Source organism: Oncorhynchus clarkii, chromosome 7, assembly GCF_045791955.1.
Source record: "Oncorhynchus clarkii lewisi isolate Uvic-CL-2024 chromosome 7, UVic_Ocla_1.0, whole genome shotgun sequence".
Lineage (NCBI taxonomy): Eukaryota > Metazoa > Chordata > Actinopteri > Salmoniformes > Salmonidae > Oncorhynchus > Oncorhynchus clarkii.
Genome location: NC_092153.1, coordinates 47,859,986 through 47,923,934, shown reverse-complemented (window position 1 = coordinate 47,923,934; position 63,949 = coordinate 47,859,986). Strand labels below are relative to the sequence as shown.

General features: G+C 42.0%; 2 protein-coding genes across 2 annotated transcripts; both read left to right on the top strand.

Moving 5' to 3' along the window:
- The first annotated feature begins 29,142 nt into the window (after positions 1–29,142).
- On the top strand, positions 29,143–34,938 carry LOC139413406 (kelch repeat and BTB domain-containing protein 8). The gene is made up of 5 exons (XM_071160742.1): positions 29,143–29,200; positions 30,107–30,308; positions 30,519–30,825; positions 31,077–31,884; positions 31,961–34,938. The coding sequence occupies exons 1-5, from the start codon at positions 29,185–29,187 to the stop codon at positions 32,422–32,424; spliced, it is 1,797 nt and encodes a 598-aa protein (XP_071016843.1). The 5' UTR covers positions 29,143–29,184; the 3' UTR covers positions 32,425–34,938.
- A 484-nt stretch (positions 34,939–35,422) lies between these two features.
- On the top strand, positions 35,423–62,935 carry LOC139414289 (monocarboxylate transporter 2-like). The gene is made up of 5 exons (XM_071162199.1): positions 35,423–35,520; positions 49,943–50,163; positions 54,259–54,402; positions 57,842–58,684; positions 61,762–62,935. Exons 2-5 carry the CDS (start codon positions 49,947–49,949, stop codon positions 62,028–62,030), a joined length of 1,473 nt encoding a protein of 490 aa, XP_071018300.1. The 5' UTR covers positions 35,423–35,520; positions 49,943–49,946; the 3' UTR covers positions 62,031–62,935.
- The last annotated feature ends 1,014 nt before the right edge of the window (positions 62,936–63,949 follow it).

The following is a 63,949-nucleotide window of genomic DNA, read 5'->3' as shown; positions in this document are numbered from 1 at the left end:
TATAGGTAGAGGTAAAGTGCATAGATAATTAACAGAGAGTAGCAGCAGAGTAAAAATGCAAATAGTCCTGGTTGCCATTTGGTTAGTTATTCAGTAGTCTTATGGCTTGGGGGTAGAAGCTATTAAGAAGCCTTTTGGACCTAGACTTGGCGCTCCGGTAATGCATGTCGTGCGGTAGCAGAGAGAACAGTCTATGACTAGGGTGGCTGGAGTCTTTGGCAATTTTTAGGGCCTTCCTCTGACACTGCCTGGTATAGAGGTTCTGGTTGGCAGGAAGCTTGGCACCAGTGATGTACAAGGCTGTACGCACTACCCTCTGTAGCGCGTTGCGGTCAGAGGACGAGCAGTTGCCATACCAGGCGGTGATGCAACCGGTCAGGATTCTCTCGATGGTGCAGCTGTAGAACTTTTTGAGGATCTGAGGACCCATGACAAATCTTCTGTGTACAGGAGCGGACTAAGCACGCACCCCTGAGGGGTCCCTGTGTTGAGGATCAGCGTGGCAGATGCGTTACCTACCCTTTACCACCTGGGGGCAGCCAGTCAGGAAGTCCAGGATCCAGTTGCAGAGGAAAGTGTTTAGTCCCAGGGTCCTTGGCTTAGTGATGAGCTTCGAGGGCACTTTGGTGTTGAACGCTGAGCTGTAGTTTGTGAACAGAATTCCCAGGTAGGTGTTCCTTTTGTCCAAGTTGGAAAGGACAGTGTTGAGTGCAATAGAGATTGCATTATCTGTGGATCTGTTTGGGTGGTATGCAAATTGGACTGGGTCTTGGATTTCTGGGATGATGGTGTTGATCTGAACCATGACCAGCCTTTCAAAGCACTTCATAGCTATAGATGTGAGTGCTACATGTCGGTAGTTATTTAGACAGGTTACCTTGGTGTTCTTTGGCACAGGGACTATGATGGTCTGCTTGAATCATGTAGTTATTACAGCCTCAGCCAGGAACAGGTTGAAAATATCAGTGAAGACGCTTGACAGCTGTTCAGCTCATGCACGTCCGTCTGGCCCTGCGGCCTTGTGAATATTGACCTGTTTAAAGGTCTTACTCAGTCGTCCGGAACAGCTGGTGCAATCATGCATGCTTCAGTGTTGCTTGCCCCGAAATGCATATATAAGTAATTTAGCATATCTGGTAGGCTTGTGTCACTGGGCAGATCGCGGCTGGGCTTACCTTTGTAGTCCGTAATAGTTTGCAAGCCCTGCCACATCCGATGAGAGTCGGAGCCGGTGTTTAATGGTTCGTCTGATGGCGTAGTGGGATTTCTTAGAAGCATCCGGGTTAGAGTTCCGCTCCTTGAAAGAGGTATCTCTACCCTTTAGTTTAGTGCGGACATTGCCTGTAATCCATGGCTTCTGATTGGTGTATGTACAACGTCATGTATGTACATTGCTATAGGGACAACGTCATCGATGCACTTATTGATGAAGCCGGTGACTGATGTTGTATACTCCTCAATGCCATCGAATGAGTCCCGGGAATATTTTCCAGTCTGTGCTAGCAAAACAGTCCTGCAGCTTAGCATCTGCGCATTTGACTACCGTATTGAGCGAGTCACTGGTACTTCCTGCTTTAGTTTTGGCTTTTAAGCAGGAATCAGGAGGTTTCGAATTATGGTCAGATTTGCCATAGGGAGGGCGAGGTAGGGCTTTGTACGCATCTCTGTGTGTGGAGTAAAGGTGGTCTAGAGTTTCCTCTGGTTGCACATGTGACATGCTGGTAGAAATGAGGTAAAACGGTTTTAAGTTTCCCTGCATTAAGGTCCCCGGCCACTAGGAGTGCCGCCTCTGGATGAGCATTTTCTTGTTTGCTTATGGCTTTATATAGCTCGTTGAGTGCGGTCTTAGTGCCAGCATCGGTTTGTGGTGGTAAATAGACAGCTACGTAAAATATAGATGAAAACTGTCTTGGTAAATAATGTGGTCTACAGCTTATCATGAGATACTCTACCTCAGGTGAGCAAAACTAATATTAAGACTTCCTTAATATTAGATTTTGCACACCAGCTGTTATTAACAAATAGGGACACAGACCGCCACCCGTTTTCTTAACAGAGGCAGCTGTTCTGTCCTGCCAATGCACGGAAGAAACAGCCAACTGTATATTATCCATGTCGTCATTCAGCCACGACTCGTTTAACATAAGATATTATAGTTTTTAATGTTCCGTTGGTAGGATAGTCTTGAAAGGAGCTCATCTAGTTTATTCTCCAATGATTGCACGTTGGCCAGAGGACGGATGGTAGAGGCAGGTTACCACTCACCGACGAATTTACACAAGGCACCCGGGCCTACGTCCCCTGTAGGGTGTGATCTGAGTGGGCATTCTATGTTGGATGTCTTGTTTGTCTGTTTCTGTGTTTGGGCCTGATATGGTTCTCAATCAGAGGCAGGTGTTAGTCATTGTCTCTGATTGGGAGCCATATTTAGGTAGCCTGTTTTGTGTTGGGTTTTTGTGGGTGATTGTTCCTGTCTTTGTGTTTGTTACACCAGATAGGGCTGTTTTCGGTTTTTCACGGTTCTTGTTTTTGTATATTGTTCTATTTCCATCTTTATTAAAGATGTATCAAAATAACCACGCTGCGTTTTGGTCTGCTTCTCCTTCAACAGAAGAAAGCCGTGACACTCTTTCTGTCGTATACTGAAATTAAACTTCTTTTCAATTGAGATTTTGCAATAAATACTGTACAATATCATTCATACGTCAGTGGTATATTTTGCATCTCAAACTCTCTCTCAAAAGGGTTTAAAATCCAATGGTTACATCTAACTCTATCTCTCTGCTCATGAAGAGACCTCTGAGGCAGATCCACTCTAGCCCGTGCCCCTGTCTGTGCCCTCATTGCCCTGGGTCGGGTTTACAGTTCAGACCGGTTTAACACACATATTCTCTATTCAGCTGGACACGGCTGTAGAGTGCACCTGGTTGTGTCCATGTTCTCACGACATTGTGTCATTCCACAGCACCTGTTGGTAGAACCGTCAGAAACAGATGTTCCAGCCACATACCAGCAGTAAGGCATGACTATTGATTTGAAGGAAATCCCTGTCAGGATCCATCATAGAGTTTGCTTTGAGCTGTGGTGTGGGAGCATTGCACTGCCATACTGTGCTGCTCAGAAATTAACTCGGGGAAAACACTCTCACCCAAAGCCAGGAAAGCTGTTTCCTGTCATGTTATGACACATGCACACACACAAACACACTCTTGTAATTCAATGTGTCAATTTGTATTTATTTACAGTAAGTCCAGTGAAAGGATATAAACATGTTCATACAAAGAAAGGAATTCATGACGCTTCTTTTCCTCTGTGACTTGATACAAATGTACAGTATTACATCTGAACAGTGTGCTTTCTCTGTTTCGTTGATGGTGTAGCGTGATATGCAGCAGTCTGAAGATATAGATCACAGGGCATATTTGCTGACGAACGTGATTGTTAAGAAGAAGTACGGTTTGACAGCGTAACAATGACAGCCGTCATTGTAAATAAGAATTTGTTCTTAACTGACTTGCCTAGTTAAATAAAAAATAAAAAGCAAGTGGATGACTTATGGAGCAAATCTGCCTTACAGCGCTCTGTTATCTCCTCACACTGAGATACCTGAAAAAGATTGAGAGTGACTACGAACAATTAAACCAGTTTGGGTGAGTGAGTGAGCGAGTGAGAGAGTGGGGAGTGACCCTCTAGGAGGCTGGTGGGAGGAGCTATGGGAGGACGGGCTCATTGTAATGGCTGGAATGGAATCATGGGAATGGTACCAAACACATAGAAATTGTTTGACTTCATTCCATTGATTCCAATCCTTCCATTACAATGAACCTGTCCTCCCATAGCTCCTCCCACCAGCCTCCTCTGGGAGTGACTTACTGAAATAATGAATTAGTGAATAAGGGATGAGTGAATGAATAAGTGAGTGACAGTGAATGAGAGACAGGAATGGAGGAGGGAGGGAGTGGGCTTGAGGATTGCAGAGAGTGGGAGAGCTTTCACCTCTTTCGCCATTAAAATCCAACGGCCACAAGAAAGCTCTCTAAGAGAACAGTCTGTACAGCTGTAACTCCCAACTATAGAAAAGGCTCTCATCTTTATTACTACTTTTTAGTTAACTGTCCCTTTAATTGCACTTTCTGGTTAACTGTACCTTTTAACTGCAGGCACCTCAAAGCCATAAAGATTGCAACGACGTATCAGTCCTCAATGGCGCTGCCCATGTGAACATAGGCTTTATGGCACTAGAGACGTCTATACAGCTCTATGCTCTGAGCATTTCCCTTATTAAATACCTGAGTTCCCTGTGTCTTTCAGTTCAGTGCCAAACAATCAATGCCTCTTGAAAATACTCTCCAGCATGTATCCCTTTTATTTATGTTATCTGTGCCCAACCACACACAAGTCAATAACGGAAATGAAACTGGATTATGATTGAGTGGAGAAAATAAACCGGAGCTGCAACTCTAAACCGAAAGTCTCTCTGCTCCTATCCTTGTCCTCTATTTGGGACTCCCATACCTGTATCAGCTCCTACCGCACCCAGTGCATTCAGAATAGGCAACCAGCCTTAACACCCACAAACTTACGGACAATTACTGATTTTGGTTGCCGTGGCAATGTCATTTCTGACAGAGCAATGTAATTTACAAAATAGCTTAAACAAAGCAAACTGCAGCCTGACAATGGGCCATTGGGCATGACTTTTTCTCCCTCTTGTCCCAAAAAATGATGCATTCTTCCTCAGTGACTTCAAACGGCCCAGCTACAAAAACATTATTGTATGTTCCCTGCATTACAGGCATCCCAATACAGAGACAGGCCCTCCTCTCAGAGGCTGAGGGGTCCTCAAACCCTGGCACTTTTCTTGTCATTGTGCAGTTTTTGTGAATGGGGCCGCAAGTGGGGTTTGGTGTGGGTGTGTGTGACCTGTGTGTCCCTCACACACAGACCCCATCTGTTGATGGCTGGACACAGTCTGGGAACGTGTGTGCAGGCAAAGAATTCACACACAGCACAAAGGTCCAATTATGAGCCCAAACTCTGAGGAGGGAGGAGGGCTGCTTTGGAGAAGGATAATAGAGGCTTGTCCATCTCAGACGGGGGTATGATGGTTTCCTTGCCTCTCCCCTTCCCCCTCTCCTACCAACTCGGATGAAGTTGTAGGGTAACTTTACTTTGAAGCAAAATATATAACAATATAACAACAAAATGACACAACATTTTCAAATGACATAACTTGACAACTAGTGTAGTAAATAAGTATTTATTTGTATGTTTTATTTCACCTTTATTTAACCAGGTAGGCTAGTTGAGAACATTTGAGATACTACTTTAGGTTTAAGAAAAAAACCTGGACAGAGCAATCTCCTGTGTCGAAATCCCCCTTGAAAACTTCACCTTCAGTCTGTGTGAACTCTGTGAAAGCTGATTAGATAGCCTCTATTGGGAGGCGGCGATAATGCCCTGTAAGCGTCACCTTTCATCCGGCGCAGTCACAGGAGTGACAGAAGTTGTGCCAGCTCACAACTTTGATTCCTTATCTCACATTTCAACAATCTACTTTTGCAAAAAAATGTTCTCTCCTTCATTACACATCTATTTTATCTTGACAAAATGTCAAGCTACTCTACTTTTATTTCACACTTTGTAGTTTGCGAGACGTTGTGACTGCTTTCATCTCTTCCGTCTTGTTTAAACTGGACAAAGTGTTACTTCCCTTGTTGTGATACCAGAGGCTGGGAGTGTGTACTGGTCCAAACTTTGACACTTCTGGCCTGAGTCAAAATAAACAACCGCAGTAACATGACCGAGTTAGGCAGCACAAAAGCAATGTGGATAATTCACTTTGAAAGGCATGATAAAAGTTTGCCTATCTGCTCCTGCAGGGCTGTTCTCCACATACTCATCGTTTGCCAAAGCAACTCAATATGTTTTTGTAATCTGCAGGTTATATGCACTCCCGTATGGTATACTAAACACATTTCACATTTGCAGCATTTCAAATGCATAGACATTCAGTTGCAGACCAGTCCAGGGACTCAGCATTGCATCTCGTACTTTGTTGCAGTTGTGCGTATAGGATTGTGTCTTTGTGCATACCATTAGGGATATACAGTAGGCTCTTGAGAGCACATGTGAGCATGAGTGCAAATATGTAGGTGTAAGATGTATGTATGAACAAACATGCAGGCGTGTGTGTGTGTGTGTGTGTGTGTGTGTGTGCGTGCGTGCGTGCGTGCGTGCGTGCGTGCGTGCGTGTGTATTTGTGTTCTGTTACTGACATCAGAGTGTCAGCAGCTGGTCAACTCTTCTCACACACCAGGTGTGACCTGTAGCTTTCAGCGCTGTGTCAGCACATAGCCTAGCAACATGACACTGTTTAACACAACGGACACACACACACACAAACACACGTGAGTACGCAAGCACACACATCTGTGTAGTGCATCCGTATAGTATAAGTACCAATATAATGTTTTCCTTTTAGAACTTTACATCTCACATGGAAGCGACTTCACCATCATTGGCAATTTCACCACAGCATGATCATTGACTTATGTATGAATATTTTTGTAGGGCAGGATATAGTTGTAAACTAATTGTGGTCATACTCTGGTTGTGTGGCTGTGGTGTGATCATGACTATTCAAACTGAGGCCACAGAGACACACTCTTACAACTTTGGTAAGGATCAAGCCATGTCTATGTTCAGATAGTGAGTCGTGCCCTCTATCTCTGTTTGACCCATGTCAGGACAAGACAATGCATCAACTTTTACTAATTACTGGTTAACAGTAAATACTTTATTCAACCACGATAATCTGTAGAATTCGTATTTTTCTTATGAGGAAAACAATGGCGGACAAGAGCAACTGATACGAGCAGGCGCTGACAGACACAGTAAGACACAGACACCAGTCCAGGTCACAATATTAGACCGCACTGCAGACTTCCCAATCATCTCCAAATTCACATAATCCCACCGTCCGGATTTAAAGGTTACTGCCTGTGTTCTATTCTTTGTCTCAGGGGTCACTTTTGAGGCTGAGGTGACTCTGAGGTGAACACTGAAGGATTGTAGCACAACGGGATAATGTAGCGTTGATGTAAAATATAGCATCCCAACCCGTGCGTAACGCTCATTCATTTTGATGGAAATAATCTGCGATGACAAACCTTTGAGGGCGGTTACCTGTTGAATAATATTATTCAAGGCCGTTGCAGTAGTGAAGGGTGCATGGGGAGGTACAGGCAGGGCAGGCCAATCTATTGTGAGGCCAGTTGAATGTTTGAACAGAACACCGAAGGTCATGGGTGACACCTGTTTTCTGTCTCATCTCCAACGTCAAGTTGAGTCTCTGCAGGGATTCTAACCCCCACCCACTCTGGCTCAAATACCCCAGTCTTCCTTTCCTAAATAGCCTACAATAAAAGGAAGGGACAAAATGTCAACGGTTGTAATTTAGAATGATAAATTAATTCCCAAGTTGAAATGAAAGGAAGGCATATCTCTATTGGAAATGTACTCTTTGGGATTTATGCATGAAAACTTATTCTGGTTTGAGCGCCATATACAATTGGATAAACGTATGTGTGAGCATCTGTTAGGGCCTAAAGAAACACTATAGTCCAATTACTAGAAATGTGAATGGAGACAGATTGCCCCCTTGTGGGAGCTGTGAACAATGTTGAGTTGCCCTTGTGCCGAGACTAAGTAGTAGGCCGCTAAGCAAATTCACACAGCTTGCCTCACATTAGACAGGATCATGGTCTGTTAGGCAGGCTATAAATCATGATCCCTTATTGATGTCACTTATTAAATCCACTTCAATCAGTGTAGATGAAGGAGAGGAAGGAGACAGGTTAAAAATATGTATTTTTAAGCCTTGAGACAATTGAGACATGGATTGTGTATGTATGCCATTCAAAGGGTGAATGGGCAAGACAACAGATTTAACCCTTGTGTTGTGTTAAGGGTCAAAAATGACCTGCCACAATGTTTAACAGCAGAGAAAACCCACTAAGTTATCTTTTTTCAACTTGAAATTTCATTACTTTTCCTCGAGTGACCCCAACATTCGAAAAAGTGAAACATCGCCTTTGTTCATATTTCCATGAAAGCAGTACACCACGAGGGTACAAAGATTGTATAAGGGTAATTTTTGACAAGGCAGTTATAAAATCATTTACACACCACAAAAAAAACACAAAGACACACACACACACAATGAGAAATTGAGATTAGGTGTGCTACTGATTGAACTCAGACAAAACTCAAATTTTCTTGTGCATGTGCAGCATCTCCCCTCCACGACCCCACACATGACTCAAGTTCACAGACAAAATAAAAACAATTTCAGACAAAATAAACAGCATTTCAGACAAAATAAAACATTTCTTGAAAGCATTGTTTAGTAATGGGGAATGCAGTCAGAAGCTATAAAGGTGCTGCAGATGACAGTCCCCCTAGTTCTCTCTTTGCTGAACCATGAGTGCACGTTTCAGTGCCCAACAGGTCGTAGATCTGATTTTTTTCCGATGTTCAGGAGAAACAGCAGTCTCTGCAGCGCTTGTGAAAGCTGTTCAGGAGGCTGAATCTTTTCCTGATTCACCTGAGGCTACAGCTGGGGCAGGTAAGAGGAGGAGATGCCATTTCTGCCCCCAAAGGACTGTAAAACAAATACGATGTGCTGCACATGTGAGAAATACATCTGAAAGGTCCATGCACACACACTTGCATACTGTCCTACATGTGAAAATTAGAGTTGATTGATGTATGTTCTTCATGTTTTTGCTATTATCTTATTTTATTCCTATTTATTGTTAATGTTTATACACCTTGTGGGTTCAAAAAATAGGAATAGACTAGTATTTTGTAGTTGAATTCCTCATTGTACTTTTTTTTATATAATAACATATATACATATAATATATACATATAATAACATCTTGCCAAAAAGGTTCATGACTTTTATTGTTTCCCTTCAATAAAATGCATTCAATACTACTTTCTGCACATTTATGCTACTTTCTTAGGCTATACAAGTGCTATCTCTTGCACCGATACACCTATGCAGTACCTTCAGCAATAATAATAATAAACTTTTACTTTAGTAAAGAAAACAATTACGACAGGTGCGTTGTAATAGAAATGAGTGGTGTCCACTGAATGCTGTCTTTCGGCATTGTGAAGAGGGAAAAAACCAAGATATTCACAAAGTTTGTGATGAATCACAGGTTGTTTCTTCATGCAAAATAGATTTGGGGTTTAAAATTCAATTAAGCTGCTTTATTTTAGAGGTTTAATGAAGGCGGGTCATTTTTTTACCCTTAGGACAAGAGTATACTGAATGTTAAGACTACACAAGGGTTAAGTACCTTTGAACAGGGTATGGTAGTAGGTGCCAGGCGCAATGGTTTGTGTCAAGAACTACAGAGCTGCTGGGTTTTTTCAAGCTCATCAGTTTTTGTGGAATGCTTTCGACACCTTGTAGAGTCCATGCCCCGACGAATTGAGGCTTTTTCTGAACTCAATATTAGGAAGGTGTTCTTAAAGTTTTGTACACTCAGTGTATATAAGCACCCACCTCATTATTATAAAAAACGTGTTTTCAGCTTTGCACGGCGTTAGGCCCCCCAATAAATGTCTAGTGGATTTTTATATGTTCATTATGCTTACTACTGGTAGGCTCATTGAGATGTAATTGACATTTGGGACTATTTGTACAACGGTCAAGTAATACATTATAGGCTATAGGTTCCTTTTGTGAGGGTCTTGTTTTGAGGTATTCTACCTGTTTGCCTGTGCAAACTAGTATAAACCCATGTGTTTTGTGTTGTCATGGTCAGGCTGTTTGGCTCTTACCTTTACCATATGGTCTTGTATAATGCTGTGTGCACACCCTTAAGGCCGGTTTGTATTGGGAAGGGTCTCAGTAAAAGAGGAGAAAAGCGTTTTCTCCCAGCCTCTTTATTAGCCCCCTGTTTCCCAGTTGAGTTCTCTGCAGCTGAGGCGTGAAACTGCTCTGTGTTTAAGGCCATGACGCAGCTGCACACTGACTCAAGGTGCAACTCTTACTCCTTATCCCTCCTTCCCTTCTCCTGGCTGTCCCTTCTTTTCACCCTCCTTGGTTTGGAACATGCTAAAGCACTTACCCTCTCTCTCTCTCTCTCTCTCTCTCTCTCTCTCTCTCTCTCTCTCTCTCTCTCTCTCTCTCTCTCTCTCTCTCTCTCTCTCTCAACCCCTCTGTAAAACCATTACACAGACAAGAGTGCATCCATATGTATTCCTATGCTAAGGAATTTAAGGTAGCCTAGCGGTTAAGAGCGTTGGGCCAGTAACCGAAAGCTTGCTGAATTGAATCCCTGAGCCGACTAGGTGGAAAATCGGTCGATGTGCCCTTGAGCAAGGCACTTAACCCTAATTGCTCCTGTAAGTATCTCTGAATTAGAGTGTCTGCTAAATGACTTGCACAGAGTTAGTTATTGTTGAGAAGATACTATAATAGCAACTTGGGTAGTTATGGTTTACAATATTGGTAAAACCATACAAGTCAAACAAAACCAATCAAAATCACTCAAACCCATTCAAACCATACAAGACCATACAAAATCATACAAAACAATACAAAACCTTTCAAAACCATACAAAATCATACAAAACAATACAAAACCTTTCAAAACCATACAAAATCATACAAAACAATACAAAACCTTTCAAAACCATACAAAACCATACAAAACAATAAAAATCATACAAAACCATACAAAACCAAAACCAGTAGATGGCATCAGTGTGTCGTAACTTGCTTGTAATGTATTTTTCTTTAAAGCATTGTACCAGTCAATGTGTGGTTGGTGTGGTGTTGTGAAGACGACAATAAAAGTGTTGGGTGTTGAGAAGATACTAGAATCTGACAAATGAGCCAGCCATCCCTGTAAAATATGTTTCAGACAACTGTCATATTTATATTAATTGGACACTGTAATTCATTATACAAGGCTCTTCATCCAAAACCAAATCTACTAATTACACGTTTCTTCCCCTAGTGGATTTACCTCAAAACCTTCTTCATCTAACTCGATGACAGACAGTTGCATTGTACATTGTGGTGAGGTCACTCTTGTGCCCCGGCCAGATGTTGTCGCCGTGGGAAGGGGATGCTGTGAGCTGTGAGGGCAGGAACGGAGACAGCTGTTTGAGCAGATCATTGAACAGTTTAACATCAGAATATCTAGAGTGTGCTGGACTGGGCACGCTTTGTGCATCAGCTCTGTATATTTCCAAGCGACTGAACCTCATAGCCTGCCGTAGGTATGGCATATACTATGTGTGTATTTTTCAACCCCTCACTGTTTTTTATGTCACTATCACTATGTTTAATTATTGGCTCTCCATATTTGGGCGTTCATCCAAGTGAGCTTCTCACTCAATTTCCCAAATCCATATATTATTCCTGTAGACTACACATGCAAACCTCACCGGCCACCTTGAGTGCACAACCATTAATCATTTCACCCACACCGTTTGCGAACGTGAACGAGCGTCTGAGTTGCCAAGCGCTAAAAATATTACTTAGTTCTATTTTAATTGAGGGCGCTTCACACACGTCCCCTCCTTATTGGCTATCAGGAAGATACAAACCCAAGCGGATGCTTGAAAGACAAACTAGGAGAGATTCATTGAAGATAACTAACTAAAATATTACTGGGTTTCCCTTTTTATCTGTGGATTAATCTTCAGAGTAGAGAAACACACGATTTACACACGATTTTGTATGACTCCTTGTAAAAAATTTTTTTTATCTGCATGTCATGATTGCATCTGGTGCGGGAGACAAAATCAACATGAGCTCATACCATATTTCCTGAAACGAGGTAACTGCAGAGTGCGTCGCTCGTGCGCATGCGCCATCGCTTGTCTGGTGTCTATCCCCACCAGGCGTGATCATGACACACAGGTTCAAATACCAAAATCAACTGTGAATCATTTATATTCATTTCTGGCAGGTTGAAGCGCACATGAAACATTCATGGACATTTAGCTAGCAGTTTGTCCTGGGAGATGAACACCTGGGTTGTTATTTGACCTGACATACACATAGTCCTCTTTTTAGCTGGTTCTTCCTAGAATTTTGACGAGGAGTCATACAGAATCGTGTGTTTCTGTACTCTGACGATTAATCCACAGTTAAAAAGGGAAACCTAGTTCGTTTTTTGTTATCTTTAATGAATATCTCCTAGTTTGTCTTGCAAACATCCACATGGGTTTGTATCTTCCTGATATCCAATAAGGAGGGGACTTGCAGTGTGTGGAGCAACTCAATTAAAGTAGAACCAAGTTCTTTTTTTGCACTTGGCTAAGCAGACGCTCGTTCACGCGCACAAGTGGTGGGGGTGAAATGATTGAATAACATGTATGTGTACATTTATTTTGCAACGCTCGCACACACAATGTGGCTGGTGAGGTTGGCATGTTAGAAGCGAATGGCACTCTCTACATTTGGATAGTCAGAGGAACTTATCAATCCAGCCAGAGCTGAGGCCTAATTTGTCTCCCTCTCACATGCCTCTTAGATGACTGGACGCTGCCTTTCCCCCCAGCTAGTGGAAGCCTTCCTCAGACAGACAGACAACTTACTAATCAGGCTTTCCTCCTCCTCCTCCATCCCTCCTCAGCAGCCCCCCAGAGTCCCTCTCAGATTGGACAGCTGCAAACAATACTGGAAAAATCCTTGAAAGTTTAATTAATGAGTGTAATGGTGAGATAATTCTGGCGAACAAAAATATTGATCAGGGCCAAGAACTCCCGAGTCTTACAAAAAGGAGTGCGCACTCAGCAGTTACCTCATCCATGTTTCAGGAAATATGGCATGAGGTCATGCTATACCTCTGACTATTTTATTGCAGTAAAGCATTATTCAGATGGATAAAGAACACTCAATCAGAGAAGAGACAGGTTCTTAGTTGAACTCTCACTTCTTTCCATTTAGGAGAAAGTATCTGAACTGGGGAGAATGATTACTGTATTGCTGTGCTGAGAAAGTGACTTTATTATACTGTTAAAGTGCCATAAGCCAACCGGCAATCATAGTAGATGTCATTCTTGTTTAAAAATGGCTGAGTCATTATTAAAAGAGCATTGAAGTTTACAGTAAAACCCTTGGTAAAGTTTCATGTGTGAGGTGACTGTGAACTTGTGAAGGACTCCTTGGTGACCTCTATTGGTTCTGCATAACAAATGGCCAGTGTTTCCTATTTGACTGATGAAATGGAGTCACACACTGGACACGATCAATGATCCAAAATGGGCTAGCAGAATAGAATAAACAGTAGTCCAACGTACTCACTGAGACCTTAAAATGACCTCAAGGAGCAACTTCTCAACTCTTCTACCCTGTACATACTCTTAACATATCACACTCAACATAAGTAAGCGTTTCACTGTAAGGTCTACTACACCTGTTGTATTCGGCGCATGTGGCTAATACAATTGTATTTTATTTGATATCAATTCAAAATGATGAAATAAGGACATCAATACAACAGCCTGTTTCAAATGATTGGCTGACACCCAACATGCTCTCCTCTCCTCACATGGTTGGGGTTAATGAATGAGGCTGTGTGCTGATGGCGAGATGAAGGATAGTCAGTGAGAGTGGCAGGTTTATTTTGGGGCTCATACAGGAGCAGGCTTGAAAAATGACGTGCCAAGCTGAATAATTCAGCAGCTCTCAGTTCTACTGATCCGTCCACAGATCAATAGACACCATTCAGATGGATCGTGCCATATGTCCTCTAAAACTCGACATCACAACCACACGGATTCGATTTATCTTAGTTAACCTTTCTAATATCCAAACAACCAATAACTGAAAGGTACAGTACCCAGACTGGGCATCATACACTACCCTTCAATTTAATGACTGGTAGCTCTTTACATCAGCCAGGGCTTGTACTGGTATGTCTCTTATAGCCAATAAATTCCATTACTGCAATTTCCCTCTTGTAAACATTAGTCAGTTGTGTACATGAATCCACATGATCATTATTGCAGCAAGTGGCTTAATATTTTTTTTATTATCTCGTAACCCATGTTTGATTGAATGCAGCCTAATGTGTTTTTCTCTGTCTGTTTAACACCAGTAGCGGCAGTGCTGCACCCTGTTCTGGGTTTAGAGTGCTTGTTATTTCCTAAAAGGCCCCTGACCTCTGCGGCTCCCTGACAGGGTGAAGCATTAGCCACTCGCAGTGGCGTCCGCACACCAGCTACTCTGATGCAAATTTCATGTCACAACCTCAAACGCTCATCTGATCAAAGGTCAGCTCTCCTTTGTGTAGGTGTTTGATATAGAAATTTCTATTTCATCTCCAGCTGTCAGGGTATGTTAGGAGGGAGAGAGGGAGGGGAGAAAGATAGAGGGAAAGAGAACGAGTGAGAGAGGAGAGCTCTGTGTATTCAGTGTACTCGGTGAATAGAAGCTAAAAAGCTTGTCACTTGCTGAGTGTTTCTTTTTGTTATCGGAATGTGTTTGCATTTTGCAAATGGTTAGTTTGAGGAAGACAGTTTGGTACTGTGAATGTGAATGCAGACTACCTGATTATTCATGTAATGGTAAACCAATTGGATTTTGAGAATATCTACTTGCTCCTGAAAATCCTAACCCAGCTCAATTAGATTGTTAGATTGTGCTTTGGACATGCACCTACACTCACAGGCACACACAAACTGATACACATACACTCAAACATGACCCTACACACCTCACACAGTAAAACATTGAAAGCAAAAAGGATGCTGAACAGCAATTTTATGTGTAATAAAATGCCTCATCTGGGTTTACTGGCCCCTCACCTCAAATGGCATTGTTGTTATTTCCCCATGTAATCCTCGAGAGCCACAGCAGATTGGAGAGGAAGAGAGGAAGGTAGTTTGAATCGATGCATCATTCCGATTAATTAGGGGCATGATTTGCTGCTGCGCCTCTGAAATAAACCAATCTGAATGTGAAATTAGGATTCATCAGAGAACAACGAGGCCAGGAAACATCCAGATATGTGACATTATGCATTAAATTATGTTTAAAATAAAACCTCCCTCCCTCCCTCGTGTGTGTGTGTGTGTGTGTGTGTGTGTGTGTGTGTGTGTGTGTTTTAGAGAGAGAATATGCCAGCTTTGAGTCAGGTGGGCTATGGAGGCATGCGGTAGCTGAACTAACACACAGCCATGTCAGACACATGTGCAATTACTTGCACCACAAGGGGTGTTTTACATTATCGCCGTAATATATTACTGAGTCTGGCCCCTCTGTCTTTGTGATGCACTGCCACCATATTAGCCTGCAGAATGTAAATAAGATTCATGGCAGGCACCAGTGGGACACATAGCAAAGGATTATTATTCCACTTCATGGAAGCGCCACCGCATCCCATGTAAATTTACCACCTCAGATATGTCTGCTCAATGCAGGCCATAAGAATACATCTCAGCACTGCTACACATAGCCAAGGCCATGGCTGTATTATTATGTGCATGGTAAGTGTCACAGTATGACAGTCAGAGCAAAACGGCAGTCACGGAGAGACAACTAGGGAGCATTCTAGATGAGCGATCTCCTGTTTAGGGTCCTAATATTTAGTCCCCTGTCTGTCTGATTAGCCCTGATGTGTTTTGATTGACTGTCTAAACTCTGACATGAGATAGAGCAGTGAGACTAAGGTGTCAGAACCTGCATAGTTCTCCTTATGCCCATTGTTGCCTGATTACTGGAGTAATACAGCCTATCAGTGATTATGCCTGCTGTTTTTCCTCCCATTAACCCTGTGTAGCCCAGGGGTAGGCAATCCTGTTCCTGGAGTGCTGCAAGGTACTGCAGGATTTTGTTCCAACTAGGCACCACACCTGACCAACTGAACTAATTGATCAGTTCAGCCTAAATTCAACACACCTGGACTTCCAGGTCGGTTAAATTCAAAACAAGTGGCTGCTGCATTCCAGGACCAGGGTTAAATACCCCGGGTGTAGCCTATCCTCAAATACTATCCTGTTGATAAAGCATGTTATTCCCTTTCTAAATGATAGATGGCAATGTTGTTCTTCCTAAGAATCTCATCCAGTCAAGTTTGGTGCCAATAATGTGACTAGGTGTTCCCTCTCTGTCCCTTTGCTAATGTAAATGACTGCTCTTGTGTGAGAACGTTTAGTTTAGGTACAATACAACACCATAATGCAACACATCTGACTTTACGACACTCTATGTTACAACTAAATCAACAGGTAACTTTTTTAAACTATGTGTTTATAGAAAGCATAAAAATAAATGCATACATTTTGTGAGCAGCGCTGAGTTTGATGGCTCAACAGTAGGCATACATAATCATAAAAGTTGAAAACATATTTTCTTTCAACATAGCTGTCATCATGAATCCCTGCCCAGACATTTCCTTCCATCCTAACCATGAAATTCTTCTCTTTGACAAGTTCAATGTGAATTATTGCACATGATAAAAAAGACAGACTACTGCTGATTTTGGGGAAGGGGGAGAATTTTATGTATTTGGACTATAATCCATAAAGAAAAATCTGTATGTGAAAAGAAAAGAGAATGGGCGTCTCTTAACAGATTGCCTTATCATCTCAAATATAAAATGAATCAATGGGGAAGAGAGTTTCATTCCACTGGGTAATTTATTCTCTCCCTGCTGCAAATGAATGTCTGGCCTCATATCTGTGGCAGTGAATAGGCTTTGTTTTACTAAGCCGTGGAGTCCATAGACTGCTACATTAATCGGCTGACAGCCCAACGCTGATCAGGCCCATAGAGAGGGAAGAGGCTGAGCGACCAGAGAGAGAGAGGAGAGGAGCCAATAATTCACAGTCCTTTATTTATTGGCACCCCACCTTACCCATTGTGAGAATGGAAGAGAAGAGAGTGCAAGAGAGACAAATGAAGAGAGGGAGAAAGAAAAAAGTGAGAGAAAGAAAATGAGAGGGAAAGAGTTAAATAAAATGAGAAAAGTTGGAGCGAGGGCAAGAGGGGATGAAGAAAGAGCTAAGAGAGAGGAGTGGCGATGGAGGGAGTAAGGGAGGGAGAAACACAGTCTGACAGAGAGAAAATATGATCTCAGTACAGAGCTCCAGATGCTGTTCAAATCTCCTCTTTCCACTGAGTGCCACTGAGGAGGCTCCAGCACTGCTCCCCTGTGTGGTGGCTGCTTCTGAGACTGAACACTTAATTACCACACACACACACACACACACACACACCAACCAACAGTGTGGCTAGGATATGTCAAGCAGACAGGTGTTCCGTCTCAATTCTGATGTAAAGATTTATTCAAGATGTATCAAAGTGTGTTTTCATATTGATTTTGTAAGTGTCACTTCACGTGTACTATATCGGAGTGTGTATTGGAGAGCATTGGAGTGTATATTTCACCATCATGTCTGCCTCCACACACTCCCACTCAGTGTTGGGATGTGATGTGGATGTGCATTGTGATTAGGCTGAGTTGATGAGGGAGAGGAGTGAGGGAGGAGATACTGCGTGACATTTCCTCTGTCTACAATGCAGGCAGGCAGGCAGACGATGGTCCCGTCCCCATCCCCTGCTGCTCCTGTGTCTCGCCACCTCAGGTCAGTGACTTTGACTCACTACGCACCTTCATTAGTATTCCAAGAAGCTCCACAGCAGACACCCTGTTTCTGGGTAAAAAAACAAAGGCTTGTGTCATTGTAGGATTCACTTCCCATGTGCCATAATATTCCAGAGATCAACACTAAGGGTTGAGGAGAAAGTGAGATACTCTCAGACATCTTAGTAAAAAAAACAAGTAAAACTACCAGAAACAGGTGTTTTAGCCACTTTTATGTTGTTCGGAGGCACTGATGACACATGTACACACACACACACTGAGCTGTCATGATGTCAACGGAATGACATTTAGCTAAATTAACGTTACTAGTCTGCATGAAAGAAAATCTCCATATTGAAGGATTAATGTTTGCAGGAACACTAAGTAATGACTGTACGTTATGCTTCTGAAAATTCTCATAAACCCCGTTTTTAGGTATGCAAATATCTCAGTGGGGTTTGGCTTTTTAGATAAATATTTTGCTGAAATGGAACAGTGACAGGGAATGTGTATACAATGAATAGATGCTAAATGAAAACAAATTACTGCTCAATAGCATGAGCTACATACATTTAGGCACTTTAGGGCGTTATTGAGATGTATTTTCAGGAACATTTTGTGGATTAGCCATTAGACACACTCACCATGAGAAATTATTTAAATGTTCCAACATTTAATTCAGAGACAATAAGAGAAAAAAAACATGTACACATCCATGTCCTTTAGTACTTTTTCCTCTCACATCTCAAATGATATGTGCACACTTTACTTATCTTGTTAAAGAAATAATCCAAATACTGTATGTATATGTTTGTATTGGTTGGGGTTATGCACAAGCAAATGTACAAGAGGCCACATGGGTCCAATCCCCAAAACACCTAATGTTGTTTTCATATGCATAATAGGATGGACTTTCAGCAGAATTGTAAGTTCACTAGGTTGTCTGCTTATACTGCCTATATTAAGTCAAATTGGATATTAACTTAACATGTGTAAATATTTGTATGAACATAACAAGATTCAACAGCTGAGACATAAACTGAACAAGTTCCACAGACATGTGACTAGCAGAAATTGAATAATGGGTCACTGAACAAAGGGTGGTCAAAATCAAAAGTAACAATCAGTATCTGGTGTGGCCACCAGCTGCATTAGGTACTGCAGTGCATCTCCTCCTCATGGACTCCACCAGGTTTTCCAGTTCTTGCCGTGAGATGTTACCCCACTCTTCCACCAAGGCACCTGCAAGTTCCTGGAGATTTCTGAGGGAATGGCCCTAGCCCTCACCCTCCGATCCAACAGGTCCCAGACGTGCTCAATGGGATTGAGATCCGGGCTCTTCGATGGCCATGGCAGAACACTGACATTCCTGTCTTGCAGGAAATCACGCACAGAACGAGCAGTATGGCTGGTGGCATTGTCATGCTGGAGGGTCATGTCAGGATGAGCCTACAGCAAGGGTACTACATGAGGGAGGAGGATGTCTTCCCTGTAACGCACAGCATTGAGATTGCCTGCAATGACAACAAGCTCAGTCCGATGATGCTGTGACACACCTCCCCAGACCATGATGGACCCTCCACCTCCAAATCGATCCCGCTCCAGAGTACAGGCCTCAGTGTAACGCTCATTCCTTCGACGATAAACGCGAATACAACCATCACTCCTCGTGAGACAAAACTGTGACTTGTCAGTGAAGAGCACTTTTTTGCCAGTCCTGTCTGGTCCAGCGATGGTGGGTTGTGCCCATAGGCAACGTTGTTGCCAGTGATGTCTGGTGAGGACCTGCCTTACAACAGGCCTACAAGCCCTCAGTCCAGCCATTCTCAGTCTATTGCAGACAGTCTTACACGTGGTCTGCCACTGCGTGGACGATCAGCTGTCTGTACTGTCTCCCTGTAGCGCTGTCTTAGGCGTCTCACAGTACGGATATTGCAATTTATTGCCCTGGCCACATCTGCAGTCCTCATGCCTTCTTGCAACATGCGTAAGGCACGATTAGGCAGATGAGCAGTGACCCTGGGCATCTTTCTTTTGGTGTCAGTAGAAAGGCCTCTTTAGTGTCCTAAGTTTTCATAACTGTGACCTTAATTGCCTACCGTCTGTAAGCTGTTAGTGTCTTAATGACCTTTCCACAGGTGCATGTTCATTAATTGTTATTTGTTCATTGAACAAGCATGGGAAACAGTGTTTAAACCCTTTACAATGAAGATCTGTGAAGTTATTTGGATTTTTACGAATTATCTTTGAAAGACAGGGTCCTGAAAAAGGGCTGTTTCTTTTTTTGCTGAGTATATTGATTTATAAGAACTTGTTTGATAATAATTGCCTTGCAACATATAGAAGTACCTTAGTGTGAATGCCTTGTTAACTAATTCATGTTACTGACTTGTCCTTAGACTCTGGTCATGAGATTAGAAAGACTAAGAAAGTGGGCACGCATACTGGTAGTCTTGAATATTAGGGTCCAGCATTTGTCACCTTCTAAGGCAAGTGAATAAAACATGCGGTTGTCCAGCCCAACCACAGTAAACCAAAGCCACTCTCAGTAAAAGGTATTGCCCTTGTCTAACCGGTTAGGCCCCCTAAGGCTGATTCAGACAGGTCTATTTGGAACAGTCTTGTTTGACCTCTCACTGCGTCTTCCCCTGGAGCCATGCATGCAGTGAATCAATCACATGATAATACACACCTCACTATTCATGACCTCACCAGGCACACAACACTGCCCCTAGGACTTGTCTGGTCCCTCTCCTTGCTATCATAATGTAGCAGGCTGGAGGGCGTGGTACACTTAGTTGGGAACAGGGCCACTCTCAGACCACACCACATGGGGATGCAACAATACAGTATATCCATCTTCCTATCTTTTCAGACCAGCAGGTCATTGTCATTAACTGTTCCTCTAGGGATTACCATAGCCAAAGGTTTTTGGCAAACATATAGTATTTTGTACACTGCTAGGTGTTTCATTTTCTTTGGTATCCATAATGCAATGGTTTTCGACTGAAAACGCTCAGCACTCAATTATATTTGTGTGTGTAAATGTAAATTCTGCAGAAGGTACTGTATAACATCACACCCTACTGAGCTATTTTCTTAATTGCATAACTTAATTTACAGTATATGGCAAGGTTTCATCTGGTGCATAATTTGTTTGAAATCAGCCGGTGAATTGGTTGCTGGTACTTTAAATGAGAGAGGGCAAATGGAGGGTCAGAAGCCCTAAGATGAGCTAGAGATTACAACAGTGCACCCGATGGGGAATGTGGTAACATATTGTTGGGAGAACGATCATATAGACTGGTATGGTCTGTATGGGTGAGATGATTAAGTGCTAAAGTTGCACTTTCTCCTCAGAGTAACCTGCCTGGGGCTGGAAGGCTGCATGATTGCCTCTGCGTGCTAGATTACATTAATGGATACTCTCCCGGAATAATGTCAAAGGGGAAGAAAAGCCCATCCCAGCTTTCTGCCAGTACCTCAGAATTCTGGGTGTGCAATCGGATTTGCTGATGGATCACCCCCGCGCAAGCACCTCAATATTGATGATGGTCAGAGCCTTCACACACGAGTGAGCCGGACACGCCGGGGGAGTCCTCTAATCCGATTCTGCTATTAGAGCTTCAGACTTCCCAGCTGGGTGTCTCCCGGCCCGCTTCCACTCACACTGAGAGACCTCAATAGTGCCTCAGGACGCACCGCCTGTGAAGACCAAAAAAATTGCTGAAATATGTATTTTTTTTTTATTCAGTAATTAGAGAGCGGCTAAAAAAAAAAGCCAGATTTTATCAAACAGAATCCATCAGCCGGACAAGTGGAACAAATGACTCGAGCTCACAGTGGGGAGCTGCAGCCTTATTTGTTTTCTTTTGAAGGGCAGACAATGCACGGTCACCCAGCCCAATGAACTGTCCCCAAAGTTGAAGGAAAACTGTACTCCTGCTTACTCCAATTCAGTCACTTTGGGATACTACTCAGAAAATATGTTTTCATAGACCTACAGTACAGAAGTGCTTTCATCCATTGTTCTATAATCTCAAATTCTGAAGAGATGAAAATGTGATTTTCTTTGGGGAACTCTTTTGCTAAATTGAGGTTATAACCTCAGACCATAAAAGGATGAATGGCTAATTACACCAGAGGGGAGACCACCAAATATGCTACAGTGCCTTGCGAAAGTATTCGGCCCCCTTGAACTTTGCGACCTTTTGCCACATTTCAGGCTTCAAACATAAAGATAAAAAACTGTATTTTTTTTGTGAAGAATCAACAACAAGTGGGACACAAACATGAAGTGGAACGACATTTATTGGATATTTCAAACTTTTTTAACAAATCAAAAACTGAAAAATTGGGCGTGCAAAATTATTCAGCCCCTTTACTTTCAGTGCAGCAAACTCTCTCCAGAAGTTCAGTGAGGATCTCTGAATGATCCAATGTTGACCTAAATGACTAATGATGATAAATACAATCCACCTGTGTGTAATCAAGTCTCCGTATAAATGCACCTGCACTGTGATAGTCTCAGAGGTCCGTTAAAAGCGCAGAGAGCATCATGAAGAACAAGGAACACACCAGGCAGGTCCGAGATACTGTTGTGAAGAAGTTTAAAGCAGGATTTGGATACAAAAAGATTTCCCAAGCTTTAAACATCCCAAGGAGCACTGTGCAAGCGATAATATTGAAATGGAAGGAGTATCAGACCACTGCAAATCTACCAAGACCTGGCCGTCCCTCTAAACTTTCAGCTCATACAAGGAGAAGACTGATCAGAGATGCAGCCAAGAGGCCCATGATCACTCTGGATGAACTGCAGAGATCTACAGCTGAGGTGGGAGACTCTGTCCATAGGACAACAATCAGTCGTATATTGCACAAATCTGGCCTTTATGGAAGAGTGGCAAGAAGAAAGCCATTTCTTAAAGATATCCATAAAAAGTGTTGTTTAAAGTTTGCCACAAGCCACCTGGGAGACACACCAAACATGTGGAAGAAGGTGCTCTGGTCAGATGAAACCAAAATTGAACTTTTTGGCAACAATGCAAAACGTTATGTTTGGCGTAAAAGCAACACAGCTCATCACCCTGAACACACCATCCCCACTGTCAAACATGGTGGTGGCAGCATCATGGTTTGGGCCTGCTTTTCTTCAGCAGGGACAGGGAAGATGGTTAAAATTGATGGGAAGATGGATGGAGCCAAATACAGGACCAAACCTGATGGAGTCTGCAAAAGACCTGAGACTAGGACGGAGATTTGTCTTCCAACAAGACAATGATCCAAAACATAAAGCAAAATCTACAATGGAATGGTTCAAAAATAAACATATCCAGGTGTTAGAATGGCCAAGTCAAAGTCCAGACCTGAATCCAATCGAGAATCTGTGGAAAGAACTGAAAACTGCTGTTCACAAATGCTCTCCATCCAACCTCACTGAGCACGAGCTGTTTTGCAAGGAGGAATGGGAAAAAATTTCAGTCTCTCGATGTGCAAAACTGATAGAGACATACCCCAAGCGACTTACAGCTGTAATCACAGCAAAAGGTGGCGCTACAAAGTATTAACTTAAGGGGGCTGAATAATTTTGCACGCCCAATTTTTCAGTTTTTGATTTGTTAAAAAAGTTTGAAATATCCAATAAATGTCGTTCCACTTCATGATTGTGTCCCACTTGTTGTTGATTCTTCACAAAAAAATACAGTTTTATATCTTTATGTTTGAAGCCTGAAATGTGGCAAAAGGTTGCAAAGTTCAAGGGGGTCGAATACTTTCGCAAGGCACTGTAAGGCAATAAGTAGGCCATAGAGGCACAAATAATTACAATTTAGCATTAGTACTGGAGTGATATATTTGCAGATGATGAATGTGCAAGTAGAGATACTGGGGCGAAAAAGAGCAAGAGGGTAATTAATAATATGGGGATGAGGAAGTCAGGTGTGCTATTTACAGATTGGCTGTGTACAGGTACAGTGATCGGCAAGCTGCTCTGACAGCTGATGCTTAAAGTTAGAGAGGGAGATATAAGACTCCAGCTTCAAAGATTTTTGCAATTCGTTCCAGTCATTGGCAGCAGAGAACTGGAAGGAAAGGTGGCCAAAGGAACATGACCCACCAAATTGTGCTTCTTAACACCTGCCCACTTAACCCGAAAGCCAGCCACACCAATGTGTCAGAGGAAACATTGTTCAACAGACGTTCAGCCTGCAGGCGCCCGGCCCACCACAAGGAGTCAATAGATCGCGATGAGCCAAGTAAAGCCCACCTGGCCAAACCCTCCCTAACCCAGATCGATGTTGGGCCAATTGTGCGCCGCCCTATGGGACTACCGATCACGGCCGGTTGTGATACAACCTAGGATTGAACCTGGATCTGTAGTACTCGTAGACCGATGTACCACTCAGGTGGCCCAAGAGGATTGTTTTTGACTCATTGACCAAAGAGGCCATCAATGAACTAAAGTGTTTTCCAGTGCTGTAAAGTACTTAAAATACATTCAAGTTCTACTTAAGTCGTTTATTGGGGTATCTATACTTTACGATTGATATTTTTGACAACTTTTACTTTTACTTCACTACATTCCTAAAGAAAATAATGTACTTTTCCCTCCATACATTTTCCTTGACACCCAAAAGCAGGACAGGAAAATGGGCCAATTCACTCACTTATCAAGATAACATCCCTGGTCATCTCTACTGCCTCTGATCTGGCTGACTCACTAAAGACACATGCTTTGTTTGTAAATTATGTTTGACTGTTGGAGTGTGCCCCAGGCTATCTCTAAATTAAAAATAATATATATATTTTTAAACAGTGCTGTCTGTTTGATACTTAAGTATATTTGAGCAATTACATATACTTTTGATACTTAAGTATATTTAAAACCAAATACTTGTAGACTTTTACTCAAGTTGTATTTTACTGGGTGACTTTTACTTGAGTCATTTTCTGTTAAGATAACTTAACTTTTACTCAATTATGGCAATTAGTTACTTTTTCCGCCACTGGTGTTTTCCAATTCTGCTGTAATTCTACTCATAAACATTAGCCATTGTAGTCATTAAGAAACATCATCAGCAGTTTTCCAAGTGGCATCATGGGGTTGTGCTGAGACTAGCTAGGTAGGCTCAGAGCATATGATGGGGTATTCACCCAGCCCCACAGATGGGGTTAGAAAGGCACTTTTTAAACATGAAGCGGGGACTCCAGGTCTGTATTTACAGCAGCCTCCCATCGTGCTCCTATTTGTCTCCTCCTGGGTGGCAGAGGAGACACAGACAGACCGAGAGGCTCTTCACAACATCTGCAGGCGTTCTCCCACAGGTCCCTAGAGGCATTTTATAACCCATTACCTCCATCTCTGACAAAAACACACATTTAAACTACAATTACACCCCCTGCCTCCTCTCCCTCATGCATTCCATCTCATCCTCTCTTCTGTTCTGCAATTCAATCGCTCCCAACCCAAGGCTCCTCCGCTTATCCCTCTCTCTCCGATGCCCGGCAGACGGTGTAAAATTGTCTTACAACTGAAGAGGGGCCTTTTAGGCAGGATGGGGAAATTCATCATAAAGTGCAATCCCTCTATGGCACGTGCACACACCTACACACATTACAACACATTGAATATGAATTCTCACATTCGTGTACACCTTGGTCATCTTTTGGAAGTGAACATCTGGTGTGTAATTCAATCAACGTACAGTACGTACCAAATATTACATTTGCATTCCACAGGATAATAATGCTCATTTACTCAGCAGGTTTCTGGTGCTAAGGGTTAAAGAATCTGAGAAACAGGCTGGGCTAAATGATGACATTGCAATTTCTTCCAGATAAATATTTTATAGCATTTCTGTTGCTCCCCACTCAAAAGAAGCTCTGGGACACTTTTATTCGTAAAATAATTGTAGCTTAACAATGTGTATCCAAGGACTGCAGTCTTTAAACCATATAGTATCATTCTGTAAGACTATAACTACATGATATAGTTCATCCAAGCATTTTCCCTTAGGAGAAAAACACGGGCCTACAATTTTAGACTGCAATCTGAGGATAAACCACAAAAGATGACCCCATCTATTCCCATTTTCTCTCAGTCAACATTTCCCCACATGTCATGGATTGTAGCAAATCACACTGTTTTTAAAGTTGAGACAGAGTAGCCTATACATTTTGAAAGTGCACCAAAAATAAGGAATCCTTTTTTCATTGTTACTGTGACCTGAAAATGCAGTTCTACGTGCAAAAAGTAAAAAAGTATTAGGCTATAAAGAGCCAATATATCAGGAGATGGTTTCAATGTATCAAAAAGGGGGCATTCTGCAGAGGGGTAAACATAAGCTAAAGGTATCATTAAATAACAGAAACCCCAGGAAGCCTATTTCCTTCATTCCAGAGCAGCTAGGCCCAATTTAACAGCCTGCACTGTAGCTGAATGGGAACAAATTGGAGAGAAAAAAAATCGATTGTGCGGATTGCAGTTATTTTATTTGACTCTCCTCCTATCATTTTACAATGTTATGCAGCGTTAGAGTCATTTTCCAGGCTGCACTATGCTGATAATGGCAAAAAGAATGATCAGACTGTTGCCTCTACTGTAGTATTGCAAGACACAAACATTCTGACCAGAAAATATAAAGTTACTAGTGAAAGTCCACAAACCTTTTGCACAGACTTCACATTTCGCTGCCTTAAAATTAAATCTAAAAAGTGATTATATTAGGTTTTTCCCCCTACAGATATACACAACCTACTCCATATTTCCAAAGTGAAAGAAAAATGATAGAAAATGAATGAAAATGTATTGATTGTGTATGTCTTCACACCCCAGAGTTAATACTTTGGCAGCCATTACAGCTGGTAATATTTTGTTGTAGGATTCTACCAACCTTGCACAACTCTTAGGGCAACATGTATACATTGTTTTTGTAAAAATTACTCAAACCAAGTAAATTTGGTTGGAAATTATTGATAGACAGCTGTATTCAAACCTTGTCACTGATTTTCAAGCAGATTTAAATCAGGACTGAGACTAGACCACTCAGGAACACTCAACACCTATTGGAAAACCATTCTGCTGTGTCTTTGGCATTACAATTTGAGTAATTGTCCCGCTGAAAAATAAAACTATAGCAGGGTTAGGTTTTAAGAAGACTACCCATAACATGATGCTCTCACCACAATAATTGACAATACAGAGGATCAACAATATTGCATTCACTCAACATTACTTGTCTGCGTGACAAAGTTAACAGAAGGAAGCTTGTGTTTTAAAAATAGACACTGAATCATCCTCTCTGTTTGCAACAAGGTCGTCAAGTAATACTGTGAGACAACACGGCAAGACATTTTCTTTTTGGCCTGAGTTAAAAACTACATATTTGGACTTACAGCTGTAGTTTTTAACTCAGGCCAAAAAGTTCATGTCTTTGCAGTATTGTCTTGCAGTATTCCTTCTGTCAAATCTAATCCAACAAAACACAGTGTGAAACCCTCTGTATTTTTAAGTATTGTGGTGGCAGCATCATGTTATGAGTATGCTTGTTACCAGCAGGGACTGGGGAGTTTGTCAGGATCAAAATAAATATGAAAGAAGCAAAGCCCAGGTAAAAAGTTATAGGAAAATCCACCTCAAACTTCTGAGTACCTTACCCAGTGATTGAGTCTTAATTTTCAGCAGGACAAATTCACAAAATGTTATGCCAAAGACACACCAGAATGGCTTTTCAGGTATTGCGTGTTCCTGAATGGTCTAGTCTTAGTCCTGACTTAAATATTCTTGAAAATCAGAGACATGGTTTGAAAATTGCTGTACATCAATGATTCACAACCAAATTTACCGAGCTTGAGAATTTTGACAAAAACAATGGATATATGTTGCCCTAAGAGTTGGTAGAATCTTATTAAAAATTATTTACAGCTGTAATGGTTGCCAAAGGTGCTTCCACTAAATATTAACTCTGGGGTGTGAAGACACGCATTCAAGACATTTTCAGTTTTGTAGATCTGTGGGGGGGAATCCAGTTTAATTCATTTTTAGATGTACATTGAGCCTACACAAATGAATACAAATGTCTAACCATAGAATAGAACAACAAAATATGCCAGCGTCAATGACTTGTTATAGTCATTAATAAAATATAATGGACTCTTGCATGTTGATGTAATTAATCTAATAATGCTGCCAGTATATACATTCTAATTAAGAGCAATACAGATTAAATGACACACTGCATTAATATATGGAAATTGCAAGCCAATTGCATGGCTTGTTACAGAAAATACCCTGTTTATCTTGACACAATTAGATTGAAAGTGGCACCCCATGTGCCAACCTGGACTCAGGGTTAGAAGTAACATAGTATATTTAAATCTGGAAAATGTAAATTGGTATCATATGTTGTGTTTCGTATAGTATGTATACATTTGTGGATGTCCATCATCCATTTCGTATGATATGTTACGAATTACAATTTGTATGATATGTTATGAATTGCAATTCATACAATGTGTAACAAATCTGAATTTGGTAACAATATGTTACCGATTTGCTAAATGTATGCTATGTTACGAATTCCAATTTGTTGTGGCTAACATTAGCTAGGTGGCTAATGTTAGCTAGACTAGGGGTTAAGGTTAGGGTTAGGGTTAAGGTTAGGAGTTAAGTTAGAGGTTAGAACTCAGGTTTAAGGGTTATGGTTAGGCTTAGGGGAAGGGTTAGATAACATACTAAGTATTTTCAAAGTAGATACAAAGTTGTAAGAGGTTGCAAAGTTGCTAATTAGCTCAAATGATGTGATGAGATTCAAACACACAACCTATGGGTTGCTAGACATTTGCGTTATACACTTACCCATCCACCCCGACCAACCACGCTACTAGCTTTTGCCTTAAGCAACCTTCTGTCTTATGTAGCCATACTAAACGTAACATATGATTCTACAGTAATTTGAGTGGCCCGGATTTACATTTACTATATTATGCCTAGTTTATGAGACCAGACTGTATGTGCTGAACTTCAAGAGGCCCACATCAAAATGCTGACCACTCTCTTGTGATTGAGAGCTCAAATTGAAATTAATTGCATTTCATACATTCTTCTTAATTACTGAAAGGCCATTCACCAATTGTAATGTTGATAACAAGCTTGGTATGGGCCTTTAGCAGCATAGAGACAATCAAAGTAGTGTAGTTTCATAGATGCAAGGTAATGGCTAGACAGACCTTGGAGTTACTTGGATGCTAAGAATTTGTGTTTTTGTAAGGGTTGTCCTACATTAAACGTCGGATGCATGACAAGATAGTGTGTGTAAATCATATCATTAAATAGAACACAGTGTTGGCCTACACAGAGCCCTTGTTCTAAATTAAATGCTCTGGGCCTTTAAATCTATATTCAATTTATTCCTGATTAAAAGAGAACGTATAAATTGTTGCCTAGATGTTCCTTTAGTGATTAATTTGATCATCAATTCCATTGGCTCTACGTTGATTGGGTGTCATTGTCGGCTGTTTCCGTTTCATCGTGTGCTCTGAGAACAGACTGAGGAGAATGGCTGCCAGTGGAGGTTAGCGTTTCTTGATTGTTTGTGTTAACGAGGCTGACTTTTAAAACCAATTTTAAAGTTCCCTAATTCATATTGAATGGTAATATAACCACCAAGATTACACCCTGACAAAAGTATTAGACACTTAAGATTGTCTCTCTTCGTTTTACAAGTGAAGCTGTAAGCGAATGGCTTCCAAAGTGTATGCTGGTTAGCTAGCATTACTATCTATAACGTTATCAGATGGCTAGTTTTAACCACATTTTGTCTGTTAGTAGACCTAAGTCTAAACAATTGCCTATATTTGTATGCCAATGATACTGTTAGACCTTTCATGTGTACTATCTGAGCTTTTATTAATAGCTGTCAATAAGGTATGTAACAAGCTAACTAACGTATGTCCGGCTAGCTAACGTAACGTGCCCACGTCTCGTCCTGATGAAACATAGCGAGTTGTTGGCCAGTTTGACGTTACTTGTGTAACGTTAGCTAGTAATGAACTAACCGACTAGCTCCATGTCAACATGAGTGAGCTAGCTAGCTAATTACGATAGCTAACTAGTTAAGACAAGTATTGTTGTTTCGGAACGGGTCTTTGTTCTGTCAATAAATCGTGCACAGTGCGATTGGGTGTGCTGAGTGGGTGATATCCATGGCACACTGATTGCATGCTAGCTAACGTTACTATACAAGACTATCTAGTGTGTCGAATAGTAATTTAGTATAGCCATAGCTAGTCAGTTTACTAATCTCCACATGTTTTAGAATATTTTTCTCTACCCATTGTAGCCATTACGTTTGACTCAATTGTTGTGCTGCATATGCTACTAAATAATATTAACGTTTCCCACAATTTCATAATAGTGTCTGTTTAATGTCCATCATCATGGAAAAATGGTATGTTTCTCTCCTATGTTTCTTCCATAGGCAAGCTGTTACAAGTACAGAATGGGAGTCCGTCAAGCACAACCTACAGTGGGGTAGATGCTGTTCATGCCTGTAACATCCTCCAGCAGCTCAAAGTCTTGTATGATGAAGCACAGCTCACAGATATTGTTGTTGAAGTGGACCATGGCAAGACATTTTCGTGTCACCGAAATGTCCTTGCAGCAATCAGCCCTTACTTTAGGTAGGTCTGATGTGAGCAGCTTGTTTGTAGTCTACATTTTTAGAAAACAACCAATGCTTCAACTAGCCTGAGTGCCAGTCATTTTGTGCCATCATACCAGCTTCCTGTCACTCATTGTCATGTCAATGATGGCAATGGAGTAGTATCTGGGACCAGGCAATGCTGCAACAAGCTTTCTTTAAAAAAATGTATATTTCCTCTTCCCTCCAGGTCCATGTTCACCAGTGGCCTTACAGAAAGCAGCCAGAGTGAGGTGCGGCTCGTCGGGGTGGAGTCTGAGTCCATGCACCTTGTTCTGGACTATGCCTATACGTCCAGAGTCACGCTGTCAGAGTCCAACATCCAGGCCCTGTTCACAGCAGCCAGCATCTTCCAGATCCCAGCCCTGCAGGACCAGTGTGCCCTGTTCATGATCAGTCGTCTGGATCCCCAGAACTGCACCGGGGTCTACATGTTCGCCGACGCCTACGGCCACCAGTTGCTGAGGGAGCGCTCCCAGGACTACATACGCAAGAAGGTGGGTTTTATTCTAAGAACAAGCTGTTCTATTACACTATTGTGCTTCACTTGGCTTGCCATTTGGGAAGGATTAATGTATCAATATGTCATTAAAATGGCCTTATAATTACAATGTCAACACAAGTACCATAAATAAAGTAGTTGACACACTAATATTTTAGGAGAGCATTCCAGGTCTTTATCTGTTAGTTGAGCATTCTGCAACAAATGACTGAGGTCTAGGTGACATGTGGTGTTGTGCTGTTGTAGTTCCTGTGTGTGGCGCGGGAGCAGGAGTTCCTCCAGCTCACCAAAGAGCAGCTGGTGAGCATCCTGAACAACGATGACCTGAACGTGGAGAAGGAGGAGCACGTGTATGAGAGCATTGTGCGCTGGCTGGAGCACGACCGCTCCCGCAGGGAGGCCCACCTGGCTGAAGTGTTCTCTCAATGCATCCGCCTGCCACTCCTGGACGACTCCTTCCTCAGCCGCATCCCACCCCCCTTTGCCTGCGCCCTCTCCAGAGACTCAGCCATGGCCCGTCTCAACGGCACCAACGGCTGCCCCCAGCGCTTGGGCATGACCGCCTCTGAGATGGTCATCTGTTTTGACGCGGAACACAAACACTCAGGGAAGAAGCAGACTGTGCCTTGCCTGGATACCACTGCTGGGAAGGTGTTCAAGCTCTGCAAGCCCCCCAATGACCTGCGGGAGGTGGGCATCCTGGTGTCATCAGAGAACGACATCTTCATCGCCGGGGGCTACCGCCCTAGCAACAGTGAGGTGTGCATCGACCACCGGGCGGAGAGTGACTTCTGGCAGTACGAGCACGCAGGGAACCGTTGGCTGGGGCGTTCGCCCATGCTGCGGGCCCGGATCGGCTGCAGGCTGGTCCACTGCTGCGGGAAGCTGTACGCCCTGGGGGGCCGTGTGTACGAGGGGGATGGGAGGAACGCACTGAAGTCAGTGGAGTGCTACGATGCCAGAGACAACTACTGGACCGCCGTCAGCCCCATGCCTGTAGCCATGGAGTTCCACAGTGCTGTGGAGTACAGAGACCGCATCTACATCCTCCAAGGTGAGGCGGAATAGTGGAGACACTATGTTTATGTTTATCTTAACACTCAGTGGTGCTTCTTTTCTCTGTTTCTCAGGTGAATACTTCTTCTGTTTCGACCCTCGCAAGGACTACTGGGGCCACCTGGCCCCCATGAGAGTCCCCCGGAGCCAGGGCCTGGCTGCCTTACACAATAACTGCATCTACTACATCGCTGGCATCTGCAGGAACCACCAGCGCACCTTCACCATGGAGGTCTACGACATCGAGCAGAACACCTGGGCCCGCAAGAGAGACCTTCCGTTCGACCAGACCACCAGCCCCTACATCAAGTCCCTGCTCCTCCAGGGCAAGCTGCAGCTGTTTGTCCGCGCCACACAGGTCATGGTGGAGGAACACGTGTTCCGTACCAGCAGGAAGAACTCCCTCTACCAGTACGACAACGAGGCGGACACATGGACCAAAGTCTACGAGACGCCCGACCGCCTCTGGGACCTTGGTCGCCATTTTGAGTGTGTGGTGGCCAAACTGTACCCACAGTGTCTTCAGAAAGTGCTCTGAGAGGGCCGTAGGTGACAGGTTCCTTCCTCCACAAAGAGGGAGTGTGCGTGGTCCTGCATGCCTTGTGCCTGGTACTGTCCTGTGTTTGCACCACAAGGGCTGTCGAGTTTAGTCTTAAAGCGCTAATGGTTCAACACGATCAAATTGGGGTGGTTTTAAAAGATTGCAGATTTTTTTTTTTTCTTCTCCAGTCGGAACCAAATACCCATACTGATACTTGTTTTACAGTATAGTACAATGAATCATAAGTGCAATTATCTTGTTTTTTTTGAGCCATTTTGTTCCATTTTATTGTGTGGACCCCTGGAAGAGTAGCTGCGGCTTTCGCAAAACAACTAATTGGGATCCTAATAAAATACCATTCTTAAAAGGATATATAGGATATAATTTTTACAATTGATATGCATGCAGTTGAGGGATCAATATGAAGTGCCCTCTAATTGTCATGTCAGCATAAAGTGAGAGTTATTAATAATTTTAGTCTTTATTCATACGGGTAAGATGGGCGGTGATGCTCAGATTGATGGGGTTTTGTCTCTGACTGCTCATTGCGCCCTACAGCAAGCTCGTCTTTGGAATTGTTTATTAGTTGTGTGTGCTAGTGATTTAGGTTTATTTCAATGTGTGGTAGGAGGCAGGTATGTTATTTTGTGAAATGCATACTTTGCTTTTAAGAGAAGGCCTTAGGCTGTGTCAACCAATGTGCTGTTTAGCTTTGTTGCAGTTGGATTCATATTTTTTGCATTCGTAGATTAGCTTCACACTCGCAGCTGACATCCATATTGTTGTAACAAGTGTCACATGCCAAGACCACTCGAGAAGTTGAGACTATTCACTCTCCACATTGGAGAAACAAGCATGGCGTCAGATGTGTGTGTGGCTGGCATAAGTGAGGCATTTTGAACCATGCAACCGTTTACTTTGATAGTAACTCAGCAGTCAGGAAAGGAGCGAAGGGACGTGGTTCAGGCAGATGCATTGGTTTGTCAAGTGTGGGCAGCTTGCTGCAGCAGTGTTTTCTGTGGATATACATTTTTTCAGCATGTCTGATATTGATTAGAAGTGTTTGGAGTTAACCTACCTCTTAAATGCCAAAATGCATTTCAGAACTTGGTTCATCTGAAAAGTGGATAAAGTTTCTAGTAGCAATAACTAAGGAAATATTGATACAATTAGGTTTACCCTTGTGGAAGTGCATTAGCTGTTCAAGCTTAATTTGTGTACTTTAGGGGAAACAGCTCAATATTGGCTGTGTGGCTGGCTGATGTACAGTAGTAGTTTGAGGAGTATAATGGAGATTGTTGGTGTGTAACTTAGCGCAGATCCCAATGGCTGTCACTGTGCCTGTGGGTGGGTGCATCGGATAGTAGTCCTGTGTGTTTAGCCTGGCGAGGCAGTGTCTCAAGTCTTACTCATCATTGCACTGAATAGTTAGTCACTGCAAACTTTACCAAGCACCCTCCTGGACAGAACTACCAGTGTTGGGCACAACTTTACATCTTTTACACATGAATCCATCTGTACATGCTATCACATGGAGGAAAAACAGAACTTGGTCCTGCTTTTTTGCCAGTCTTGTATGTAATAATTGGGGTAACACAGCCATTGAGTGACGGCTCCCTATGGAACTGCAATATTTTCAATGTCAATAATTTCCTCATGCAGGTTGCTATGTCATCTTTGCACTACATATGATTTTCTCGTTTTAAAGCTTTCCCTAAAATCAATCAACAACAAAGCAATCTTGGGATATACAGTTCTGCCTGCAAAGAATTTGAAATGGGGAATAATATGAGAACCCACATTCTAGGTGTGGAGGTGACATGATAAGCTTTTGTAAAGAAAAGGACTGCAGATCATTTGGTGCTTGTTTGATCTGGTCAGAGCAATGCCCTCCTGAAGCCCTCACAGGTGAAAGGGGGTTTGCCCGAATGCCTAAACTCAGTCACTTGGGAACCAGGAATAGACAATTCTCAGGATTTCTATTGATACAGAGTACTGTATTTAAATGTCTTGTGTAATATACTGAACTATACGTTTGCTGTACTTGCACAGTTTTTACAAACTTTTTTTTTCCCTTAAAATAGATGTGATTTAATTTCAATGACTGTATTTCTATTTTCTATATTTAGTTATGGTGGTATTATGTTCTGTATCCTACACATGGATATCGGCACATTATTTGATTTTCTTTTTCTTTAACAACTTCTCAGTAAGCATTACAGATATGTAACTTCAATGTTGAGTTAATCTCCAACACGATGCAAAGTTTACAATGAATCAGCCAATCAATGTGCTTTCTGTGCAACAGCCGTAGTTGGCCTTGTGCAGCCATATCGAAGCTCATTGAAGACCTGTATGTAAGCATTGTCCAGATGGCAACTAGCAGTGGACTCTTCCTGTGTTTATTTTTGTTTGATGGTTTGTCTATGTAGGGTTTGGGGGATAGTGGTGGTTGAGCTCAACTGTGAAATTCACATTGCACATATTTTGAGAATAAAATTTGAGAACCTATTGGTGACTTATTGCCATATGATTATTTGGTGCTGAATTATTATTATTAGCAAACCTTGTACTACTCTTGCCTAGGTTTTTTTTTTTTTTAATTAAATTTTTTATTAAAGTAACCGATCACATTGTACAATGTCAGTTAAAAAAAAAAAAACTATGCATCGTTGGGAATGTTTCATAAGCAAGCAATTACTGAGGTCTACACCAGTTGAATTCGGAGCATGTGATGAATACAAAACAATTTGGTACCTTTTCAATAGATAAAGTTGCAACATTTAACAAATATAGCTAGCAAGTTGACATGACGTCACTGAGTAAGGACATTCTAGTGACCTGGGTATTGAAAGATGGGACCATCAATGTCGGTCTGCATAAAATATAAAAAACGACCAGAATCGATTGCCTAGTAAAATCAAATTCATAGCCTTTTGGGCGTAGACTGTTCGAATTCATTCAATGAACCACCAGGGGGAAATGAGGTGACACGTGTCTAAAAGCTTCTGAAAAGTACTATCAATTTGTTTCAGAAACTTTCAGGGTTGTCCTCGGAGTTCAAGTGCTGGGCTTTGTATTTTCGTGGTCAAGGTAAGATTGTTTTTATGTCTCGCACCCAATATGTTCAACGCTTCAACTTGTATGTGTGCACTCCAAATCGGATATCCACGTGTACCAACCAAATTCGAGGCTTCCTGAATTTGTTGGGTGTATCGCAAATGGTCATTATGCTAGCGCCTTAAAATGAAAACACGTTATTTGGATGTTTAAATTGACTCCATATGTAGGATCTGGAGAGATGATGCACCTTCACAAGAAAACCGCTAAAACGTATTCTTTACGTTCTTCTGTGCGTCTCATCAGCTAGTCTTGATGCAACTATCGTACAACGGCTAGTTTTTGAATTAAACTAAATTTAGCAATGATCAGCCTGGTCTCAGACTAGACATAACATAGTACACGTAAATCTCGTGCACTCAAATTAGTGCGCTTGGTATGGTTACTTAAGGCAAAAACAAACGTAGGATGGATGGTTGGTTGGTTGATTGGTGTGGGTGTATAGGGCAAACGTCTAGCAACCTAAAGGTTGTGACTTCGATTCTCATCCCGGACGATTTTAGCTAAGTAGCAAATGTTCAACTACTTACTATGTTAGCTAATCCTTATCCCTAAACTTCACCCTTGAACTCAACTCCTAAATCTAACCCTAAACCCTATATTAGCTAACGTTAGCAAACTAGCTAAAGTTCACATAGTTAGAATTTGTAACATACTTTTTTTTGCTAATTTGTGACATATTGTACCAGTTGTAATTCGTAACATATTTGAAATGACTAATGGACATCTACAAACGTGTACATGCCTTACGAAACATATCATACTAAATGGAGAGTCACTGATGTACGTACAGAATAATAAATGCTTTGAGACCAGGTTGAAATGATTGACACAGCAAACATAAAAACATGCAACCTATGAGTATGAGTCTAAAAATCAGAGTAAATAAACAAATCAATTGGAATTACACCATCTACAACAATAGCATATATTGAAAGTCTATTTACTAATGGACATTTCCATGTATAAGGACCCATGAGCACCAACGTGAAGTTCATAGAGCATGTTAAATGTGGTTTCAAATGAAAGCTAAGAGTCTATATTTTTGAAAATTTAAGGCATATATACATTTTTCAACTATTTTCTATCCTAAATGTTAGGAATAAGTAAAAGGGATCTCACATGCTGACTGTGTGCGCAAGCGTTGCAAAATAAATGTACACATACATGTTACTCTGATTCCAAGACGGCGTAGCAGTCAAACGTCTGTTTGTCTTGTCCTGTCCCATGTATATATTTTTCTTCGTACATATTTTTCTTCGCACATATTTTTTTAATCTCAAATTCCATCTACGGACTGAACATACTCTCCTGCCTCACCCAATGTGGTATGGATATGCAATTTTTTACACTTTAGCACTAGAACCCCAATAAGCAGCTAGCCAGCTAACTAGCTAGTAGTCAGCCACTGTTAGCGGTCATCACCGTTAACTCGGACATCAGCCAGCCTCAGCCTGGTCAATTTCTGCCAGTGTGCACAGTGTGGTATCAACCCAGAGTATATTAGACTGCTTTTTCTCTACCACATCTTCAGATTCTTACTGCAAGCTCTGAAACTTTACAACAGAACATTGCAGCTAGCTAGCTGCTATCCGAGTGGCTACTCCTGGCTAACGTCTCTGTCCCTAAGCAAGCACCAGTTAGTTAGCCTGGAGCTAGACTCGTCTCCCGGCTAGCAGAAGAGGTCCATCATCCAATTCTTGGGCTACAGTACCTATTTTGCCAATACCTGGACCGTTTTACTGCCGACAAGGAGCCCTGCCGATCCATCACGACTGGTCTGCCGACGTAACCATCCGAGGGGGTTTCAATAGGCTCTTCCATTGTGACGTCCATCGAAGGCCCATTTGCTTGCCACGGCCCGCTAGCTGTCTAAATCGCCGTGCCTCAAGCTCGCCTAGCTACTCACTGGACCCTATGATCACTCGGCTACACATGCCTCTCCTTAATGTCAATCTTCCTTATCTATTGCTATTTTGGTTAGTGATTATTGTCTTATTTTACTGTAGAGCCTCCAGCACTGCCTTAGCTAGCCCTATTGTTCCACCCCCCACACATGCGGTGAACTCACCTGGCTTAAATGGTGCCTCTAGAGACAACCTCTCTCATCGTCACTCAATGCCTAGGTTTACCTCCACTGTATTCACATCCTACCATAACCTTGTCTGTACATTATGCCTTGAATCTATTCTTCCGCGCCCAGAAATCTGCTCCTTTTACTCTCTGTTCTGAACGCACTAGACAATCAGTTCTTATAGCCTTTAGCCGTACCCTTATCCTACTCCTTCTCTGTTCCTCTGGTGAGGTAGAGGTTAACCTAGGCCCTGCAGCCTCTAGCTCCATTCCCATTCTCCAGGCCCTCTCATTTGTTGACTTCTGTAACCGTAAAAGCCTTGGGTTTCATGCATTTTAACATTAGAAGCCTCCTCCCTAAGTTTGTTTTGTTCACTGCTTTAGCACACTCCGCCAACCTGAATGGCCTAGCCGTGTCTGAATCCTGGCTTAGGAAGGCCACCAAAAATCCTGAAATTTCCATCCCTAACTACAACATTTTCTGACAAGATAGAACTGCCAAAGGGGGCGGAGTTGCAATCTACTGCAGAGAGAGCCTGCAGAGTTCTGTCATACTATCCAGGTCTGTGCCCCCAAAAATTGAGTTTCTACTTTTAAAAATCCACCTTTCCAGAAACAAGTCTCTCACCTTTCCGCTTGTTATAGACCCCCTTCAGCCCCCGCTGTGCCCTGGATCCCATATGTGAATTGATTGCCCCCCATTTATGTTCAGATTTCATAATATTAGGTGACCTAAACTGACTGGGACATGCTAAACTTCTTTGGGGTAGAGGGCAGTATTGGGAATTTTGGATGAAAAGCGTGCCCAAATTAAGCTGCCTGCTACTCAGCCATAAAAGCTAGAATATGCATATTATTAGTAGATTTGGATAGAAAACACTAAAGTTTCTAACGAATTCAAACGAATGGTGTCTGTGAGTATAACAGAACTCATATGGCAGGCACAAACCTGAGAAAAAAAACAACCAGGAAGTGGGACATCTGAGGTTTGTAGTTTTTGAACTCAGCCCCTATCGAATACACAGTGGGATATTGGTCATTTTGCACTTCCTACGGTTTCCACTAGATGTCAACAGTCTTTAGAAATGAGTTTGATGCTTCTACTCTAAAGGAGGGGCTCATAAGAGCTCTTTCAGTGAGTGGTCTGGCAGAGTGCCACAGTCTCAGTCTCACGCGCTCACGTGAAAGGTAGCTACTTCATTTCTGCAGACAAAGGAATTGTCCAGTTGGAACATTATTGAAGATTTATGTTAAAAACATCCTAAAGATTGATTCTATACATCGTTTCACGTGTTTCTACTAACTGTAACAGAGCTTTTTTGACTTTTCGTCTGAAACTAGTGAACGCACTTTATGAATGTGGATTACTGGACTGAACTCGCTAACAAAATGAGCTAATTTGACATAAATGATGGAGATTATCGAACAAAACAAACATTTTTGTGCAACTGGGATTCCTGGGAGTGCATTCTGATGAAGATCATCAAAGGTAAGTGAATATTTATAATGCTATTCTGACTAATGTTGACTCCACAACATGGCGGATATATGAATGGGCTCTGAGCGCTCTACTCAGATTATAGCATGGTGTGCTTTTTCTGTAAAGTTTTTTTTGAAATCTGACACAGCGGTTGCATTAAGGAGAAGTTCTTACGAAGCCACTCCTTTGTTGCCCGGGCAGTGTGTTTGGGATCATTGTCATGCTGAAAGACCCAGCCACGTTTCATCTTCAATGCCCTTGCTGATGGAAGGAGGTTTTCACTCAAAATCTCACGATACATGGCCCCATTCATTCTTTCCTTTACACGGATCAGTCATCCTGGTCCCTTTGCAGAAAAACAGCCCCAAAGCATGTTGTTTCCACCCCCATGCTTCACAGTAGATATGGTGTTATTTGGATGCAACTCAGCATTCTTTGTCCTCCAAACACAACGAGTTGAGTTTTTACCAAAAAGTTAGATTTTGGTTTCATCTGACCATATGACATTCTCCCAATCTTCTTCTGGATCATCCAAATGCTCTCTAGCAAACTTCAGACGGGCCTGGACATGACTGGCTTAAGCAGGGGGACACGTCTGGCACTGCAGGATTTGAGTCCCTGGTGGCGTAGTGTGTTACTGATGGTAGGCTTTGTTACTTTGGTCCCAGCTCTCTGCAGGTCATTCACTAGGTCCCCCCGTGTGGTTCTGAGATTTTTGCTCACCGTTCTTGTGATAATTTTGACCCCACGGGGTGAGATCTTGCGTGGAGCCCCAGATCGAGGGAGATTATCAGTGGTCTTGTATGTCTTCCATTTCCTAAAAATTGCTCCTACAGTTGATTTCTTCAAACCAAGCTGCTTAACTATTGCAGATTCAGTCTTCCCAGCCTGGTGCAGGTCTACAATTTTGTTTCTGGTGTCCTTTGAAAGCTCTTTGGTCTTGGCCATAGTGGAGTTTGGAGTGCGACTGTTTGAGGTTGTGGACAGGTGTCTTTTATACTGATAGCAAGTTCAAACAGGTGCCATTAATACAGGTAACGAGTAGAGGACAGAGGAGCCTCTTAAAGAAGAAGTTACAGGTCTGTGAGAGCCAGAAATCTTGCTTGTTTGTAGGTGACTAAATACTTATTTTCCACCATCATTTGCAAATAAATTCATTAAAAATCCTACAATGTCTGTCATAGTTGAAGTGTACCTATGATGAAAATTACAGGCCTCTCTCATCTTTTTTAAGTGGGAGAACTTGCACAATTGGTGGCTGACTAAATACTTTTTTGCCCCACTGTATTGGAGTGCCAACAAAAGAAGCTTGTCAAAGGTAAGGCATGAATTATATTTTTACTTCTGCGTTTTGTGTTGCGCCTGCAGGGTTGAAATATGCTTCTCTCTCTTTGTTTACTATGGTGCTAACCTCAGATAATAGCATCGTTTGCTTTCGCCGAAAAGCCTTTTTGAAATCTGACATGATGGCTGGATTCACAACAAGTGTAGCTTTAATTTGATATCTTGCATGTGTGATTTCACGAAAGTTAGATTTTTATAGTCATTTATTTGAATTTGGCGCTCTGCATTTTCACTGGCTTTTGGCCAGGTGGGATGCCACATATCCCAGAGAGGTCCCACATATCCCAGAGAGGTTAACAAACAGATCACCGACCATTTCGAATCCCACCGTACCTTCTCCACTATGCAATCTGGTTTCCGAGCTGGTCATGTGTGCATGTTTCCGAGCTGGCCAAGACTTTCGACTCTGTCAATCACCACGCTCTTATTGGCAGACTCAATAGCCTTGGCTTCTCAAATGACTGCCTCGCCTGGTTCACCAGCTACATCTCAGATAGAGTTCATTGTGTCAAATCAGAGGGCTTGTTGTCCGCAACTCTGGCAGTCTCTATGGGGGTGCCACAGGGTTCAATTCTCGGGCCGACTCTTTTCTCTGTATATATCAATGATGTCGCTCTTGCTGCTGGTGATTCTCTGATCCACCTCTACGCAGACAACACCATTCTGTATACATCTGGCCCTTATTATGGACTGTGCTAACAAACCTCTAGACAAGATTCAATGCCATACAACACTCCTTCCATGGCCTCCAACTGCTCTTAAATGCAAGTTAAACTAAGTGCATGCTCTTCAACCGATTGCTGCCCTCACCCTCCCGCCCGACTAGCATCACTACTCTGGACGGTTCTGACTTAGAACACAGTTGAAGTCGGAAATTTACATACACCTTAGCCAAATACATTTTAACTCAGTTTTTCACAATTCCTGACATTTAATCCTAGTTCAAATTCCCTGTCTTAGGTCAGTTAGGATCACCAAGTTATTTTAAGAATGTGAAATGTCAGAATAATAGTAGAGAATGATTTATTTAGGCTTTTATTTCTTTCATTACATTCCCAGTGGGTCAGCAGTTTACATACACTCAATTAGTATTTGGTAGCATTGCCTTTGTTTAACTTGGTCAAACGTTTCGGGTAGCCTTCCACACGCTTCCAACAATAAGTTGGGTGAATTATGGTCCATTCCTCCTGACAGAGATGGTGTAACTGAGTCAGGTTTGTAGGCCTCCTTGCTCGTACATGCTTTTTCAGTTCTGCCCACACATTTTCTATGGGATTGAGGTCAGAGCTTTGTGATGGCCACTCCAATACCTTGACTTTGTTGTTCTTAAGCCATTTTGCCACAACTTTGGAAGTATGCTTGGGGTCATTGTCCATTTGGAAGACCCATTTGCGACCAAACTTTAACTTCCTGACTGTCTTGAGATGTTGCTTCAATATATCCACATAATTGTCCTGCCTCATGATGCTATCTATTTTGTGAAGTGCACCAGTCCCTCCTGTAGCACAGCACCCCCACAACATGATGCTGCCACACCCACGTGCTTTACGGTTTGGATGGTGTTCTTCGGCTTGCAATCCTCCCCCTTTTTCCTCCAGACATATCGATGGTCATTATGGCCAAACAATTCTATTTTTGTTTCATCAGACCAGAGGATATTTCTCCAAAAAGTACGATCTTTGTCCCCATGTACAGTTGCAAACCGTAGTCTGGCTTTGTTATGATGGTTTTTGAATAGTGGCTTCTTCCTTGCTGAGCGGCCTTTCACGTTATGTTGGTATAGGACTCGTTTTACTGTGGATATAGATACTTTTGTACCTGTTTCTTCCAGCATCTTCACAAGGTTCTTTGCTGTTGTTCTGGGATTGTTTTGCACTTTTCACACCAAAGTATGTTCATCTCTAGGAGACAGAACACGTCCCTTTCCTGGGCAGTATGATGGCTGCTTGGTCCCATGGTGTTTATACTTGCGTACTATTGTTTGTACAGATGAACGTGGTACCTTCAGGCATTTGGAAATTGCTCCCAAGGATGAACCACACTTGTGGGGGTCTACAATTTATTTTCCGAGGTCTTGGCTGATTTCTTTCACTTTTCCCATGATGTCAAGCAAAGTGTCACTGAGTTTGAAGGTAGGCCTTGAAATAAATCCACGGATACACCTGTATTCGACTCAAATGATGTCAATTAGCCTATCAGAAGCTTCTAAAGCCATGACATTATTTTCTGGAATTTTCCATGTTTAAAGGCACAGTCAACTTATTGTATGTAAACTTCTGACCTACTGGAATTGTGATACAGTGAATTATAATTGAAATAATCTGCCTATAAACAATTGTTGGAAAAATTACTTGTGTCATGCACAAGGTAGATGTCCTAACAAGAAATGTGTGGAGTGGTTGAAAAACGAGTTTTAATGACTCCAACCTCAGTGTATGTAAACTTCCGACTTCAACTGTATGTGGACATCTACAAATACCTAGGTGTCTGGTTAGACTGTAAACTCTCTTTCCAGACTCACATTAAGCATCTCCAATCCAAAATTGAATCTAGAATTGGCTTCCCATTTCACAACAAAGCATCCTTCACGCATGCTGCCAAACATACCCTCGTGAAACTGACTATCCTACTGATCCTTGACTTCGGCGATGTCATTTACAAAATAGCCTCCAACACTCTACTCAGCAAACTGACTGTAGTCTATCAAGGTGCCATCCGTTTTGTCACCAAAGCCCAATATTCTATCCACCACTGCTACCTGTATGCTCTTGTTGGCTTGCCCTCACTACATATTCGTTGCCAAACCCACTGGCTCCAGGTCATCTGTAAGTCTATGCTAGGTAAAGCACCACCTTATTTCAGCTCACTGGTCACCATAGCAACACCCAACCGTAGCACACGCTCCAGTAGGTATATTTCACTGGTCACCCCCAAAGCCAACACTTCCTTTTGCCGCCTTCCAGTTCTCTGCTGCCAATGATTGGAACGAATTGCAAAAATCACTGAAGCTGGAGTCTTATATCTCCCTCTGTAACTTTAAGCAACAGCTGTCGGAGCAGCTTACTGATCACTGTACCTGTACACGGCCAATCTGTAAATCGTCCACCCAACTACCTCATCCCCATATTGTTATTTATCCTCTTGCTCCTTTTCACCCCAGTATTTCTACTTCTACTTCATCATCTGCACATCTATCACTCCATTGTTAATGCTAAATTGTAATTATTTCACCTCCATGGCCTATTTATTGCTGTACCTCCCCAATCTTCTACATTTGCACATACTGTATGTAGATTTTTCTTTTGTGTTATTAACTGTATGTTTGTTTATTTGTAAATCTGTGTTGTTTGTGTCGCACTGCTTTGCTTGGCCAGGTCGCAGTTGTAATTGAGAACATGTTCTCAACTGGCTTACCTGGTTACATAAAGGTGATTCAAATAAAATTCAATTATTGCACCCACACTGTTCAAACCTGGTTCTGTTTGTGATGCTACAAGTTCCGCCTCTCCCATCTCCTCATATCAAATTAGCGAGCCTATAACTGACTGATCAGTTATTTTTCTCTTATTGTGACCTCCCTCTTCACGGTTAGCATTGAGCACTTCCCTTCATCTTTTTGGATCTTCTCCAAGATCCATTGTCAGAGGAACTTCTACATTCCCAGGAGGTTTCAGAGTTGGATGAGTGGTGAGGAAGCAAGCCTTACATTCACCAAAAGCACATAGCTTCGATTTCAGGTCACACATACTTGAGTTGACCATGTCCTCAAGGTTTTTGGTGGACTGAAGGCCAAGGCTGTGAAGAGAATTTGCCATGAACTGTAAATTCTCATGGGTTTTGCGGTGACAAGTTTCACGATCAGTGTCATTGGGCGTAACAACCCCAAATGGCCCGAGGCGGCAGAAGGAGGTATAGGACAACTGACCTAGTTCCCCAGACTGGAATTTGTGCAGATTGTGCAGATTTTTCATTGTGGTGGTCGTGTGGTGGTTTGTTTGCATCATCACGGAGGAAGAAATCCTTAACTTTTGATTTCTGTTTCTGTTCTGCTTCCTTTCCTTCCTCGTCAAAAAAGAGCAAAGGTCCCCTTCCAACTTCGCACTCCTATTTGAAAAGCACAACACCGTCTGGGCATACTTCTGAAGTGAATACTTCGGTATATTCACAGAGGTCACATTTGTAATGTTTTGCTTGTTCTTCTGTTTCCTTACATTTCTGTATTTTGTTTTGACATCTTTAATGAGAGATGTGTGAAAGAGAAGTGCCCTCTTGATACTTTATGTCACATTCTGATGTCTCAACAATGCTTTGACTGTTGAACGAGGCGATACAGATGCCTGTTCTCCCCTAGTCCTTGCATACCTCTTCCTGTATTTTTCCTTTTTTTCCTCTCCTTTGCTACTTCTGATTGTAAAATCTCTTTTTGGAGTCTACTGTGTGTTTTTTATTTTCTTCTAATGCGTTCCACTTGCTGGAGTTGCCTAAAACACATTAAATGAATGGTTAGGATTATAGAGGTAGAGTCAGAGATAAAGTTAAGGATTTCTTAGTAGATCGGGATTAGGGTTAGGGATTATGGTTAGAGTTAGTAGAAAGTTTAGCAACTAATAATCTTAAATGCCTTATTTTAAGCATATTCTAACCTTGAAGGCCCAGGCTGATTTTCAGGAGTTGAGGGGGGTGTTTGGGACTGCAGTATCGCACTAGCCTTGGCCCTGGCTCTGAGTATCCTTTTGGAATCTCTCCATTCCTTCCTTTCTGCACTCTGTCACTGAGTTTAGCTATTGTCTTCTTCTTCCCTGTCTCCTCCATTTCTCTAAATACTCTCTCCTTCTTTCTGGGTCAGCATTACATCATTCTCTGTATTGTCTTCTTCTTCCCTGTCTCCTCCATTTCTCTAAATACTCTCTCCTTCTTTCTGGGTCAGCATTACATCCTTCTCTGTATTGTCTTCTTCTTCCCTGTCTCCTCCATTTCTCTAAATACTCTCTCCTTCTTTCTGGGTCAGCATTACATCATTCTCTGTATTGTCTTCTTCTTCCCTGTCTCCTCCATTTCTCTAAATACTCTCTCCTTCTTTCTGGGTCAGCATTACATCCTTCTCTGTATTGTCTTCTTCTTCCCTGTCTCCTCCATTTCTCTAAATACTCTCTCCTTCTTTCTGGGTCAGCATTACATCCTTCTCTGTATTGTCTTCTTCTTCCCTGTCTCCTCCATTTCTCTAAATACTCTCTCCTTCTTTCTGGGTCAGCATTACATCATTCTCTGTATTGTCTTCTTCTTCCCTGTCTCCTCCATTTCTCTAAATACTCTCTCCTTCTTTCTGGGTCAGCATTACATCATTCTCTGTATTGTCTTCTTCTTCCCTGTCTCCTCCATTTCTCTAAATACTCTCTCCTTCTTTCTGGGTCAGCATTACATCATTCTCTGTATTGTCTTCTTCTTCCCTGTCTCCTCCATTTCTCTAAATACTCTCTCCTTCTTTCTGGGTCAGCATTACATCATTCTCTGTATTGTCTTCTTCTTCCCTGTCTCCTCCATTTCTCTAAATACTCTCTCCTTCTTTCTGGGTCAGCATTACATCATTCTCTGTATTGTCTTCTTCTTCCCTGTCTCCTCCATTTCTCTAAATACTCTCTCCTTCTTTCTGGGTCAGCATTACATCATTCTCTGTATTGTCTTCTTCTTCCCTGTCTCCTCCATTTCTCTAAATACTCTCTCCTTCTTTCTGGGTCAGCATTACATCATTCTCTGTATTGTCTTCTTCTTCCCTGTCTCCTCCATTTCTCTAAATACTCTCTCCTTCTTTCTGGGTCAGCATTACATCATTCTCTGTATTGTCTTCTTCTTCCCTGTCTCCTCCATTTCTCTAAATACTCTCTCCTTCTTTCTGGGTCAGCATTACATCATTCTCTGTATTGTCTTCTTCTTCCCTGTCTCCTCCATTTCTCTAAATACTCTCTCCTTCTTTCTGGGTCAGCATTACATCATTCTCTGTATTGTCTTCTTCTTCCCTGTCTCCTCCATTTCTCTAAATACTCTCTCCTTCTTTCTGGGTCAGCATTACATCATTCTCTGTATTGTCTTCTTCTTCCCTGTCTCCTCCATTTCTCTAAATACTCTCTCCTTCTTTCTGGGTCAGCATTACATCATTCTCTGTATTGTCTTCTTCTTCCCTGTCTCCTCCATTTCTCTAAATACTCTCTCCTTCTTTCTGGGTCAGCATTACATCATTCTCTGTATTGTCTTCTTCTTCCCTGTCTCCTCCATTTCTCTAAATACTCTCTCCTTCTTTCTGGGTCAGCATTACATCATTCTCTGTATTGTCTTCTTCTTCCCTGTCTCCTCCATTTCTCTAAATACTCTCTCCTTCTTTCTGGGTCAGCATTACATCATTCTCTGTATTGTCTTCTTCTTCCCTGTCTCCTCCATTTCTCTAAATACTCTCTCCTTCTTTCTGGGTCAGCATTACATCATTCTCTGTATTGTCTTCTTCTTCCCTGTCTCCTCCATTTCTCTAAATACTCTCTCCTTCTTTCTGGGTCAGCATTACATCATTCTCTGTATTGTCTTCTTCTTCCCTGTCTCCTCCATTTCTCTAAATACTCTCTCCTTCTTTCTGGGTCAGCATTACATCATTCTCTGTATTGTCTTCTTCTTCCCTGTCTCCTCCATTTCTCTAAATACTCTCTCCTTCTTTCTGGGTCAGCATTACATCATTCTCTGTATTGTCTTCTTCTTCCCTGTCTCCTCCATTTCTCTAAATACTCTCTCCTTCTTTCTGGGTCAGCATTACATCATTCTCTATATTGTCTTCTTCTTCCCTGTCTCCTCCATTTCTCTAAATACTCTCTCCTTCTTTCTGGGTCAGCATTACATCATTCTCTATATTGTCTTCTTCTTCCCTGTCTCCTCCATTTCTCTAAATACTCTCTCCTTCTTTCTGGGTCAGCATTACATCATTCTCTGTATTGCCACTGTCTTTCAGCTGCACTAAGAGGAGGTGCCATTCCTTCAGAAAGACCTGATTCAATTGATATTTACTTATTCTTAAAATACTATACATGCTAAATATACTGTAATTATGTAATACAATTTATGAACAAAAACACATATTTTGCAACACACTACTGCAAGATATCCATTTATCCACCCTATTGAGTGTATGTCCACCCTGTTACGTGTACATGGATAACAGGGTTTACGATAATAGGGTGGACATTTTGAGCTAAAATTAGCTCCAAGTGATCGTGAGGAAGCTAGGATAATGGCTGCCACTTGAAAAGGAATTTGCATTGTTTGACAAATATATTTTGAAATTATGGAATTCAATGAACGCCTTTTTGTGTTTTTGCTTAACAGGGTGGACATGTCATGCTTTCCCACATCACCGACATATAATGATGAAAATTGTTTTCCCGCCAAGGAAGTGAACCCTTTCGGGTTTGAACCCTCCATATAAAGCCTAACACTAGGCAGCAAGATGCAGTCACTGGTCAACGAGTACTTCCACGCTGAGAAAGTCAAATTGCAGAAGCATCTAAAATATTTTTATCTCCCTAACTAAAGCAGTTTATAGTGTGTGTGTGTGTGTGTGTGTGTGTGTGTGTGTGTGTGTGTGTGTGTGTGTGTGTGTGTGTGTGTGTGAACAAAAACCTTGTGATAGGACAAAAACAATTAGGGTGGAGGATTTTTAAATATTTTGCCAACAGGGAATAATAATCCCCAATATTTTTTTGAATCATTAACTGTAATTGGAAGGGAATGATGACAAAAGTATCAGCATATTTCTTTGATCAGTAACTGTAATATTATTACTCAAAATAGCAGTAACTCCGTTATATTACTCGTCACCGCAAAAAGTTATATTATTACTGTAACGCATTACCCCTAACACTGGTCTCACAAACCACCATTGAGTCACCTGCTACAGTCTACCCTTCCACTGGCATACTGTTTTGTTCAGCTCATAACTGTTTTCTTTCTCTTTCAGTCATCTGGTGGTCAACACAAGTGTGAAAACAGTCTGGAGAATATTCTCTCTGTCTCTCGCTGTCTCTACCCTCCCCTCCGACCAAATCTGAACCAATCATAGACGCTATGTTTCACAAATTGGGAGAGTACAGTAAAGTTAAAAGATTTTGAGTACGGTTCAGCACAGTACTTTATATATTCAGTATCGCTATACAAATTAAATGTATTATTTTTTTATAACCATCATTATGCATTTCTGTGTAGCACAGATCAGGGACTAATGATGACATGCCATTATTGCAGTTCTGTTCCTGGGTATAAATCTACTTCACTTACTGTAGTTCATAACCAAAATAGATTTTTTTTAAACCCAAGGTGTCATTATAATAGCTGACATCCCATTCTTTCTGCAGACATATTTGAATCTTAATTCTGAGCAGATTTTCAATTGTTTTTTTGAAACCATGGTCACATAAAAAACGGAGGGAGATTTGACAGAAATTCAGTTACTAAACGTTGCATCTGTTCTTCGCGTAAATGTGTTTTTGTAAAATGGTCAGTCTAAATTGTGAAAAGTGTTCATTTAGCATAGAGTTGTATGGTTTGTTAAACTTTTGAAATAAATCGTTTTTGTATGGCATATATTTTAATGTGAAAAATCTGAAAAAATGTACAGTTCCTTTCATTTGGAACCAGGAGTAAAAATATGTGTAGCATGAGCCTATGCATCAAAGGTTTTATTGTATAGCCCATGGCTACTCAAATACTATTTGGGAAGGTCCGGTCACACTAATGCCCTAGGTTGCAAAAGTCCAGATGGATTTGCCATTTAATGTCGTAGGAACAAACCCCACCTCACAACCCATGAAACCCCAAACTGTTCACACCCCTCTTGGCAGATACATTTTTTAAAAGCTAATTTCTTGCAATTCTACACATTTTGCCATGGGGCATAGAGAACCTTTTGACTTTTTAAAATGAATTTTCTGCAGTTCATGACCTGACTTATGTGTTTATATGATAGCTAAGTATCTCAAAAAATTCATTTGGTGCTCCCTGGGGGTTGAGTCCTCAAGGCACGTAATCAGGCCATGATAACTAGTCTACAAGAGTTCAATATGTTAGCCTAACTTACCTACCTAGCTTATATGTTGATCAACTGGACATTTCTGACAGGTTATAAATAGCTCTTGGAGGTCTCAGTTAATGACATAACAGGAAAACTGCCCATACACTCAACAGCATGACTTGAAACTAATCAAATCACAAAAGAGGTTAGGCCTGTATGCTCCTCTCTGTGACAGTAGTAACTTGTCACTTTAAATGTGTGTAAATACCAAACAGAGACAATACCTGGGCCAAACAATTATGGTTTGGGGAAATAAAGTGATGATTTGACTGTTTTTCTCTGTAGTGATTTGTGTGTGTACTTAAAAAAGGTATATTCAAGATCATGTTTTTGCTGTCATGAAACACTTTGATCCGGATTGTGAACTTCATCATCATCCTCTTTTCTATCGACAGAAACATGTCCCCTGCACCAGAATCTCCTCTGGGGTACATCCCCCCAGACGGGGGCTGGGGCTGGGTCGTGGTGTTTGGGGCCTTCATCTCCATTGGCTTCTCGTATGCCTTCCCCAAAGCCCTCACAGTCTTCTTCAAAGACATCCAGCTGATCTTCGGTGCCTCCTACAGCCAGATAGCATGGATCTCCTCCATTATGCTGGCAGCCATGTATGCCGGTGGTGAGTAGGCATTCATGAAATCAAGCAGCTCTGAGCCAGCATCAAGTCACATGAGGACCACAATGCACAGATTGTATTAACGGATGCATGTCTTGTATGGAGCTTTGCAGTTGCTTGTTTTTTTCATCCCCAAATTGTAGGCCTGTATCTTGCATGTGAGGACTGAGTGTAACAGCTGGAACTAATCAAGAAGAATGAGTACTACTGTGTTCAAATGACTATGACAGCCTAAGAAGTGAAGTCTTTGTGCAGTCATCAGACTCTTCTCTAAAGTTAGATGTTATTATCCCTGAAAAATACATAGATGTTTGTAGTTTATTTAGTAAGTCTACTAGTTGAAGAAAATACAGTAGTAGGCTATTTGAGATGAAAGCCAAGCAATTGCAACCGACTTTATCATGCTGATAGAGTAAGCATAGAATAAGAAGCTTGCTGTCTTACTTTACTCTAATGAGCTTTCACAAAGCAACCTCTCATTTTGGAGACCCGTAAATATATTGAATTAAAGAAACTCGTTGACCAGTGGCTGCATCTTGCTGCCTAGTGTTAGGCTTTATATGGAAGGGTTTGGCATAGGTTAGTCATGTGATTTTTACACCTGACACAAATTTGTGTATTTAAACAAAGCCACTCTTTCACTTATGAATGGGGATGTGAGGCGGCAGGGGATTCACCCTGGGGCATGTTCAGTTGGCCAACATGAGTGTTGATCCAGGGCACAAATATATAGACTGTCTGTCAGTTGAAAATGCTGTTTTTTGTTTTGTTTACCCTTGCTCTGTTTGCATGAGCATTTATATTCACAATTGTCAGTCTGTGCCACAAGCCTTGATGGGACCTGGTGTGATGAATGACCAACATGAGTGTTCCATGTCACAATAAGAAAAAACTACCGTCTTAGAAATCACTGTTGTTACTCAACGCCTGGGCCTGAATTTATTAACGATTAGGCACCTTACATGACTCATTAGATGACACTGAGATATTATAATAGAATGATCCAATTGAAGTTTGAGATAAATCAATCAGTGGCTGCAAGGTTAAAAGATGACAGGGAGCCTGACTCACCTGCAGTCACCAGCACAGAGAATCCTGTGAAATATTCCTGTTCTCAGTGGCAGAGGCACATGGCTTTATCATATTGTCCTTGGCTCAGCTTTTGCAATGTCACCCAGTTGAAAAAAGACAGGGAAAATATATCAGTCATGGGTTCAGCACATTTGGGCCTCGCACCAAGTCCCTATGGGACAAACGTGACAGCATTTCAGGGGACCTATGACTTAGGGAGCCAGAGTGATAAAGTTATAATGGGAGAGAAAATTGTGATGTCTGGGATGCAACCCCAAAGTAACACAGGAACTGGGAGGATGTGATCTATGCAATACATACCACTAGTCCCTATCCTCACTGGGGTTTGCTAGGCTGGATGAATCTGTTCTAGCTAGGGCACTGCTCAGATTACATGTCTTTTTTTTATGATCCAGAAATTATTGCGGTATGTTGTAGATTTGTACATGCACAAGTGTATTTTTTAAAATATCTATGCTGCCACTACTAAACATAGCATTTTTCATCAATGAAAAGAGGGAAATAAGACCTGATATGGTGTACTTCCGCTGGACCTGTGGGACGGGATGAGAAGCAGGGTTTGATTAAAAAACAAAGGGAAAATAAAATGAGAATTTGATTTATTCTTTGAACCTGTACAGCTGCTTTTACAGGAAGTATTACGTCAAGGTCATTGTCAGAATATACAGTGAATTCGGAACGTATTCAGTCCCCTTGTCCTTTCCCACATTTTGTTACGTTACAGCCTTATTCTAAAATGGATTTAAAACTAAATGTCCCTCATCAATCTCCACACAATACCCTATAATGACAAAGCTAAAATAGGTTTTTTGAATTTTTTGCAAATTTATTAAAAATAAAAAATATACCTTATTTACAGAAGTATTCAGACCATTTGCTATGGCACTCGAAATTGAGCTCAGGTGCATCCTGTTTCCATTGATCATCCTTGAGATGTTTCTACAACTGTGGTAAATTCAATTGATTGGTCATGATATGAAAAGGCACACACCTGTTTTATATAAGTGCCCACCATTGACAGTACATGTCAGAGCAAAAACCAAGCCATGAGGTCGAAGGAATTGTCTGTAGAGCTCTGAGATAGGATTGTGTAGAGGCACAGATCTGGGGAAGGGTACCAAAACATTTCTGCAGCATATGAGGTCCCCAATAACAGTGGCCTCCGTCATTCTTAAATGAAAGAAGTTTTGAACCACCAAGACTTCCTAGAGCTGTCCGCCCGGCCAAATTGAGCAATTAGGGGAGAAGGGCCTTGGTCAGAGAGCTGACCAAGAACCCGATGGTCACTCTCCAGAGTTATTTTAGAGAACCTCTGTGGAGATGGGAGAACCTTCCAGAAGGACAACCATCTCTGCAACACACGACCAATCCGGCCTTTATTGTAGAGTGGCCAGACTGAAGCCCCTCCTCAATAAAAGGCACATGACAGCCCTCTTGGAGTTTACCAAAATGCACCTAAAGGACTCTCACCATGAGAAACAAGATTATCTGGTCTGAATTTGGCTTGAATGCCAAGCGTCACGTCTGGAGGAAACCTGGCACCATCCCTACAGTGAAGCATGGTGGTGGCAGCATCAGGCTGTGGGGATGTTTTTTCTGCGGCTGGGACTGGGAGACTAGTCAGGATCGAGGGAAAGATGAACGGAGCAAGAGAGATCCTTGATGAATACCTGCTCCAGAGCGCTCAGGACCTTAGACTGGGGTGAAGGTTCACCTTCCAAAAGGACAATGACCATAGGCTGACAGCCAAGACAATGCAGGAGTGGCTTCGGGACAAGTCTCTGAATGTCCTTGAGTGGCCCAGCCAGAGCCCGAACTTGAACCGGATTTAACATCTATGGAGAGACCTGAAAATAGCCGTGCAGCGACACTCCCAATCCAACCTGCCAGAGCTTGAGAAGATCTGCAGAGAAGAATGGGAGAAACTCCCCCAAATACAGGTGTGCCAAGCTTGTAGCGTCATACCCAAGAAGACTCGATGCTGTAATCGCTGCCAAAGGTGCTTCAACAAAGTACTGAATAAGGGACTAAATACTTATGTAAAAGTGATATTTAAGTTTTTTTTATTTGTAATGAATAAAAAAATTGTCTTACTGTTTTGCTTTGTCATTATTGGGTATTGTTTGTAGATTGATGAGGGGGAAAACAATTTAATACAACATGTGGAAAAAGTCAATGGTTCTCAATACTTTCCGTATACTAGAGATCTGATGTTTTTAAAATTACATTTTAGTTTTTTAAAATTTTATAAATCACGAGCTATGTAAGTAAACAACAATTATTTAAAATTTGTTTTTTAACACATGTAATCAATTTTGGAGAATGGATTCAGAGTGGTAAAAATAACACCATTATTTTATTCAGATTAATCATCAGTCGTAAACTTGCGATTGAAATAGCCGCTGTCTGCCAAACTAATCCGCTTATTTTTTTACTAGGAATTTTCAATTATCACCCACCCTCCTTGCAGATTGTCATTCTAGCACTGACTAGAAAGGCAGCATGTTGAGATTTCAATAATCGTGGCAGCCTACATATTTTCTTGATTGATGCTCCCTCTTTTTTTATTTTATTTAATGAATTGCGGGGAATGATTTAGCGTTGTGTGATGCTAAAGGACTGTTCTACGTGTTCTCTGTGGCAGGGTTATGAATGAAGGATAAAGAGAGACCGAATATAGAAGGCCCTTTAATTACTGATTGATCACTCACACTAGCTGTTTTTGCGGGAACATTGTCAGGAGAAATGCTCATGAGTCACTGGCTTGCTTTGCTTATGTAGATAAGATAACTATTTAGAACATCAGTTACCCCTTCAAGCCCTTTTAAACATGAGTTCCTATGTATGGATATTTGACCGGCAGTGCGGTATGGGTAATGAATAGGGATGAAGGGTTAGGTTTTGGTAGAGATCTACCGGTCGGATGTCAACTGCCTATCCATGAACCTAAGACTGACACTTTCTCTCCCCTTCTCCTCTCTACTCTCTCACTCTTTTCCTTTGCAGGACCTATCAGCAGTATTCTGGTGAATCGCTATGGAAGCCGGCCTGTGGTCATAGCTGGTGGAGTGATGTGTGGCGTTGCTATGGTAACTGCTTCTTTCGGCAATACCATTACGCATTTGTACATATGCGTAGGAATCATTGGAGGTACCCACTCATTTCATACATTTGATTGACGTGGCTTGTTTTGTGATTTTATGTTTATGTGTGCGCCAAATCATACTCAACAGTAACAAAAATCTATTGTTTTTAACTGAAGGAAAGTTGACAACTAAGACAACTTTGATAATTATTTCTGTAGGCCTAATCCAAAAGTTTACTGTATGTTCTAAATGTGTGAACCTAAATAATTCTAATTGTGGTCCTATTGAAGATAATGTAGTTGATTAATTATACCTAAAACACAACGTTAGATATAAGGGTTCAGGAAAGACATCTGGGACGATGTGTTGTGTAAATGAACCAGTCTCGACACGGGCTTAGATTTGTTTACCTTGCCGATAGACCAGCCCTCCCCCAGCCCTCAAACAGCTCTCCCCCAGCCCTCAACTAGCCCTGGCGGTGCTCCTATGGGGCTACACATCCTCTCTGGGTGGCCCTGGTCTCCCTGGCTGGGCTGGCGTGCTGTCTGTCTGGGTTCAGGCCAGGGAGTCTCAGCCTCTGGGTTGTGTCCGGTGCACTGGAGGGGGGAAGGGGGGGGGGGGGGGGGGGGGGGGGGGCAGCGCAGGTGTAATTAGAATGGTGCCATTCTGGTTCCAGGAGAGCACTGTTTACCAGGGCTCCCTGTTCTCTCCCACAGGCTACCGTCCTGGCCCCCACATGGCAGTGGCTGCCAAACGCCACCCAGCGAGACTCATTAACCAGCCACTGAGCTGCAGGCCTGGAGGATTAATAGAGGGAGGAGGGATTTGTGTTGTGTTCTATCCTCTCCTCTTTGCCCTGGCCCACTGAGACACACTAAGACACACATCCCTCTCTCACATACACGTACAGTGCCTTCAGAAAGTATTTACACCCCATTGACTTTTTCAAAATGTTGTTGTGTTGCAGCCTGAATTTTAATTATTATAAATAGAGATTTTGTGTCACTGGCGTACACACAATACCCCATAATGTTAAAGTGGAATTATGTTTTTATAAATGTTTACAAATGACAAAAATTCAAAGCTGAAATGTCTTGAGTCAATAAGTATTCAACCCCTTTGTTATGGCAAGCCTAAATAAGTTCAGGAGTAAACATTTGCTGAACAAGTCACAAAATAAGTTGCATTGACTAATTCTGTGTGCAATAATAGTGTTTAACATGATTTTTGAATGACTACCTCATCTCTGTACCCCACACATACAAAGTGAAGTTATTCATTACACTTTGGATGGTAAATCAATACACCCAGTCACTACAAAGATACAGGCGTCCTTCCTAAATCAGTTGCCTGAGAGGAACGAAACCTCCCAGGGATTTCACCATGAGGCCAATGATGACTTTTAAACAGTTACAGAGTTTAATGGCTGTGATAGGAGAAAACTGAGGAAGGGTCAACAACACTGTAGTTACTCAAGAATACTAAACTAAATGACAGTGAACAGAAGGAAGGAAGCCTGTACAGAATACAAATATTCCAAAACATCCTTCCTATTTGCAATAACGCACTAAAGTAAAACTGCAAAAAATGTGTCAAAGAAATTAACTTTTTGTCCAGAATACATGTGTTTGGGGCAAATCCAACACTTCACTGAGTACCACTCTTCATATTTTCAAGCATTGTGGTGGCTACATCATGTTATGGGTATGCTTGTCATCAGCAAGGACTAGGGAGTTTTTTTAGGATACAAAAAAAAAGGAAATAGAGCTTAACACTGGCAAGAGGAAATCCTGGTTCAGTCTGCTTTCCAACAGACACTGGGAGACACTCACCTTTCAGCAGGACAATACCCTAAAACACAAGATCAAATATACACTGGAGTTGCTTACCAAGATTATTATTATTATATATTGTTTTACCTAAATTTAACCAGGAAGGGCTCATTGAGATTTGAAATCTTCTTTTCAAGAGCATCCTGGCCAAGATAGGCAGCACCAAGTCATTACCCCATTACAGACTGACAACGTGAAAAACTACACGTAATTTAGTAAAAACCATAGAAATCACAGAAGTGTAACGAAATCATAAAACAGCAAATTAAAAAACATTGACAGGTCAAGTTTAAAACTATTTTGTAAGGAGTTCCAAGCCGATGGTGCAGAGTACATAAAAGCCCTTTTACCAAATTCAGTTTGGACATTTGGAACAGTTAGCAGGATAAAGTCTTGCGAACGAAGAGAGTACCCACCACATTTCTGAAGAATAAAAATGCCCAAAGAAAATGGTAATAAACCCAAAATGGCTTTGTAAATACAAGTATACCAGTGACTGAGCATACGAGTGACTAAAGAATGCCAGACAACCCTGGTATATAAGGTGCAGTGGTGTATAAGGGGTTTTGCAGTTTTAAAATACATCTCAATGCTCCATCATAAAGGGTGTCAATTGATCTCAAACACTGAGCGGAAGCATTCATTAATAACATATCACTATTGAATGTTCCTGAATGGCCTAGTTACAGTTTTGACTTAAATCTGCTTAAAAATCTATGGCAAGACTGGAAAATGTCTGTCTAGCAATGGTCAGCAACCAACTTGAGAGAGCTTAAAGATTAAAAACAATAATAATGTGCAAATATTGTTCAATCCAGGTGTGCAAATCTCTTACACAGAAGTACTCACAGCTGTAATTGCTGTCAAAGGTGATTCTAACATGTTTTGACTCAGGGGTGTGAATACTTATGTCAATTATATATTATTTCTGTATGCAACAACCAGTTAAGTTGAAGAGATGTCCTCCCTCTGTACCACCTCAGAGACAAATAACACATACAAGGAGTATTTATTTCTAATCATTGTGCTTTAAAGAGCATCCCAGTTCAATCAAGTTGAGACAGAGATAATTGTTGACCAAAACTCTTAAAACAATGAAGATGAAAACGAATTAAAATCCCCTGTGGAGCTGGGATATCTACCTTGCATTAAGTATTGTGTTAGCATGTACTTTTCAATCAAGGAAGAATGCATACTGAGAACTATTTATATCTGTGAACTAAAACAAGGCTTTGGAATTTGTGTAGCTCAGTGGGCATTGTTCAGTGGGGGATTGTGAGCAGCAGACATTTAGCAGTCGTTAGAATGATGGAATGGTTCAGTCGAGGTTGCTACCTGGAGCTCTTCATCTTAAAGTGGAGACTCATTTAGAGAATAAGATGCTCATTTACAGGCTGAAATGTTACTAAATTGGATTTTGGGGAAAGGAGGTGGTAGTGAATGAATTACCTGGAGTCTCTAATTTGCCATTAAAATGTAGAAAAAAATTCTGAAAATGTTCCAGCTTCCTCAAATGAGATTTTAGTTGGCAATGTGAAATGAGATGGAACCTTAATGTGCACAAAGTAGAATGGTCTTCATTTAATCCTGTAGTACCAGTCGTTTTAAATTGTATCCTCTGAAAATGTGACATGTGAACGTAACTACTCTCCTCTCTTGTATTTCCTGCAGGGTTTGGACTCTCCTTTAACCTCCAGCCGTCCCTCACAATCATTGGGAAGTACTTCCAGGTCAAGAGGCCATTAGCCAATGGGCTGGCCATGGCAGGAAGTCCAGTCTTCCTCTGTACATTAGCACCTATCAACCAGTTCCTGTTTAACCACTTTGGCTGGAGGGGCAGTTTCTTCATCCTGGGAGCTCTGCTGCTCAACTGCTGTGTTGCCGGCTCTCTCATGAGGCCCATTTGTCCAAAGCCAACTGGAGGCCAACTCACGCAGACAAACGGATTCCCGAAGAAACCTCCCACGGACCAGTCTGAGGCCCAGGTGAATGGACACAACACACAGCGTGAGAAAGGCTGTATGGAAAACTTCAACAAGTTTCTGGACCTCTCACTCTTCAAGCACAGGGGCTTTCTGATCTACATCGTAGGGAACACAATGATGTTCTTTGGTTTCTTCGCCCCTGTAGTGTTCCTGGCCCCGTACGCCCGGAGCCATGGCTTTGATGAGTACTCCTCCGCCTTCCTCCTCTCCATCATGGGCTTCGTGGACATGTTTGCCAGGCCGGGGACTGGGCTGATAGCTAACACTAAGTGGATCAGGCCCAGGATCCAGTACTTCTTCAGCTTTGCCATCATTTATAATGGTATGTGCCACCTGTTGTGCCCCTTGGCCAGTGGGTACTGGGGGCTGGCGGCCTACTCAGTGTTCTTTGGTATAGCGTTTGGCATGGTGTGTGCCCTGCTGTTTGAGACACTCATGGACCTGGTGGGGCCTCAGCGGTTCTCCAGTGCAGTGGGACTGGCCACCATCATAGAGTGCGGCCCCGTGCTCCTGGGACCACCTATAGGAGGTAAGCCTACACACTGAACACAGCCCACAGTCCCCCTCCTTCTCCAGAGTCAATACACATACAGCTCATAGACACCTAACGGCTTTAGCCAACAGAACCTATTGACGAAAGGACAAGCACCATTTTACTCGAGTCACCACTCTCCCTCCAGTTCTTCTAAGATCACCTCTCCATCGTCGTTCAGTACATGGCATTCAGTACTATCCCAGTATTACACGTGCACTTGAGAGAAGGAGGAGTCCTACTTTAGAAGACGTTGGGTAAAAAAAAATGTTTTTTTTATTTGAAGCAGATAAAGCAGCTAGTCGGTTGTTGCTCTCTTTCTCACTCTGCTCCTCTGTCACGGCCTGTATGGTGGTGGAGTGGAGCCCAACTTCTTTCCAGGGTGTCATTATTGTAAGACATTCCAGTAGAATTGGATTATCATCGGTGAGCAGGGCGGCCTGGAGCGCACGGCCCTCCTAGAGAAAAGCAGTAATTGGTCACGGTTATTTACTGCTGTAAATAAGCCGGGCCGCTCCGGCTTTCAGGGCACGCCCGCTAGAGGATTCATCCTCCACGCAAATTATGGAACATTTTTCGGAGCTAAGAAGCCGTAAGGGTAATGACGGTCTCTCTGCGACTCTTTCGCTGTCTATTTTCCCTTCTCTCTTTCCCAGGTCCCCTCGGCCTAGAGTATAAGGCCATTAGACCTCTACTATCACTGGCTGCAAACAAAAGCTTGGAGAGTTAGTTATTGGCGTTACAGAAACATTTGACCATTGCAGTGTTCCCAACTTAATTTGATTAGCTGACGATACGTTCATGGAAGATTAAAGATACACTGTAAGTGATTGACTCTAACCCCAAATCCTAATTTGCAAGCACAATCTAGTAGACTTTACTATTAAAACAATGTCATAGATCTCTCTCTGGTTCTAAGGTTTCAGAGGAGGCATTTCCACATAATAGTTTACTACTGATTAGGAATCATTGTGTAAGATTATTCTGACAGGACCATTTTGCTTTCATGCTTTTTTTGTGTGTTATCAAAAAGGGTTAGTTCTCCCCCCATATTTCCCTGAAATAGCACAACGTTTCAAAACGTAATCTTCTACAGTCAACTTTGATGTTATTTAGCACAGAGGAGAACCAATAATGTTGCCATTCTCTGCTCAGCCCAAACTGTTAAATAACACATTTTCATGGAAGTGAACTTGCTTATGGTCTTTGAACAACCTGTGGGCTTCATAATAATACATAATACAAATTCTCCTGGAGATAATCTCATTTCAGTCTCTGAAATGGTAGAACACACTTCTCTTCCCCAGACAAACTGGTGTTCTGCCTAGTCCATAGAGATCCTATGGTCTTGTCTGTCAGGTGGGTAGGATCCTTTTGTAGTCATTCCTATGCTTCTCTCTCATCTGCAGAGTTTTAAGGAGGTGTAAATGTATAGCCCTCCTGGTTGTATTGAGCGACCCCGTTCTGAGGTGCTCATTTAATGGAGGCAAATGCATCTCTCTGCACGTTGAGCATTCTTCTCCAGAGAGTCTTTACGTTTCCCATTACAAGTCTCCTCGTTACGGCCAGCCTTGTTGTTCTGCACCGTGCCTCTGCCCTAACCTGGGGGTCAGCCTAATTAGGAGGAAGTGATGTAATTGGTGTAATTATCCTTTTGCTTTCGTGTTTAATGGAATCTCAGTTCAGACCTCACTTCACTCATCAGACTTGGAACTTGGAAGCCATGAATATGCATTTAGAAAAGAGGTGACTACGCCAGATGGACTTAATTACCGTTCAGCCAATCAAGGGCTGCCTTAATTAGGGTGACGGTTATCTGCATATGCCCACAGGACAGAACACCCTCAATCAGACCATGGCCCTGATGCTGATTTATACTGGACCATGGGCAAAGTGACCCCCCCATCCCCTCCCTTTATACTGAACCATGGGCAAAGTGACCCCCCCCACACACACACACATGAAAGAGAGAGATAAATGAATGGCCCCGTCCATATCAGCTTCATTGAAAATTGACTCATTAAGAACAGTCTTTTAATTGGTTTACCTAACCTGAAAACTGCCCCTCCATTTAACAACCTAACTTTGTGTTTATGTATAGTGGGTGTTTAGTGTTGTTGATTGTTGATTATGTCAGACTCAGTAATTGACCATTAGTAACTGAGTTTGCCAGACATTAGTCCATTACAGGTAAATACTCTTATAAAAGTTTTAAATGCAGAGGGCAATCAAAGGCAATGTCTCCTTGTACAACACATGGAAGTTAGATTAGATGCATAGAAAGTTTATGGGTGTAAATCATGTTGTGGTGCTCAGCTGTAAAAAACTTTCTAAATGTATTCACTAGTCAATGACCATAAACTCCCCATACAATAGCTTGGGATAGTACAGCTTGGGATAGATAGTACACCGTTGTCACAGATGATCTTCACCTTCGTTAATCAATTTAGCAGATCCGACAAACATCTGACATGCATAACCCTGCAGAGTGTTATACAGTATACACAGGCGGAGGGGTGGACAGACAGACAATTAGATACACACCGTGGAGGCTGAGTGAGATGGGGAGGACTGCAGAACGATCCAGGGGAGGATGGAGGCTCAAAAAGCTTATGGTTCCAATCTGATATAAACTACATTTGTCACTTTTTTTCCTCTGAAGCGGGCTAGTTTTTGATCGTTTTCAGAATGGGCATGGCCACACTCCTGATTCGTTCTTGTGCAGCAGACAAAATTGCCTTCCCAGAGAGCAGTGTGGAGCGTGGCCAGGTGTAATGGCTCCATGTTATTTCCTGCATGTCTCCAGTAGGATCGTCCTATCTTCTTCTCTACAGAACAGAGTTTGAAAAGCACATTAAACCATACCCATGTTACACCTCCTGATTCACCTCGTGGAGCGAGATGGGGAAAGGCTTCCCTAAACCCATAACAACCTGTTGATGGAAAGATACTATAAGCAGGGGGGATTTTTGTGGCGATCTTGTCTAACTATACTTTCTATAACTGAACTTTTGATCGGAAAAAGGGAACAGAGACTTTGTTTAACCTTCCGTATCATTTCTGCTCCCCTGCAGGAGCCTTGGTGGACACCTTTGGTGACTACAAGTACCTGTACCTCATGTGTGGAGCGGTGATGGTGTTCGCAGGACTCTTCCTCTTTGTTATGAACGTCTACAACTACAGGATGCTGGAGCGGGAGAGGAGGCAGGAGGAGGGAGATGTGAAGGAGGGCTGTGAGAACCAGGAGCAGGGTATGTGGCTGTGTGAGAGGGGAGAGGCTTCCTCAGAGGAAAGAGCAGAAGAGCCTGAGTCTACGAAGGAACAAGACACCCAGGGAGAATGAAACATGCTATCCATCACAACAGTGTATACAAGCACACTATATTGATTTCAGTACATCAATGTATAGGCCTATCTCATATCCCCTCCACCCACACACACACATCCTATTTGATTCTGTTTATGTTGGTTCCTGTTAATGTGTTAACTCTACTACTAACCTTGGTGGAGTACACTCCTGTAGCTGTTTCCCCATGCTGACAAAGGCTGTTTGGAGAGAACTACTTCTGGCTGTATGAGATCAAATAGCAGTGTAATCCTTTCCGGAACGTTATTTATTTGAGCAGCCAGGTGTGCCACCCCCCCTGAGCAGTCCCAGCTAGTATCCAGTTTCTCGTGGTCAGGGACAACTCCAGGCTCCAGGCAAAAAACACCTAATAAATCAATGTAAAGTTACATCGAGTGTTACTCTGTGAATTATGACCATTAAATACATACTTGATATCAATGATGAAACTGTGAACAAACATTTGCAGTTGAGAGGTTTGTCACATCTATGACGAGGATGTAATATTTCAGCCTTGTGGTAGTCATGAACATTTCACTCTTCTGCCTGTATTGATGTTACAATGGGTGGATGAGGAATGCACTGTTACTGACATTATGATGTCATGTTATGCGTCTTGTTCAGGATCCATTTTTCACTTATATGACCAAAAGAAGTGTCTGCTTTAAAATGTTCCCAAACAGATCATAGAATGAATGTAATGAACACGGATTCAGCTGTAATGAAGTTTACGATGACAATGTAATTTATGTCTAGGCTGTAGATTTGCATAAACTGTTTGTTTTCTTTTAAAGATGGATTTATTGTTTTAAGATGCTAACTGGAAGGACTGTATTTGAAGGACTGTATCCAAAGCTAATATGATTGGGTAGAATACTCAGCAATAAATGCCATCATTCTTATTCAGTATTTGATTAGAATTATTTCAATAACAAAACAGATTATGAATTACAGTTCATCAGATGTAAAGTATACAACTCTGAATACTTTCATTCGTAACTCTTGACATTTAGCTTAAAGAAATATTGTAATGGATAATATTGTTCTTGTAGTTTTATCACTACAATTCAGCTAAGACAAAAGCATGTCTGTAAAAAAATGTTGCTGCATATTAACAGCAGGAGAGAAAAATGACAGTCCAAGTGGCACAGAACTGGGTGTCAAAGCCAGATTTACCATGCAGCCATTAATGTTTGTAGCTGTGGCCAATTTTTCACACCAATTAGAAATATGTGTAACAAGTTTGAAAATGTCAGCGCTAAGGGCATGACTAGCTAATGAAGCAAGGCCCGGATGTTCCACACTAGCGCACTGAGCCGCATGAAGTCTCTGACACGCTCAGCAAATCACTAAGCCAATAAATTAGAACCCGCACACTCACCAGCCCACAGCCCAGCCCAAGGTCCTGGGACATGGCAAGGTGGGGGATGCCCCAGAGACAAGGGGATAGTCGCTGAGTCTGACATTCTTTTTCTTATTATAATATATTTCACCCCTCCACGCTGTTGACCCCCTACCCCAACCCTCATCTACCCCCTGTGTGTTCCCATAATGCCCCATGGTCATTGTCCTTCATGCTGTCTCTCAGAACAACTCTCTAGTCTCTGGTGGATCCACAGGGGTGGTTCAGTGACCAACGTTTCCATACAGGGTTGGTGGAAGACTTTTAGGGCATGCTGACATATTTGTTAGCCCCTTTATTAGGTTTTATCTTCGCGGTGAAGGTATGAATGCATGATAATCGTGTTGTGAACTTGTGGTCCTTGAGAGGGAGCAATGTAGTGTACAAAACCTTAGGAACACCTTCCTAATATTGAGTTGCACCCCCTTTTGTACTCAGAACAGCCTCAATTCGTTGGGCATGGACTGCAAGGTGTCAAAAGTGTTCCACAGGGATGCTGGCCCATGTTGACTCC

Coding starts and splice junctions, on each gene's coding strand:
- LOC139413406 (XM_071160742.1), top strand. Junction 30,309..30,518: donor GCAATCAGCCCTTACTTTAG/GTAGGTCTGATG, acceptor TCTTCCCTCCAG/GTCCATGTTCACCAGTGGCC. Junction 31,885..31,960: donor CCGCATCTACATCCTCCAAG/GTGAGGCGGAAT, acceptor TCTGTTTCTCAG/GTGAATACTTCTTCTGTTTC.
- LOC139414289 (XM_071162199.1), top strand. CDS start 49,947: ATGTCCCCTGCACCAGAATCTCCTCTGGGGTACATCCCCCCAGACGGG. Junction 50,164..54,258: donor GGCAGCCATGTATGCCGGTG/GTGAGTAGGCAT, acceptor TTTCCTTTGCAG/GACCTATCAGCAGTATTCTG. Junction 58,685..61,761: donor CCTGGGACCACCTATAGGAG/GTAAGCCTACAC, acceptor GCTCCCCTGCAG/GAGCCTTGGTGGACACCTTT.